Source organism: Rattus rattus, chromosome 1 (genome assembly GCF_011064425.1).
Source record: "Rattus rattus isolate New Zealand chromosome 1, Rrattus_CSIRO_v1, whole genome shotgun sequence".
NCBI lineage: Eukaryota > Metazoa > Chordata > Mammalia > Rodentia > Muridae > Rattus > Rattus rattus.
Window position 1 is genome coordinate 81,610,613 of NC_046154.1, and position 72,089 is coordinate 81,682,701.

At 38.0% G+C, this 72,089-nt stretch overlaps 1 pseudogene; it reads right to left on the reverse strand.

Annotated features, from left to right (window-relative positions):
* Nucleotides 1-22,178: 22,178 nt before the first annotated feature.
* LOC116896301 lies at nucleotides 22,179-22,806 on the reverse strand (annotated as a pseudogene).
* Nucleotides 22,807-72,089: the final 49,283 nt, after the last annotated feature.

Sequence of the window (72,089 nt, forward strand, 5' to 3'; positions counted from 1 at the left end):
TTTCTTTTAAACAAGCTTAATATGAGGGGGAAAATGTTTTATCTTCAGGTAGTTTCCAGTCTGTCTGTGAGAGACAAACACTTGGCTATGGTAGCACTTGGGTATGGTAAAGAAGTAGAGTAGATGACACAAAGTGAAAGACAGGTCTTCTTGAACTATCATATCAGGAAGGCTTCCATTGGTGTGAGAATTTCAGCTGTGCCTTTAAAGACTGCACTGATCTATCCAGGAAGTGAGAATGAAGATGACTCTAGGCAGGTTACTCAATCCCCTTGTGAATGTACCTAACAGAAGTCCTTCAAGATTGCTAGTGTTATGACTCTACAGGTGACTTCTATAGTGTATCGGTTGTTTGTTTTGTTTTCATCAAATTGACTCAAACCAGATCATCTGGGGAGACGGAACCTCAACTGAGAAGAGCCTCCATGGGATTGGTCTATAGCCAAAGCTGTAGGGCACTTTCTTGATTACTGGTTGATATAGGAAGACCCAGCTGCTGTGCGTGGTGCCAAGTCTGGGCAGGTGATATTGGAAGGCATAAGAAAGGTAGAAGAATTGAGCCTTGAGAGCAGGCCAGTAAGCAGCATGTCTATATGTCTCTGCTTCAGTTCCAGTTATGGCTTATCACAACATTAGGACATACAGTGTCTTAGTTGGTGTTTCAGTGTTGTGAGCATTTACTATTACCAAAGTGACTCTTATAAGGACATTTAATTAGGGCTGGCTTACAGGCTCAAAGGCTTAGTCCATTATCATCAAGGTGGGACTATGGCAGAATCCAGGCATGCTGGATGGAATTCTACATCCTCACCTAAAGTCAACTAGGAGAAGACTGAGTCCCACATGGTAAGGAAGAATGCCTCAATGCCCACCCCCACAATGACATACTTACTCCAACAATATTATACCTACTTGAAGAAGGCTATATCTCCCAATAGTGCCAGTCCCTGGTTCAAGCATTCCCAACCTAATATATCTCCTCACAAGCTTTTTTAACACATGAGTCTATGGGTGCCATACCTAAACACAGCATAATGCAAAATGCATTTAGTCCAACTTCCAAAATACCCATAATCTATGACAGTCTCAGCAATGTTAAAAGTCCACAGTTCAAAGTCTCTATTTCAGTTCATCCAATTACTTAACTAATGTCTTGACCTAAGTTTTTCTTCTCTTGGAACTTGCTGTGTCTCAAGATGGCCTTGAAGTCAGAGCACAGCTTGGCTTTTTCTCCTGGAATTAAAAGTGTGTAGCATCATGCCTGAGCCCAAGCTTTTCCTGGCCACTGCTCTGAAAGATCTGGAACAAAAGACTGTGTCTTCCAGCCTACATATGGAATCCAAGTGTGCCCTCCATTTTGGTTGTAGTCCATTCCAGATTAAAAGTACAAACCATTCTTTCTCCAATTGCAAATACAAACAATAAGTTTATCTAGGTGGAATCTTGTTCTGAGATCACCACTTCCTTAATCTATTTATCTTCTTGAACACAGCATTCAGCTTCATTTCATTTCCTGGTTCCCCTTTATTATTACTTGAGCCATACATTTTGTATTTTTTTCTTTTTATGCTTGCTATGGTTGATCAGAATTTTTTCCATGAGACTAAAACAGAAAACAAAGTCTCTGCTGGGAGTTTTTGAATCAAAGTAATTAATATAAATCTCTTTACCTTAGCCTCAGGTAGACTCTTCAGACAAGGGCAAACACCAGTCCCATTCTTAATCAAATTGCAACAAAAACAGTCTTGATGACATACACCAAGGCTCTTCTCCACTGACACCACTTGGGCAAGATTTGTAGTGTTCAAATCACTATCAACAGCAAAGTCTTCCATATTCCTACTAGAATAGCCCATTGAAATTCATTTAAAGAATTCCACTGCTTCCCCAATCCGAAGTTCCCAAATCCACATTCTTCCAAACAAAAACATGATCACTCCTATCACAGCAATACCCCAGTCCCTGGTACCAACTTTTGTCTTAGTTAGGGTTTTATTACTGTTAACAGACACCATTACCAAGGCAACTTTATAAGGACACTTAATTGGGGCTGGTTTACAAATTCAGAGGATCAGTACATTATCATCAAGGTGGAAGCATGGCAACATCCAGGCAGGCATGGTGCAGGAGTGGCTGAGTATTCTACTGAGGCTATTGGGCAAGGCCACACCTATTCTAGGAAGGCTATACCTCCTAATTTTGCCACTCTCAAGTCCTAGCATATTCAAACCACCACATATATTAAGGTGGAAAGTTTTGTTAATTAATTGCCCATAAATAGAACTTAAAATAATATTGAAAACTGCTAATAGCTAAAGTTAAAAATTTACGCACAACCCCCCACCACCAAAAAAAAAAAAAAAAAAACCTTGGGAATATTTCCAAGAAGAATATTCAAATATTTTAACATGCAAATATTAGACCACATAATTGGTCAAAGGTCACAAATTTAATTATATAGCAGTAACAAGTTCAACACAGTTACAGTAGTTGTGCATTAAGCACTGCAAAAGCACTAAGAAAGGGGATTCCAAGCATTTCCATTACAAGAAGCAGAGGTATGAGGCAATGTCTGTCTGATTAATTGGATTTAGCAACTAGGTAAAGTACACATATTTCAACATCATATTGTATATCAAAATGTGTACAATATTTAATTTGCCAAACATGATACATTGAAGAATGCCAATAAAATAACAAGAAATATCAAAATAAACAATGAAGAAAGAGAGGTTACAAAAACGGCCAAGATTAAGTTTAGGTGGCACACATTTCTCTCTTATGAATTCTACAAGGAGAGAGAGAGAGAGAGAGAGAGAGAGAGAGAGAGAGAGAGAGAGAGAGAGAGAGAGAGAGAGAGCGCGCCGTGAGCAATAAGAAATACTGTCAGATATTTCCTTGAATGAAAGGACACAATTTTCAAGTTGAAAGGGTTCATTGAGTGCCTGGAATACTAAATGAAAACTCACCTAAATTGAAATGCTTTTACACTTCTCATGAAGCACGAATTCGTAAAAATTACTTTGGGGAGTAATTTGACAATATCTTAAAGATCTTTCTATTTGAACATTCAACAATGTTACTTCTAAGTATATATAACAGAGAAAATTATCCCCTATAGAGGAAGACTTGTAAGAATTTCAACTAGATCAAAAATTTTCAGGTGGTGTAAATTGGAAACTACCAAATTTAATTAGTCAATTGATGACAGAACATAGTTTTTTTAAGATATTTGGAGGAGCATTTAACATATCATATATAGCCTTTTCAAACTCTGACAGAGAACATTTACCATAAAAATGAGCAAATGGAAACAGGGACGTCATGGAATAGATAAGATTGTAAAACTAGGGAAAAGTAAAGAAAGTTCTTAAGGAGACAAAAAGAATCCTGGTATAGAATTTATTCAGATGGCTGAAAACATGATTAGTCTGCATCATGGTAGGAAGATGTTTAGCTATGGAAATGTATGATTTGAGAGGGGAAAGGGGCAAGATGGACACAGGGAGAGAGAGAAGGGTAAGTCAAAAAGAGGAAAGAAGAGAGAGAGAATTCTAATGGACAAAGCAAATTTTAAAATTCCAGTAGTCAAGAACCTAATCATATATATCAAAGAAATACAACAAATGAGATTAAAACATTGCATGCTATACATACCGCTATATCTATCTATCTATCTATATATATATATATGCATACATATATACATATACATATTACTACTTAATTGCTTATCATTATATAAATAGTGAATATTTATTTCCACAAAGGCGAATTTAAGAATTTAGTTTTAGGAAAAAGGAAAGATGAGTTTGGAAGTATAAAAGAGTTCATACACATAATTATAATAATGAATAATGCTTTGAATTTGTACAAACAAGGTACAGTATATCAATCATGAGTTATGAATGCAGACGTGAACATCAAATTTAAACTAAAGACTTGAAATTAGCATCACTGGGAATAAGAGCTGAGGGATCATCAAATGTATTTAAAGCAAGGGAAGAGTCAGCTTCTGCTGGGCACGGAGAAAAGGACAGCTATAAATTTTGTGGAAAATTATATGTAAAATGCCTATTATGAGGAAATTAGACTCTATTTCTTGAAATCTGAAATTGGTTGAAGTCACCTTTATCATTATTTATTATCAATAAAGTCAGTATAACAATTTCACATACTATCCCCACTCATCTCCATTAATCTTTGAGTAATATAGAACTTTCTTTAACATTCTCATGTTTAACAGTGAATAAACAGTGACCCACAGACATGTGATTGTTAGTAAGTGCAAGTCACTGAATATCAGATAAGTCCAGGGTCAGACCTCTACTTCCCAACCCAATTTCTTGCTTCCTGACTTTAGGCTCCTTTGAGAACACCCATAATGCTTTAGTTTCCCTAGGAGAGTCGAAGTGTACCTCTCACCTCTGTTCAACTGTGCGTTTTCAAGATATTATCCATTTCTAATGGACAAATTTGAATAGGAAAATTTTACCTTTATTTCCCCTTCATCTTTTTGTCTTTTTTCCTTAACTCTTCAAAAATTTTTGTCCCCTAGAGTTTTCTTTAAAAAAAATCACAATTGCTTGTATTACAATAAACCACCCCATGCCTCTCTCCAGTGCTCTAATCCAGGGATCATGGTGCTTTTCAAACATTAATTAAAGTTCTTCTCATCATTCCTATGCATTCTTCGGGCACAGAGTGAGGGGAGATCATATCTGCTCTGACATTAATTATTATTTCCTTTGGCTTGCAAACTAGGTAAATAGCTTTTCTTCTCCCCATTAACAAACAAGTCTGCTCTTTCCCATGATTACAGATTGCAGATGTTTCCAAGCAAATGGAAGGCAACTTTCACCAGGCTCCAAGGGAAGACTGAAGCATAAGCCAGTCATGGCTGTGGAGTTTTTGCTTGCAAATTTGAATAGTCAGCAAAAGCACCTTAGGAGTATTGTAAATGCCCAGAGATCTGGGCATTTACATGCCCTTCTCTGAGGAACTGATTTACAACATGAAGAGTCAAACCTAAGGATCTATAGTTTGAAAGAATTTGGATACTTTGGTTTGAGCATAGTCATGTCTCATTATCGGATTCTGTACTTATTACAAATAGGATGAAGTTAATTTTAAATATTATACATAAACAGAGTAAGTGACTAGATGTGCCTTTCTTTGCCTCTTTACCTTCTTCATGCTTAATAGAATAGACAAGGGCATCCAGACCAGGATCCCCAGAAGGTATGCATGTTGCTGCTGGGCTTCTTCTTCTTCTTCTTCTTCTTCTTCTTCTTCTTCTTCTTCTTCTTCTTCTTCTTCTTCTTCTTCTTCTTCTTCTTCTTCTTCTTCTTCTTCTTCTTCTTCCTTCTTCTTCTTCCTTCTTCCTCCTCCTCCTTCCTCCTTCTCCTTCCTCCTCTGCCTCCTCTTCCTCCTCCTCCTCCTCCTCCTCCTCCTCCTCCTCCTCCGCCTCTGTCTCCTCTTTTTCCTTCTTCTCCTCCTTCTCCTTCTTCATCTCATATCCCCAGGGATCTTGTTAATCACAGAGATTGATGGAATTATACATTCATACTATTTATCTCAGGGGAGTTAAAATTAATCCTCTCTTAAAGGGAATTTGAAAGAATGTCATGTCATACAAAGGTTCACACAATTCAGAGCCAATGAGATAGCTCCCTATTTGCCATAGTTTTCTTTCCCTTGCTGTGATAAGCTTAATGACCAAAAGCTACTTGAAAAGGAAAGGCCTACACATCCAAACCACAGTCCATTACAGAGAGAGGCAAAGAGAGGAACTCAAGTAGGACAGGAACCTGGAAGCAGAAACCAAAGTGGAGACCACAGAGATGAGAAAACACTGGTTTTCTCCTCATGGTTTGCTTGGCTTGCTTTTTTATGGCACCTAGAACCACCTGCCCAAAGATGCCACTATCAGTCATCAGTGCAGAAGCACTAAGGTTGTTTCATACAGCCTCAATGAATTTTTTATTTTATATTTACTGAAATTACACAGAGAAAGAGAGAGAGAGAGAGAGAGAGAGAGAGAGAGAGAGAGAGAGAGAGAGAGAATTTTAAAGGAAGTTATGTCACTAGCATTAAAAATACTCTTCATGAGAAGCCCTTGGTCCTGCCAAGGCTGGACCCCCCCAGTGTAGGGGAATGTGGGGAGGGGCAGGAAAGGGGAGTGGATAGGGATAGGAATACCATTATAGAAGAAAGGGAGGGAGATGGAATAGGGGACTTATGTCTGTGAAATTGGGAAAGGGAATAGCATTTGAAATGTAAATAAAAAATATCCAATAATAGAAAACAATACTCTTCATAAAACAGATTAACAAAAATAGAATAGAATAAAATAATTATGGCACCAGGCACAAAAATCTCTCCTTTAGAGTGGTTAATCAAGGTTGTCTAAATGATTCCCCAAACAGTATAAAGTATGACAATTGCCCTTGGTTGTCACTCAGAGATTGGAAGTAAGTCCCTATTACTGATGATTTCATACTTTTAGGATGGAGGACTCATATTAAAATTGCATATAACCTGAAAACCTTCTCACAGTGGTACTAGAGACTGCTATGTATGATGCCAAGGGAGAGAAACAGCCAATGCAATTGTAAAGGTACTGTAAATGGCACTCATAGTGGGTGTTTACTGACAGCTATCTGACTCACTTAACAGAAAATAAAACATGCCAGATACTAGAAATCTGCTAACTTTCCAAGGTCAGTGAAGGGATGAATCTTTTTTTAATTTTAATTTTTTATTCACCTTACATCCCATCATAGCCTCTCTCCCTTTTCTCTTCCCAGTCCTACCCTAATGAATCCTACCATTGTTCCTTCCCCTTCTCCTCAGAGAAGGGGAGCTTTGCTTGGGTACCACTCCACTCTGAGGTATGTAGTTCCAGCAAGTTGTAGGCACATTCTCTCCCATTGAGGCCCAAACTGGCAGTCCAGGTAGTTGGGAAGTGGATCCAGTGGAGGGAACAGAGATGAAGACAGCCCTTTGGTTCTACATGGTAAGGGACCCACATGACGGCCAAGCTGCATAGTTGTTACAATTGTGTAGGGGGTCTAGGTCCAGCTCCTGCATGGTCCCTGGTTTGTGGCCCAGGCTTTGTGAGCCATGAGGATAAATCTTAGAAGAGAATCTCTGACCTTTACTTTGCTAGACAAGCATAATCCTAACTACATTCTAAATGTTATCCTTATACCTACAGGTAAAGGTCCCTACAAGTTCTGATCAAAAAACAAACAAACAAACAAACAGAAAACCCAAAACAAAACAAAAAATTCCAAAAACCTTCTCTTTATAGCAAATAGAAACCATCACAGAAATCACAGAAATCCACAATTGATACAATGTAGATATATCATGGAGTGCAAGAAACAATGGAAACATCTATATCATGATTTATGTATGTTTTCTTCAGGGGCCATCATAGAAGAAGAAATGGAGTGAGTGAAACAGCCAGAATATCAGGAAGTCTGTTGTGAGACATTCTTTTTTTTTTTTTTTTTCTTTTTTTCGGAGCTGGGGACCGAACCCAGGGCCTTGCGGTTGCTAGGCAAGCGCTCTACCACTGAGCTAAATCCCCAACCCCGAGACATTCTTTCATAGAAATGATTGTATGAACACAATCTACACAGTGCCAATGTCAATTGATGTCAATAATGCAGAAATGGGAAAAGTATCAGTCACATTCCTGGACAAGAAACTACAGGCAAAGCTAATAACTACAGAGAGAGAGAGAGAGAGAGGCAGAGAGAGAGAATATCTCTCAAGAATGAGTCTCCTAATTATTCAATACAATCAGCACTAAAACCATAATGTACAAGCAATAAAAAAGAACACAGTAGGTTGTATTTATACACTTCTGTATATATATATATAATTTTACATATACATATTAATTTATATATAAATAACATATATATTAATTTTACATATATATTAATGTATACATAATACATATATATTAATTTAGGTGAGAAAGAGGGCATAAGAGGAGTTGGAGTAAGTTAGAAGGGCTGGAGAAAAGGGAAAGGAAAACAATGCAATTGTATGTTAATTAAAATGTACTTTTAAAGAAAAAGGATAAAAAATTGCTCTAGAGACTCACCTAAAGTCCATCTGATTGAGGATTTTCCCTATTGAGGTTACCTGATTACAGATGACTCTAGCTTATGTCAAGTTGACAAAAACCACTAACCAGGAGACTGCCTATACTGTGACTAAGAGCACTTGTGATGTGAGTGTTTAAACTTGTTTGTCCAGGAGTTACAAGTATTCTGTGTTAGAAAGCATCTCAAAAGTTTTACCAATTTTCTTATTTCACAGAGGTAAGAAAATCAAGCAGGGTGGACCATGCCATCCACCAGGAGCCAGACACACTGCAAAGCATGTCTCTTGTTGCAGAGACTGGGCTCTATGGGCATTGCAAAGACATTCATGCTATCTTGGACAAACACTGTATCTTAGACTGTGTAGATAAAAGCCTGAGGTTTGAAAATATTGCCATCTATAATGCTGAAAAGTCACAATGGGGAATGAGTTGAGGCAAAATTTTACCTATCGATCGTCTTCCTTCCTCTTCATTTTTATTCACTGACTTCTACATATACTCCTTATATGGATGGATGAGGGTTAGGCAGTTGGGCAGTAGGCTGAAAAGTCTATTTATAGTAGTCACATTTCATTGTAGAGTTAGGTGTAGTTTGTAAAATGTCAGAAGACTGTATATGTATGCCCAGGACTTTATTGACCTTTTATGGACTCTTTATAATGGTGTTTAATACAGTCCCTGGGATAATCTTGCTAACCTACTTTATATACTTCTCATTTCCTATAACACAGCAAGTCTTTAGAAAGTTGGAAATAGAGATTTTAAGAGATCCTGATGTTACAGGCTAGGCTACCTGCTTTTTTATCCTTACATCCTTCTATAACAGGTGCTGTGACTGGCAGAGTGCTTTGGGTATCTATGTACTGGATATGGGTAGGAAGCAATTTATTTTTCTTGTCTAGATAGAGGAGAAGAATGAGGGGAAGTACTTCTTAGTTGACTCAACACAATAAGAGCAATTACCCTTTATTCCCACATATACCACTTGCAAGACTTGTGGGCAAGTCTTATGAGTCATAGTTAACATACATAAAACCACATCTCAGAGATATCTGTGCATGGCTAATAAATCACTGTGCACAGCTATTATTGGATTAAATCTTAGAGAATTGTATCCTTCCATGCTTAAAACCATTATTTTTGGAAATTCAGCAAAATATTTGTTCAAATAACAAAGATGAGTATTTCTTACCTCAAAGTTCACACTCTCCACACACATTTTCTTAGCACACACATTTTCCTTAGGTATTTTGTTGATGTAAATAGAGCTTTCTTTTATTCTATTGCTCTGACAGCAATGACTTGTTCAGAAAAGATCATACAATCATGACTGCTTTTGTTAGTTTGAGAATAAAGATCAGCACAAGTCAAAGCAGCACCATGCACCAGCAGTGCTAGACTACTGAGCTGTAAACCACAGCTAGAACTCAGAAGCACTTGGGTGTCTAATCTGTGCCTCACCACTTCTTTTGGTAGAGGCTGAGTCATTTATCCATTTTGTGCCATCTTCCATATCCATATTAGTACAGCAATTGGTATTTCCTGACCATCTCTGTAAAAGTGTAATAGTCTTTAAGAGGTTCTAAGCGATATAAAAATCTTGAGGACTAGTCACGTTACCACTCAGCCCTTGTAGAGTTTTCTGGAGAGGTGAGAGGATATTGAACACAGCAAATGACTTAATAGTTTACAAGTCTAGAATGTTGGAGCTGGAGGGGTTCCTACCAAGAATCCAATAGTCTGTATCTGGGTATCAGAAACTCAGAGTTGTGTGAGGATCTGATCAAGTATCACAGCAACTTAGACTAGAGACTTAAAATTCAGATATTCTAACACAGTTCTTTCAATCACATCTCCGAATATCCTATTGTTATTTGGGAAGATTCTGTTGCCTGTATAGAGAGGATGGTTACAGATAATGATAGAGTCGAGAGAGACAACTGTAGGAGGATGCTTCTCAATTTAGAGACACAATTCACTTTCAGTTGAGCAACCCGATTTGAATACTGCCAGGACAAGACAGGCAAACCAGATGGGTAATTGCCGGGAGTGTGGAGGAGAAGTTAAAGAATGCGGTTCACTGAGTACTCAAGGAGGTTTGGCACATTATTTTTCCTACTCATCCAGAATGAGAAAGCTCAAACCTCAGTGGTCTGATCTTGTCAAATCAGTTTCGTTTAGCAGAGTCATGCCTCTGAGCAAAACTGGGCTTTGTATTTTGTTGGGGGATAAACTATATAAAATATAGTTAGAAAAGGAGGAAAGACAGTTGCTAAAAAAATAAGGGTAGTTGGGTCATTTCTGGTGAAGCCTTTAGGCTGTCTTTCAATCCTCTCTGCTTCATGCCTGTGACATTTTAGATTGTACTCATTCAAAATGAGAGATACATGACCCTTGGGCTTGAGGGGACTGGTTAACAAAAAAATAGATGATGACAGAAAAGACCGTAATTTTCAAAATCATGAGTTCATTAAAATATTTGGTGTGAATTTTTATACTGTCTTTATTTCCTCTTGAAACATGCCAGTATTTTTCCCATGTAATAACCATTCATAATATAAGCCTCTTTGTAATCTACAGCACAGTATTTTTAATAGTGGACCCACCTTTGATTAAAGCTGGTGCCTTAGCATTGGTTAGTGATAACATATAATTAAAATTACCCTCTTTCCTATGTGGCCAATATAACAGCTCCTCACTACACTAAGAATGTGAACTTGGTTTAATGTAGTATTTTACTTTACTAGAAATTGTGTTAACATGTCAATCTCATAATATCCAATGTCTATATTAAGAAAGCACTCTTTAATATTATTCCAGCTATAGGAAGACAAATGCCTGATAAAATTGCATTTTCTCACTGGGTCATGACCTCTGATGTGAAGTGATGACATAAGCATCTCTTAGGTTTAAATTAGAAGCACTTCAGCAATAATTACAATTTTGCTTATAATTTTTTGTTCATCTTGCTGACACTTTCTTACATAGTTATAATATAGAAGTCTAGAAATCTCTCCTCTTTCCTTTTAATATAATCTCTTCCTTGTGTGCATTTCTCTTACTCTTGGTGTTTCATGTGCCATAATTTTTGTCACTTTCTGCCAACTGCTGACTAAAAAAAATGAAAGAGTGAGAGGAAAGTAGAGTAAGGATGGGACACAGAGAGAAAGACAGAGTATCTAATAAATTCCATCCATTGCAATTTTCAAATATTTAAACTCACTACTTGTTGTTCTTGAGTTTGCTAAGGAGGTTTCTTTCTGTTTCTGAATTATGAATGAAAGGCTCTCATAGGTATTTGTGTAGGGAAAACAATATACATTGAGTGTACTACAATGTTCAGCTTCAAACTTTCAATGAAAACTGTACCCTGTAAATAAGAAAGATAACCATTGGTCCTGTAGTCCCAACCTAGAGGTCTTTGCATTTTTTCATTTTAATAGGAAAGATATGGATCCCATCCTGCCTCTTTGAGTTGAGCTTCAAGTTCTCCAGCATCATGTTTAAGTATATTTATTTTCACCTTTATCCTTCTCATGCCTCTTTTATGTGGTGGGTGTGTGTGTGCGTGCGTGCGTGTGTGCATGTGTGTGTGTGTGTGTGTGTGTGTGTGTGTGTGTGTGTGTTCAGATACACATATTTGTGTATGGCATCTAATTAGTTCTGCCTCTCCCACTGAACTATGCCTTTTATCTCTTCCTAATCCAGCTCAAAAGTTGCCATTTCTGACTTCCAGACTCACTCTCTTTTCCCTGTATCTGTGTTGTGTAAGTATTAGACCTCTATGGAATCATTTTTATTTTCTAACAATTTTTCTTAAGCTTCATTGGTAGGAAGTAGTAGAGGGGATGGGCAAAGATGTAATGTTTGCTTCTGATGAACTATCATTGCTGTGAGCTTCTCATCCACAGTACTTGTCTCTTGTAGCAGTTTCCTTTTTGTGGAAAGGGCAGATTCAATTTCTTTCATCACTGCTAATCAGGGCCTGCTTTGTGACTTTAGTCACAGTGTATGAGGTTTCCTATTTTAAATGGTTGAGTCTCAACATCCTTTTCTTCTCTTTCTATCCTCTTCCATAGGGTTGGTATGGCTTAGCTTCCTTGAACCTGTTCCTTCTGGAAATCTTGCACGTTTCATCTCGACTTTTAGTTGTTTTGTCAAAACTTTTCATGCAGTTTACATTCTTGATTTAAATCCTCTCTAAAGACATAGTGGTGTCTTCACACTGAGACCTGCGTTGTTGTTTCTGTTAGTCTTTCGTAATATACTTGCAAATGAACTGCATATTTTTTGTCCCCAATCTTCCTAGTAATAGTTATTGTTAATGTTGTTGGCAGTGTATCATAGTAAGCTCTAATAAGGTCTGAATTTGATGTGGGTTGAGGTCTGACTCTGCTCTGTAGGACTTATGTGAAGTTTCATGAGTTCCAGCTTCCTGGTCTGTAAGGAAACCATTATCTACTCTTAAAGTCTTAGGAAATGAATTAAAATCATTAACATAAAGCCTGGCATGGGAAAAACATTAACAAATAATAGCTTCCAAAGAACTATTCATCAATTTCTATCTTATTTATTTAATTATATTTATGTATGTGATGGTTTGAATAGGATTAGGCTCATAGACTTGAATATTTGGCACCAGGGTGTGGTACTATTGGGAGGTATGGCATGAGGTATGTATGTCACTGGGGGTGGGCTTTGTGGTTTTAGATGCTCAAGCTAGGCCCAATGTTTCTCTCTTCCAGCTGCCTTCATAACTGGCTCTAGACCTTTCAGCTACCCACACCCACCCCCACTCCAGCAACATATATGTCTGTGTGGTGCCATTTTTCTTGACATGATAGTAATGGACTAAATCTATTAATGTAAGCAAGTCCCAATTAAACGTTTTCTTTTATAGTAGTTGCTATGGTCATGACTTCTCTTCACAGCAATACAACCTTAACTAAGACAGAATATATATTTAGATACCTTGGATTTTTTTTAGGTAGGGTGTTATTATGTAGCTCTGTCTTATATCTCACTACATAGACAAGGATGGCCTTGAACACAAAGAAATGTACCTATCTGTACCTCCTGAGTGCTATGACTAAAGGTATGTACCACTATTTCTGGCTATTTCTATTTAATCTTAAACAAACTATATTCCTCAGTTCCAATAAATCAGGCAAACATAAATAAGTAAAATAAAACACAAGAAATAATTATTAGCAAAAGTAGAATGTGGCGTTGTTTTAAGTTGATGATGTTTAAGTTGCTGACTAGATAGTAAAGTACAGAGTCTTACATTTCTGTATTTCTTTTCTCTCTCTTGCAATGAGAAGAAGAAAGGGCAGTAGGAAGAATGAGCTACCTGTTTGAGAAAGTTTGGGAAGGCAGAAAGCAAACTCAGAGAAGTTTTGAGTGTTTGACTCCCAGGAGAGTGCCTCCATTGACAGAAAAGAATGTGGAGCAGGAGTAGGAGACAGATTACAGAAGCTGAACTGGATGCAATGGAAGTATCTATAGGATCTCCAGAAAATATTTGTAATCAATTTACAGGAATTAACTAGAATTGTAGTAAGTGCTCACAATTAAGATAAGCATTGTTGTTTAAGTAGCATGTCTACTACATAGTTACATGGGAGCAGAAGTGGGAGAAGACACACCAGAAAGAGAAGCAAGTACAGAGCAAGGTACAGTCGCACATAGCACAGGGTTGGTAGTTTTGCTGCATTTACTATCTGGCCATTTGTGTAAACTCCTAACTTATCCTGAATTAGAAAAAAGATAAGAGCTAGAATTCTGAAGATTTTTGTTTAACACAAAAACTATGCAAGCGAAATAGAGAGGGAGGTAGTTTTCTCTGTCTGTTTGTTTGATTTTGTCTGTTTATCACAGAAGGCAAAGAAATATTTTTAAAATCCTCAACTAATGGACAATACCAAGGCCAAAAATATCAATTGCCAAATGATGAATAGAGAAACTCAGGTATAAATGCTTAAAGAAAAAGAACTCTCAATTTTTTGGCTCTTATAATATCTGATACACAGTTAATTTTTATTATCAACTTTACTGGGTTTAAAAAAATGCTCAGGGTATGAATGGAGTTTGTATACCCAGAAAATATTAAGTGATGTCATTACACAGGGGAAGGCAGGTACAAGATAGAATGAGACCTGTCATTGGACAAGAAGGAAGAATAGGTGAGAGAAAAGTTTTAGAGACAGAGAAGACTGGAGTGAGAAGAAAAGGAGAAGCAGTGGAGAGAACATGAAGGTGGATGTTAAGGTTCCTTTCTGCACATTTACAGGTTGTTATGAATATTCTTAAAGGATGGATGTGTACAGGGCTTTGTATGTCTAAGTGGGCAATTACATATTATCAATTGGATCATAGGTTATTGTGTGTTTTTTCATGTGTTGATTTAATTGAATTCACGAGAATATGTGGTGACTGTAGATCCTGGGCTGCTGCAGAATTGAGATGTGTGTGTCTGGCAGGGTGGCAACCTGCCTTGGGAACTAGATGAGTAGAGAGATTGTTACCAGGCTCAGAGAGTAGCCCTCAGCAGTGTGATATGGGATGGAGCAGAGCTGGTGAGATGTTTGCTGACTGAGATGAAGGTATCTACCAGATATCATGGGGCACTATGGTGCCAGACCTACTGCTGGGTAAAAGACAGCATTTTTAAAAAATAATTTTCCAGCAACAATTGGGGAAAAAAACCCTCAACTCTGAATATGTGGTTTTATTCATGGACTGGAATCCTGTATTAAATTAAATTGGATAAAGAATAAAGCTATCTGCACATTGATATTTCTTTATCTGTGATTTCTGATCTGCCGAGATGTCGTCAAGCAGCTGTTAAATCTTCTCATCATCATGTGTCACCCCATGTCATGCCTCTTCAGTCATGATGGTCAAAATCCCCTGAAACATCCAGTCCAAATGAACTTCTCCTCCAATTTTATTTAAATCAAGTATTTGGTCATAGCGAAAAGAAACCAAATCAACTGGATATTGGCACCAAGAAATAGTCATTGTTGTAATGTGCCTGACATTGTGTCTATAAGTCTTATGAGTTTATAAGTCTTATAAAGTTTATAAGAAATAATTTCTGAGATGAATGAGGAAGAACTGTGAGATAGAGTAGTCCTGGCATCCTGTAACAAACTTTAATGGCCCATTCCCACAGGAGTTCAGGAGTTCAGTAGATCAGCATGTTAATAGAAATGTGTACAAGATTGAGTTTGTGAGATTTCATATTGGTATGAGAACTCTATTGGAAAACAAATAGAGAAACATTATGTTAATTTTTTGGCCCATCATTTGGCTATATTCTTTCTTACTCAATGAGAGGAGCAGTGCAAAATTCAAAGGTGATCAATTTATCTGATTGAGAGAATTTAATTAATGTAACATTCAGGTTGTAGTGTGGTTACTGCTTGTTGCATTTACTCAGGTTTACAGTGTAAGAGAGCACAAAAATGTGGAAATATGTACAGGTTGGTGAGGAATGGAATGTTACAACTTGATTGCAGTTGTAACTAAAGGTGTACAATATAATAAGGAAAGAAGACTGAATTTTGTTAAAGTTCAGGATAGAGCAGATAAAAACAAAGTACATATGATTGCTAAAGGGATTATCACCATTAAAAACAAACCATGACCATTACAAGTTCTAATGATAGGAAAATATTGAGACTATAGCAATGTATATTTATTTGAAAAGAGAACATCTATAAAAATAGAGCCTTCAAGGTACCTTGCTGGAAAATTACAACTTAGGGAATATTTTTCCATGTTATGCTACAACAGCATAGAAAAACAAGAGAGACAGCCTATGCCTCAAGATGACAGCAAAAGTTGGTATTTTCCACATGGTCCTGGTTTTATAGGCTCACAAGATAAAAGAATACAATAGTTATGAAGGTTTCAACCAAGTTCCAGAAACTGCAATGTGCCCAGGGTGAAATTCTTGTGTGGAACATGAATGAGCTATGCTTAAAGCTATAAACATTAGCCTAAAATTGTAGTAGAGACCCATGGTATTAAAAATTCTATAAAGGTAGAATGTTTGAGGGAAAAAAAAGATAATGAACTGAGCTGACCCAAATTGGAGGATAATTATGATGTAGGCAGTAGATCTGGGAGGGTGGTGGTAGCCAAGCCTGTTGGAGCCCAGATGACGCAATCATAATGGTCCAATGCTGTTGGATTTCTGAAGCTGTTTGTATTTGCCTTGACAGTGTTGGGTCTTGACTTTCTCCCTTCTTTCTTTGCTGTGCCCAATTCTCCTTTTAGAACTGGGAATGTCTATTTTGACATTGTATATTAGAAGTGTGTATTTCTTTTATTTTTAAAGGTACTCACAATTTTAAACTTGTACCGCTCTTGGTACTCTTAAGATATTGAATTAAATATTCTTTGAACTGTAAGACACTCACAATCTTTTTGTGAAGAAAAATTGTTGAACATCATATGTTAAAGTGATATATTTGGACTTGTTAACAAAGGTCAGACTTAGGTGGTTTATTTTGATTGGCAACTTAATTTGCTTAGGAAATGCTTGGCAATGAGTTATTCTTTAAATATATCTTTGAAAGCATTTCTGATGAGCATTAACTGAGAAGGAAATGACCCAGCTAAATGCAGGTGGCACCTGAAGAGAACCAGCTGAGCACCCACTTTGACTTCTTGTCAGAGATGCAACCAAGCAGCTGTTGCACACTCCAGCTACAACAGGCTTGCCTGCTGCTCTGCTGCTCAACCACTAGAAAGCATATGCCTTCAGGCCGTAGGCCAGAATCAAGATCTTCTCCCTCAAGTTGCTTCTTGTCAGGCATTTGGCCAAAGCAAGGAGAAGAGAAATCAAAGCATCTTTGGTGGGCCTGGGGTAGCCAATTCGGGTCTTCCATAGGGTTGGCGGGTTTAGCAAGTAGTGAGATTTGATCTTATATTAAAACACAAGTACCCAAGTATTTCCTTTAATATTGAGAAAGACTTATTTTCAGAAATATATTTTTTATCCAAAATGCCAATTTAAGTGAATAAATTTCATTTTAGCTTGCAAATGTTGCCATGACCCTTCCTATCCAGAGCTTGCAGAGGAGCTGAGCAATGTGAGCGGATAATAAACTTAGTGGCCCACACAGCTAGTAAGAGTGGTAGACGGAGCGGGGCTTTACCTGCCCATAAGGACACTGACTACCGTCATACAGAGACCTTGTCACCAGGTAGCCATTTCAAGAGTCAGGTACAGGGTTATTGAGAGGTGTATATTCCGTGAGCTAAAAAGAAAGCATAGCCAATCAGGGAAAGGTCTTCTAACTGTCAGAAATTCAGAGGACAGCCATAGATCTGATTTCATATGCAACACTTTTGTCTTTTCTGCAGCTGTTGTTTACTTTTAGAGACAGCAAATCAAGCGATGTCATGACAGTTTAAATAACATGTGCACTTCATATAGTGTTAATGATTTAAATTGTTTAGCAATCATTATTTGCTTAAATACAAAACATTTCACAAGGTTTTAATAATAAAATAAAAGGAAAATATGCCCCTTTGAACAAATCTCATTATTTTCAAATTTTTAAATACTTACTAAATAACCACAGCTTGTAAATTTTATTTGCATGTATGAGAAAAATTTGCATGTTGATCTACAAGGATTCCAATGCACCATTATTAAAAAGCCCCCAAAAGAATTGTAAACAGTAACTTAAACAAATATCAACCTAAAAATGTTTCAATGATACAGTTTAATTCAAAACTCCCAATTAAATGGTTTGGCATTGTTTGTAGATTCATACTAGCACATATTATCATGAAATTAGTCCCTCTGAATGCACTCATGTGGAGCTTTCCAGAACAAACAAATATTAGAGACTCACAGCTAGTGAAGGGAGGCTGCCGGGTGGTAGTGAGAGAGGGAGACAACATTATTTTCTTTTAACTTAAAAAATGAACTTTTTTGGATTCTTATGAATTTAACATCATAAGCCCCAGTTCTTTTCATCGCCCAGTCCATTCATATCCTCCCTTTGCCCTTGCAACTTCCCCCACAAAATAAAACACACAAATCATCATCATCATCAACAACAACAACCAACAAACAACAACAACAAAAATAAAACATAGAAATAATCTCATTGTGGAAACTGAAGTATGTGTCCCACAGTATAACTCTGTCTACACAGTGTCACATGTTCACTACAATAAATTATTGGTCTACTTTGAGTTCTCTGGCTTCTGACACCATCAATATTTGATCCTCATTGGGACTTTTACTGGTTATCCTGCTGTTACCCAGTGTTGTGGAGATCCTGAAACTTTGGAATAGCAGGACTGGCCCTTTCTTCAGTCCCAACCTTTCGCAAATGTTCAAGATGTTGTGGTGGAACAATTTAGAGCCCTAGATTAGGGCCTGTGTGGTAGTTGAACTGGTTAGAGTGCCAGCTCTCTTTAACTGCACCACCAGGGAAAGCTCTCCAGTACTCCTCTGGCTAGGCCACCCAATGCCACCATCAACTGGAGGCAGGGACAGCTCTCCTGCTTTCATCTTCGTAGGATCAGCTCACCTGCTCTCATGACTTCAGAGTCAGCTCTACTATGCTGCCCAGTCAAAGTACAGGGCCCACTTTTCCAACTGCTACAGCTGGTGAGGGGTTGGTCCAGCTTTCTAACTCTCACACACTCAGGCCTGGCTCACTCTTGCCTTTGCCACAGGGCCAACTTCACTGTATTGTACAAGCAAGGGACAGGGCCAGCTTTCACCTCTCAGAATCTCAGGGCCAATTCTCCCAACTGCTGCTGGTGGTGAAGGGTGAGGGGGCATCAAAACCACATTGACATCCCCTCCCTACAGATAAATGGCAGGATGAATTCTCCCACACCAGCATCCTCAGGACTGGCTCACCTCTGTCCCCCCAACCCAGGCTTCCCCTACTCTGTTGCTTAAGGAGGCATTATTGTTGACCTGCTTATTGACAACTGCACAAGACAGTTCTTGGGCGGCTCTGGAACATTTTCCCTTACAGAGCTGTTTTCTTAAAGAGGGAGCAGGAAACATCATTTTCTGCCCACCACAAATTATATATATATATATATATATATATATATATATGTTATATTATCTTTATGTAACATAATTAATATTACATTTGTGTATTATAATATATGTCAGAAAAATACAAATATCACTTTTATTTCTAAATTCTTTGATATAAAGAAAGTGCAGTGATAGTCTTTTTACCATGTTCATGTAGGGCCTCCACATTTCCTGTATGTCATCTCATAGCTTTTTGAGATTCTATATGAACATAATCATTCACTAGGAGTCTTAATCTATATTCTGGCTCTGCAGAAGAAATCTGTAACCATTTTAACTTCTGTCTCTTTGGTGGCCAATAAAGAAGAAGATATCGAGTAGAGAGATGTCTAGATATGAGACTATTATAGGAAAGTGGGATTCCCTTTTGTGGTGTTCGGGTCTAAAAGTCCAAAACAACTCTAGCAGGCACAAGAATCCACACAAAGTGAGATGTTTATTTGAATTTGGCATAAGAAACTAACCTGTCAGGGACAACAGCACAGCATCAGGAACTGAACTATATCTTCCAATGTTCATCTTATTAAGTCTTTAAGTAAATGGCCAAAAATTAGTGTACTTTGGATGCTACTGATCAATCAAAGCCACAGGGTTTTGGTCAGTATCTTTTTTAAAAAAGCTAGAAGTAAAAGAAAAAAATTGTTTTTATGTTAGATCATAGAAATGCAAGCAGGTTTAGCAACACTGATGCTCTCTAATCAGTTTCATGGAGGGAGGGATTCTGGGAAGGAAAGTACATTTTCTCATCTAAGTGAAAATTATCCATCTATCATCTCAGCATTTCATCAGGTGAGTCAGCTTTCCTGAATGCTGGTCTCCTAGTCTGATGATCAACTGAATTAACTCTTAATGGGGGAGAAAATGGTATAAAATTGTCTAATCTTTGGAGCAGATCAGAAGGTCATGTTTCCACCATTGAAAGGTTTTTAACCCATTTAAAACAATCTTGTAGCATATCAACTAACCTTTCTTTACCCATGTATACTAACCAGAATTTCCAAAGCATAGCCTGTGGTTTTAATGCTTAGGTTTTAATGCAATGATTTGGTGTGCCACAGTGTTCTATTGCTTGGTTTTGTGTATTTCTTTTCTTAGCAGGATAGGTTGTCCTTGACCATACAAAGAACATTTGTGAGTAGCCAGAGATTCTGCAGTTGATATCCCTTTTCATCACATAGATGATAAAAGCCATCTACTTCCGGATGTCCTGCCCGATCATTCTCTGGCTTATTACTTTGAGACAGACTTCTCACTGAATCTGGGATTAAGCTTGTTTTCTGTAGTTTCTAGCAATACTCTACCCACCACACAGGAGTTAGAATCATGAGTGTCACAATTGGCTTTTACATGTTGCAGTGAATTCAAACTCTGGACCTCATGATCTTGCCACAAGTAGTTTTATCCAACTAACTATTAATTATTACTGCACAAACAATGAACCTTTATGCATCTTAGTCTGGTCTTGAACTCTGTGGGTAACTAAAAGTTATCTTGAAATTAGGATTCCTTAGCCTCTTAAGTACTCTGACTGTAAGTATACCATACTAAGTTAATAAGGCTTTAATTTTATTTTCCTTTCTTTCTTCCTTCCTCTTTTGTTTTTGAAATTATACTTTAATTAAAAAAGAAGTACATCATTTTTCCTTTTTACCTTTCTCCCCCAGCCCTTTCCAAATACCCTCCCATGAACCCTTTCCATGTCCTTCATGCCTCAAATGAATACTCTGTTTCTTTGATTATTATTGGTATATATGCATATACATATTTATTTGAAAGAACAAATGCATATATATATATATATATCTTGCTGAATCCATTTTTTTTATTTGTCTGCATATTGTTTCAGGGTTTCCCACTCAGCATTTAACAAGCAATAACAGGTTTATCCCTGGGAGTGGGTAATAACTATTCTCCCAGAGTTGTTAAGTATCATTCATTGGGTAGTGGTGGGACCCTGTAAAACTCCCTATTCCATAGGAACAAGTCCATGATATTGCCATTATCTGGTATTGTTTATGCAGACATTTCTAGAAAAGACTATATCACAGCAGACTCCCTGGTACTCTGACTCCTAACCTTTCCATCCCCTTTTCTGCACGCTCCCTGAACCATAGCTGTGGGAGTTATGATGTAGATGAAGTTGTTGGGCTGGACTTCCCATGATATGTTGATATCTACATTTTGTCAGTTGTTTTCTGTGATGGTCTGTCTCAGTGTGCTGGAATGACAGGCTTTATTGATGAGGATTAGTAGCTACACTTATCTGTGGGTACAAGGATAAGACTTAAAATGTAAATCATGCTATTCTAACAAAGTGGTAGATGATATTTTCTAATGTTTATTGACGTACTAGCCCCACGAAGATGTAACAGGCCTGGTTTCCCTTCTGTATGGTGGGTCATTTGTTTGTATTTGTTTTATGTTATTTTAATTTCATTTTTTTCACTTATGCACTTTATATCCCACTCACTGCCCCATTCCTGGTCACAACCTCCCCCGATCTTTTCCCCATTCCCAATTCCCTTCTCATTTGAGAGGTTTGATGCACCCCAGGGTATTCCCCAACCCTGCCATCTGAAGTCTCTGTGAGTCTAGGTGCCTCCTCTTCCACTGAGGCCAGACAAGGCAGCTTTCTGGAATAACATATCACTTAGACAGGCAACAGCTTTTGGGATAGCCTTCTCTGCTCCAGTTATTTAGAACCCACGTGAAGGTCAAGCTGCACATCTGCTACGTACAAGCAGGGAGGCCTAGGTCCAGCCTGTGTATGTTCTTTGGTTGATTATTCAGTCTCTGAGGATCCAGGCTAGTTGATTTTGTTGATCTTCCTGTGGAATTCCTATCTTCCTTCCTATTCTTCCATTAAAGTCCCCAAGCTCCATCCACTGTTTGACTGTAGGTAACTGTATCTGTCTGAGTCAGCTTTTGGGTGGAGCCTCACATAAGAAAACATGCTCCTGTCTACAAGCATAACACCATATCATTAATAGTGATAGGGTCAAATGAATAGGACACCAGCCTTGCCACCGCTGTCCCACTCTGGGCAATCATCGAGCTCACAATAATGTGCACATTCTTGGGGTCTAATTTGCAGCATCCCTTTGGCAGTGTCATAGATTTTGAAGTAGGCAGCTCTATAGATGATGATGCCCTAGACAGAGACACTGAAACCCTGGGAGAGACCCTTCAGGTCACAAGACTTGAAGATCGTGGTGAGATAGTAGCCTAGCCCATTGAACTCATGCTGGGAAGGCTCCCTTGCCCAGTAGGCTAAGCAGAAGGAAATGGCCCCAGCTGCCCCATCAGAGGCCAGGTTACCAGAAAAGTAACACCAAAACTGCTTATGATGATCTACGACTCCCAGGAAGATCTGCTTGTACTTGTCCTTGAAGCGAAGTTAAGAGTTTGGGTGGAGAAGTATAGGATCACATTGGCCAGGTTACCCCTCCAGGAGAGAAAGCCCTACTCCTTGGGGGCCAATAGCAAGTATTTGACCCTCCCTAATCAGGGATACCATGGTCTTTGAGAAGGCAGAGGCTATGCCACGAGCCAGGAAGTCCTTAAGGAAGCTCTAAGCCTGATCCTCCATGCTGAAAGCTGGGGGCACACAGCCTGCAAGGAGCTGTTCTTTTGCTCTTGCCTATACCAGTCAAGCACAGCCACCCTGTCTCTGTCCCTGCACAACAACAAGAAGGGAAGGGGCTAATATTATGTACACGGGACACCTGACTACTGGAGGAAAATTGCAAAAGTTGAAGGAGCCAATGTTTTCTTCAAAGATGCTTGGTCCGATGTATTGAGAGGCATGGGTGGTGCTTTTGTATTGGTATTGAATTAAGAGATTAAAAGTAGTGTAATTCTCAAGTTCATAGGTTCAAAAAATCCATTGTGTGTTTTAACAGACCTCTCTCTGTCTCTCTCTCTCTCTCTCTCTCTCTCTCTCTCTCTCTCTCTCTCTCTCTCTCTCTCTCTTTCATTATGCATTCCATATTTTACTCCCTTCACTGTTCACTCCCTCACTCCCTGAGGGTTCCACATCCCATACCTCCTCCTGGCCCCTGCACTCCCCATTCCCTTCACAAGGATGTCCCCATCCCCCAACCCCATCCAGACCTCTAAATTCCTGGGGCCTCCAGTCTCTTGAGGATTAAGTGCATCTTCTCTGACTGTACCTAGACCAAGGTTCAGTGTCCTCTGCTGTATAAGTGTTGGAGGCCTCATCTCAGCTGGTGTATGCTGCCTAGTTGGTGATCCAGTGTCTAAGAGATGTCAGGGGTCCAGGTAAATTGAGACTGCTGGTCCTACTATAAGGTTGAGAAGGCAGAGGCTATGCCACGAGCCAGGAAGCATACTGGCTTCCTTCAGACTTTCCCTAATTCATCCTGAGGGGTCAGCAGCTTTTGTTTTCAATTGGGTGAACATATCTGCATCTGACTCTTTCAGCTGTTTATTGGGTCCTTTGAAGAGCAGTCATGGTAGGTCCCTTTTTGTGAATGCCCCATAGCTTCAGTAATGATGCCAGGTCTTGGGGCCTTCCCTTTAGCTGGATCCCACTTTGGACCTGCTGCTGGACCTTCTTTACCTCAGGATCTTCTCCATTTTCATCCCTGCATTTCTTTCGGACAGGCAGAATTATGAGTCAGAGCTTTGGCTGTGGGATAGCAACCCCGTCCCTCACTTGATGCCCTGTCTTTTTGCTGGAGGTGGATTCAATAAGCTCCCTTTCCCCACTGTTGGTTCTTTCATCTATGCCCCAAACCCCTTGAGTCCTTGAGTCCTGAAAGCTTCTCACTTCCCAGGTCTCTGGTACATTCTAGAGGGCCTTCCCAACCTCCTTATTCCCAAGGTCACCTGTTTCCATTCTTTCTGCTGGCCCTCAGGGTTTCAGTCCTTTGCCCCCATCCAATACCAGATCATTTAACAGACTATTCTTCAGGAAATAAAAAAGACAGATCTTGGATAAAATCATAAGAAATACCTCAGAAAAATGCTCCATTAAGTATTTATTAAACCACAAAAGTATTTTGTATTTATTTTACATTTAGATTCTCACTGCAAAGAGAAGATACCCTATCATACTTGTTCAATTAATTAACTGAAGAACTGATGTTGAAAAAGTAACTCAATGTGACTCATTAATAAAGACTACTCAATACAAAATTAAATAGTGGTTGGCATAGGATGTGTCTCAATTTGGCCTGGTTAGTGGTTGACCATTCCCTAAGTGTCTGCTCCATCCCCTATGCTTGCATCCTGTAAACAGGATAAATTTTGGATTGAAAGCTTTGTGATTGGTTCTGGTGTCTTTATTGCTCCACTGGACTTCTGCCAGGATACAGGAGGTGGCTTCTTCAGGTTCTGTATGGTGGGTCATTCAAAAGCTATTGGTTGGCACTGAAATGTGACTGACATTTATAGCACCTTTGTGAATATCTTGCCATGCAGGTAATTGTTATGTGTCACAAGTACTGAATCTGAGTTGGACTGTTTGATTGTTTCCATCCTTTGGTAGCTGGTTTTGTGTGTTAAGTTGACACAAGCTGGAATTATCACAGAGAAAGGAGCCTTAGTTGAGGAAATGCCTCTATGAGACCCAGCTGTAAGACATTTTCTCAACTAGTGATCAAGGAGGGAGGATACAGCCCATTGTGGGTGGTGCCATCACTGGGCTGGTAGTCTTGGGTTCTATAAGAGAGCAAGCTGAGCAAGCCAGAGGAAGCAGGCTAGCAAATAATATCTCTCCATGACCTCTGAATCACCTCCTGCTTAGTGATCTGCTGGAGTTTCAGTCCTGACTTCCTTTGGTAATGAACAGAAATGTGGAAGTGTAAGCTGAACAAACTCTTTCCTCTCCAACTTGCTTCTTGGTCATGATGTTAATTCACGAATAGAAACTCTAACTAAGATACATCCCTTAGCAACTTGCATAGTATTTTCTAAAACCAAAGAAGCTAGACCATAAGAAAGATGCTTTCAGGCAAGATCCAGCTTAAACCATCCAGGTCTTGTGCCCTAAATATGTAGTAACAGGGCTCTACCCTCAAAATAAACAAGGGCTACACTGGTAATCTATATTGTTTTAAGAGCCTTTGAGTTATTCTGACCAACCATTCCAAAGATTTCTTATGCCTGGCACTTGTGTTTTGTTGTTCTTTGGTTTCTGTAGGAGGCATTGTCAGTACAAGTGGCTTAACTTCCTTTGAGATACTTGTACTGAGATACATTTATATAGGTGTATAAACATACACTTATTTGCATTATGTATAACATAAGGTAGATATAAAATAATACCATTCATTGATTAAATAACTTTCATGTTAGTTGTCTCTGTCATGTTAGTAGCCTTTATAATTCAGGAAGTTGTTTATGGAGAAATATAGGGGGGGATAAGCAATGTTCTTCCACAGTTTTGGTCCTTACACGCTATAATATTAACTTGCTATATAAGTGGTGCATGATGATGTAATAATGGCACAACTATTATGGGAATAGCTAAATAATTTCTGTTTAGATCTCAGGTTTCCTCAGCAGGAGGGAATCTATGCCTGGTATTGTGAACCTGGTCAGAAGCCCAGGGTCATGAATGTCTTAGGTAGATGTTTGAAAGATTAATGTAACCAGAATGCATTATGAAGTTATTAACTAAGTTGATGAGAAAAGAGAAAAATGTGTTATATATTTTTTCTTGATAGTTATAATGCACTTGGTAAGATAAATGTATTTATAGGGCCATTGCAAGTAAAGTGTTGGGCAAGGGGATATGGTCTGTAGATCTATGACTTAGATTTCAGTCTTTAATGAGTTGTGCTTGTGGCCTGGGACTGATTCAAGTGAGTTATCTGAAAACCTCTTTCTTGCGGTCTAGTTTCACTGCTTTTGCAAAGTATACAAGCTGCTAAGAGAGGCAGGTGTGATGGTTTGTATATGCTTGGCCCAGGGAGTGGCACTTTAGAAGGTGTAGCTTTGTTGGAGGAAGTGTGTCACTGTGGGGGTGGGCTTCAAGACCTTCCTCCTAGTTGCCTGAAGATGCTCAGTATGTTCCTGGCTTCCTTTGGGTGAAGATGTAGAACTCAGCTCCTCCTGCATCATGCCTGCGGGGATGTTGCCATGGTGCCATCTTGACAATAATGGACTGAACCTCTGAACCTGTAAGCCAGCCCCAATTAAATGTTGTCCTTGTTAAATTTGCATTGATCATGGTGTCTGTTCACATCAATAAAACCCTAACTAAGACAGCAGGCAATTAAACTATCCTACCCAGAGCTTCAGGACCTGTGAACCACAGCAATTATCAATATGGCAAAATATGCACCATGATGCCGTAAATGTCACATTTCAGTGCCAACCAACAGATATTTAATTGGAGTTAAAACCCACTGTACAGAAAGGAAGACTTTCAAAAATGCTTCTCAGTGTTACCCCATAGCACAGTTGGATGAGAACGAGATTTTTAAAATGGACTGCAGATGGGTATTTTTCTTGTTCATGGTAACATAGACTCTGAGACGATCCTATATGGTTATAATCATTTAAATAATTTTTATACATTGTTAAGAACAGTTATGGAACCAAAATGGGTATCTGTCATTAGGGTAATGGCTACATAAAATGTCATAACACATATAGTTGAATTTCTCAGCCATAAAGGTATTTGAGTTATGTTGTTTGTATAAAATTGGATATAACTGGAGATAATCATAGAAAGAGAATTAAGTTAGTATCAAAAGGATGATTCTGTTTTCTCACATTAGTGATTCCACAATTTTATATAGTTACATATGATTATGTGTGTACATAGGGCATGAATATAGATATAGAAATATCAAGGAAAATGAAGGATGTGGGAAGGGAGGGAAAAGGGAATGTTGTAGAGATTGGGAAGAATATGTTCAAAGAACATTATACAATTTCACAAATGTATCTGTATGTAGTCTAGTACCATGTACAGTAAAACTAAGATAGAACATAAAAACAAAAAAGAAGGAAAGAATGAAGGAAAAAAGAGGGAGGGAGAAAAAGATGGGAGGACAAGGAGAAAAAGAGGGTAGGGTAGGGAGTTGCTCTGGTCTATGCCAGAAGCAGGGGAGAAATTCTCTCATGTTTACTGTGAGAACCTGGTTGCATTCAGAGAGCCAAAAATTATCAAAGCATAGTGAGCGTCTTTAACTGCTCCCACTGGAATTTTAAAATTTTGGTATTCATTAAAGGTCCCCTTACAATTCATCTCAGGCTTTCCTCTGTAACATTGGTTCTAAAGGAAACGGATGTGTTTTTGTGTTTCAATTTGTCTCTCCAATGTATGGGGAAATATTATGTTCTCTAAACTAATTCCTTTGATAGAAATAGGAAGAATTGTTGATTTTTCAACAAGACTATTAATGAAGAATGGTGACTTTCAAACTCCTGATATGTTCAATCAGCAAAGTTGTATCAAAACTTTTAGAAAACTTTTAAACAAAGTAGTTTTACAGGATAAGTATCACTTATCTTCAGAGAACCAACAGGTTACTTTACATATAATATAATATTTTGTAGTCACTAGAGAGAGAGAGAGAGAGAGAGAGAGAGAGAGAGAGAGAGAGAGAGAGAGAGAATGAATCAATTAGGGCCTGTGTTAAAATGTATATGTATAAGATCTTACTAATAGTTGAAAAGTTTGAAGGTCATTTAGTACTAGGTCATTTCTGAAAAAGTCTAAATTCAAGTTTCACCTGCCCCCCCCCCGAATTTTCTAGTTCAAGTTGCTCCTTCCCCCAAATTTTCTATGGTCATAATTTTAGTTGTGAAATGAGGATCACATAGAAAGAAACGGATTAATTAATTTTGCCAATTAGACAAAACAAAAGTTCATAAAAGTTCTGACACCCTCATTTATTTTCTCACCCAGTATCTTGTGCTCGTTATACCCACTAAATGAGTTTTGTTAGATCCATTTTCACGATTTTACTTTTTTTTTTACATTTGTCCAACTAAAACCATGTATTTCATGAATATTTTGAATAGTTTTCTTTCACTGTTGAGGTTTATCTTAAAACATTATCATACAGGGATATTTTCTGCTTTAAGATTATGTTGGCTGTGTCTCTATTTCTTCTGAAATGAAATATTCTCTCTTGGAGTGGTAAGGGATGCTGATAAGATTCAGGTAGTTAGAAAAACTGACAAATCTTAGGAAGTCACTGAAACTTTTAAGATTTACATGATCATCCCCAAGGTAATATAAGCAGTAATGGTTGCTGGGGAGAGAGAATCCAACAGATGAGCTGCCTTGAAATTATGCAGAGAGCGCCCAAGACTCAGCTTTCATTAGTCATCACATTTGACAAGTGATGCTTTCCAGTGATGAGACTTTTTTTGGAGCATCTATGCTCCTATAAATTACTACCTTCATACTCCTTTAAACAACCCCAATAAACTCATTAGTTCACTAAGCTAGACTTGGGAAGAATAATTTCATTGATCTGTCAGCAATGCCCTTTCTGAGGTAACTAGATGTTTGTTTGAAACTTCTCAGGACAGAGCCTGTTTGTGAAGAATTATTCATACATCTGTGCTAAAGCTAAAAGGAATGTAAGTCACTATCAAAATTAATTTTCTCTTTTGTGTGGAGAAAGCATCAAATCATTGTAATTCCAATGGTACTAATGAGTTTCAATAAAAAGAATATCATTAATGTTATTTTGTATTTGTGAACAAAAGAAATTTTATTTCGAAGTTATGCATGACTTAGTCATACTTAATATAATTTACATAGCTTTTATTCTCTAATTAAAGATTTAACAAGCACTGGCTTGCTAGGGGAAACAAATCAAAAGGGAAAGGAAAGATAAAAACAATATTGGAATTTAGCTAAAATAATAAAAATAGAAATAAATGATGGTTAGAGAACTGAAATTAAATAAAAATGAAACAATAGAAATCACGTATACTGTGTAACTCTCTAAATCTGACTTTATTTTGCACTAACATGGCAATATATAGTGGTAAACTAGAAGGGAAACAACCAGAGTTTCAGAAAAAGTAGCATTCTTTGGCTAGGTCGAAACAGGTGGCCTCTACATTGCAAAATAAACCACTGTAGGGTTGATAGTATATTTCTGATCCTGTGAAAATTAAATGAATTAAATAAGCATTTACTCCCTTAGAAATGTATAATTTTAATAGTGAAGTAAAAATGGATGAAAAAGTCAGGGGAAAGGGATGAAATAAGAAGCTGAGAAGGTACTTGAGGGTTTTTCTTTCAAGCTGAAGGATGGCAACACCGAGGTACACCTGATTAATGGATGGTGTGGGGTGGGCTATAATTCATATTAAAGTAATAATGTCATCAAAAACAGAAAATGACAACTTATTATTTTTAATATCATGTACAAATATAATTTCTTAGAGTTCACAAGATCTAAGACATTATAATTGTTTTCTTTAAAAAAATAAAACTAATTATATAATGAAAATAGAAATGTTGATTAAATAATTAATAAATGTGGATATTTGTTCATATATATCAGAGACCTATCTAGAACTCACCAAGGTTCATAGATATATTAGGGAAGTATCCTGAAACAACACGTGTTTGTAGGAAGATCAAATAGTTATACAGAAACAGTCTTTGATCTTATAGAGAGATCCAGAACTCGTTCTGTTCATATACAGGTCAGGGAAATATCTAAAGGAGGACTTTGTTTATATAGAAAGCAGATAACTCTCCAGAAGTTATCTCAGATCATAAAATGATCAGGTTAGTGTCCAGAAATAATCGAAGAAGGGGCATTAGGGGTTTTTATAATAGATCAAAGAGCTACCAAAGGTTTTTCCATTAGTTCAGTGCTCCAAATATGAGTGTGACAAGCTACGTATACTTACTGAGCTTAGAAAATGTGTCTAGATTTAAATATAAATTGATATAAAGGATGCCATTAAAAGTTTTACATTCATTTCTGATCTCCTTCTCCCCCCAGATTTAAGGCTGTCCCACAGACATCTGGTCCCAAAACCTGCCCAGAGAGACCTGGTATCTCAGGAGTGCTCTCACTCTAGCAAAGCCCACAGGAGACACACCACTTTTGCTCCAAAGTGGTACCCGCCAGGAGTGCACAGGGCACAGGAACCACAGAAAACTGGGCCAGGATCCTTCTGGCCTCCATCTGCCCTCAGAGCAGAGGTGTCTCATAGCTCTCCAGTCCCAAATTCTGCCTAGAATGAGCTGGTCTTCCAAGACTGCTTTCACTCCTAAGATCACAGGCTCACAGGCACAAAGGAAGGATAAGCTGTAGTCAGAGACAGTAAGACCAACATCAGAGATAACCAGACAGTGAAAGGCAATGACAAGAACCTAAGTAACAGAAACCAAGACTGCTTGGCATCATCACAATCCATTTCTCCCACAAGAGCAAGGTCCAGATGCCCCAACACGTCAGAAAAAGCAAGATTTGCATTTAAAATCATATCCATTATAATGATAGAGGACTTTTTGTGTGTGTGTGTGTGTGTGTGTGTGTGTGTGTGTGTGTGTGTCAATCTTTACCAATTTATTTCATACAAAACAGTAGCAATGTAGAATGTGGGGTTATCTTCTGCTGCCACACATGCAAAACTGAACATTCCAAGCCAATGTACAGTTTGGAAGGAAGGCTAAACAATAGCATCGACCATGCTACTGAACATAGGAACGTTTTATTTAAAAAGATTAAAAATTAGATAGCAATGTCTTCTTAATATTGCTCTCATCATTGAAGGATAGAGGACTTTAAGAAGGGCACAAATAGCTCACTTAAAAACACAGAAGAACACAGATAAATGAGTAGAAGCCCTTAAAGAGGAAACATAAAAATTCCTTAAAAAGTTACAGGAAAACATGACCAAACGGTGAAAGAATTGGACAAAACCATCCAGGATCTAAAAATGGAAATAGAAACAATAAAGAAATCACAAATGGAGACAACCCTGGAGATAGGAAACCTAGAAAAGCATTCAGGAGTAATAGATGCAAGCATCACCAACAGAAATACAAGATATAGAAGAGAGAATCCCAGGGGCAGAAGATACCACAGAAAACATTGACACAATAGTAAAAGAAAATGCAAAATGCCATAAAGGCCCTAACTTAAAACAAACAGGAAATCCAGGACAAAATGAGAAGACCAAATCTAAGGATAATAGCTATAGAAGAGAGTGAAGATTCCCCACTTAAAGGGCCAGTAAATATCTCCCACAAAACTATAGAAGGAAATGTCCCTAACCTAAAGAAAGAGAGGCAAATGAACATACTAGAAGCCTACAGAATGCCAAATACACTGGACCCGAAAAGAACTCCTTCTGTCACATAATAATGAAAACACCAAATCCAAAAAACAAATATTATAAGCAGTAAGGGAAAAAGTCAAGAAACATGTAAGGGCAGACCTATCAGAATTACACCAGACTTCTCACCAGAAAGATCCTTGGCAGATGTCATACAGACTCTGAGAGAACACAAATGCCAGCCCAGGCAACTATACCCAGGAAAACTCCCAATTAACATACATAGAGAAACAAAGATATTGCATGAAAAAAACAAATTTATACAATATATTTCCCAAAATCCAGGACTACAAAGGATAACAGATCGAAAACTCCAACACAAGGAGGGAAATTACACCCAAGAAAAAGCAAGAAAGTAATCTCCTTACAATGAACCCAAAAAAAAGAGAGCCACAGAAACAGAATTTCACTTCTAACAACAAAAATAACAGGAAACAACAATCACTATTTCCTAATATCTCTTAAGATCAATGGACTCAATTCCCCAATAAAAGACATAGAGTAACAGACTGGATATGTAAAGAAGACACAGCATTTTGCTACACACAGGAAACACACCTCATGGACAAAGATAGACACTACCTCGGAGTAAAAGACTGGAAAACAATTTTCCAAGCAAATGGTCCAAAGAAACAGGCTGGAGTAGCCATTCTGATATCCAATAAAATTGATTTATACCAAAAGTTTTCAATAAAGACAAGGAAGGACACTTCAAACTCATCAAAGGAATATCTACTAAAATGAACTTCCAATTCTGAATATCTATGCCTGAAATGTAAGTGAACATACATTCATAAAAGAAACTTTACTAAATCTCAAAGCATACATTATACCACACACAATAAAAGTGGGAGACTTCAACATCCCACTCTTATCAATGGATTAAACCATGGAAACAGAAAATAAACAGAGACACAGGGAAAGTAACCAAAGTTATGAACCAAATGGATTTAACAGATAACTATGGAGCATTTCATCCTAAAACAAAAAAAAAATTACCTTCTTTTCAGCACCTCACTGTACCCTCTCCATATAATCAATCATACAGCAGTCCTCAACAGATACAAGAAGATTGAAATAATTCCATGCATTCTACCAGATCACCATAGACTAAGGCTGGTTTTCAATAAGAATAACAACAGCAAAAAAATACAACTGGAAGCTTAACAATGTTCTATGCAATGATAACTTGGTTAAGGAAGAGATAAAGAAATAAAGGACTTTTTAGAATTTAATGAAAATGAATGTAAAACATATCCAAACATATGGGTCCCAATGAAAGCAATGCTAAGAGGAAAACTCAGCTCTGAGTGCCTCCAAAAAGAAACTGGGAGAACATACACTAACTGCTTGACAGCACTTCTGAAAGCTCTAGAAAAAAAAAGAAGCAAATACACCCAAGAGGAGTTGACAGTGGGAAATAATCAAATTCAGCACTGAAATCAAGTAAGTAGAAACAAAAATAACTGTACAGAGAATTAACAAAACCAGGACCTGGCTCTTTGGGAAAATCAACAAGATAGATAAACCCTTAGCCAGACTAATCAGAGGGCACAGAGACCATATCCAAATTAACAAAATCAGAAATTAAAGGGAGACATTAACAACAGAATCTGAAGAAATTAGAAAAGTTATCAGATCCCACTACAAAAGCCTATGTTTAACAAAACTGGAAAATCTGGAGGAAATGAAAAATTTTCTAGAAAGTTACCAAGTACCAAAGTTAAATCAGGGTCAGATAAACCATCTATATAGTCCCATACCCCCCTAAAGAAATAGAGGCAGTCATTAAAAGTCTCCCAATCAAAAAAAGCCCAGGATTAGATGGTTTTAGTAGAGAATTTTATCAGACCTTCAAAGAAGACATAATACCAATACTCTTCAAACTATTCCACAAAATAGAAGCAAAAGGAACATTACCCTAGTCATTCTTTGAAGCCACAGTTACAATTATACCTAAACTACACAAAGGCTGAACAAAGAAAGAGAACTTCAGACCAGTTTCCCTCATGAATACAGATGCAAAATACTCAATAAAATTCTCTCAAACTGCATCCAAGAACACATCAAAAAGATCATCCATCATGATCAAGAAGTCTTTATCCCAGGGATGCAGGGATGGTTCAATATATAGAAATCCATCTACATAATCCACTATATAACCTATCTCAAAGAAAAATAACCTCATGATCATCTCATTAGATGCGATAGAGCGTTTGACAAAATTCAACACTCCTTGATGATAAAAGTCTTGGAACGATAAGGAATTCACAGCCTGTACCTAAACATTGTAAATTCAACATATAGAAAGCCAATAGCCAACATCAAACTAAATGCAGAAAAACGTGAAACAATCCCACTAAAATCAGGGACTAGAAGATGCTGCTCAGTCTCTCCATACCTATTCAATATAGTACTTGAAGTGCTAGCCTGAACAATTAGACAACACAAAAGAGATCAAAGGGATTAAATCTGGAAAGGAAGAAGCCAAAATATCACTATTTGCAGATGATATGATAGTATACTTAAATGACCCCAAAAATTCCACCAGAGAACTCCTTCAGAGGATAAACAACTTCAGCAAAGTGTCTGGGTTTAAAATTAACTCAAACGAATCAGTAGTTTTCCTCTACTCAAAAGATAAACAAACTGAAAAATAAATTAGGGAAAAGACACCCTTCATATTAGTCACAAATAACAAAAAATACCTTGATGTGACTCTAACAAACCAAGTAAACTATATGTATGACAAGAACTTCAAGTCTCTGAAGAAAGAAATCTAAGATCTCAGAAGATGGAAAGCTCTCCTATGCTCATATATTGGCAGGATTAATACAGCAAAAATGGCCATCTTGAGGAAAGCAATCTACAGATTCAATCCAATCCCCATCAAAATTCCAACTCAATTCTTCATAGACTTAGATCAATTTGAAAATTCATTTTAATAATAAAACCTAGGATATTAAAACTATTCTCAACAATAAAAGAACTTCTGAGGGAATCACCGTTCCTGACCTCCAGCTGTATTGTGATAAAAACTGCATGGTATTGGCACAAGACAAGCAGTTAGATGAATGGAATTGAATGAAGAGCCAGAAATGAACCCACATACATACGGTCACTTGATCTTTGACAAAGGAGCTAAAAACCATCCAGTGGGGGGGAAGAAATGCAGCATTTTCAAAAAAATGGTGCTGGTTCAACTGGAGTTAAGAATGTAGGAGAATAAGGGTTGGGGATTTAGCTCAGTGGTAGAGCGCTGGCCAAGGAAGCGCAAGGCCCTGGGTTCGGTCCCCAGCTCCGAAAAAAAAAACCAAAAAAAAAAAAAAAAAAAAAAGAATGTAGGAGAATGCAAACCAATCCATTCTTATCTCCTTGTACAAAGCTCATGTCCAAATGGGTGTTTTCTAAGAAGCATTCCAAAGAGGTATTAATGACCCAGTTCCCAGGACAAAAAGGTTGCAACAGTCTATATTTTATTGTGTCTCCAGGATTCAGAAAGGAACAAACAAGGGCCAAGCCATGTAATGGGCAGTCAGCTCACTCAATGGATGTCAGGAGTAAACTTACCAAGATTCGTACCTGGTTCCAGAGTTTTCACAAAACCTGAAGGTTTGTGGGAAGATGCATATAAAAGTGAGATGAGAATGATGTCTAATCCAAGGGAAAAGGATAGAAATGGGTACAGTAATCAGGAAAGTCATGAGGGTATAACAATATTGCAGCTTCAAGAAGGAGGTAGAAAAGACATTGCATTGCAGGTTCCTGGTAGTGGGGTAGTGGGGATGGGGATGGTGAAAAGGGACAGATTTAGCTTTTAAGACCTGGGCTGGAGTTACCTATGCCTCCGATGGTGCATAGGAGGTGCATCCTATTTTATGGTCTTTGGAACATGCCCATGAGATAGTGGAAAAGTACAGGGTGACTGGAAATATTAGGTAGCAGTTAATGCTTAAATATTGTTTGTCCAGTAATGCTGAGTCACTGTAGTAGGGATTTCTAAGTCTAAGAACTTTGGGACAAGCCAGAGACAGGCTGTTTCTCCATTGGACCTTTTACCCTACATTCTTTCTTTAGTTACAATTAGGTATAAATTCTTGAATATATCTTCTTGAGTTTCATTTCTGTTCTGACCTCCCACATATGTAGAAACATAAATAAAATTAGGTGCTTTTTCTACTGGAAATCTGTGTTTTGTTAAACTAATAAACAGACATTCTTCAAGCAAAGTCATAATTTTTCCTTTTAGTGTTTTCTTTCCAAAAAGTTAAATTTCCTTCCCTAAGTTAAAATAACAAAAGAAGAATTTCTAAAAGACTTGTCACAGTTTATATATTCCTCCAAGAATTTTGCTCCTGTGATTCAGCACCAAAATGAGCTGACTAATTGCTTAACAGAATTGCTTCAGAAAAGATTGGTTGTATGACCTACAGTTTTTCAAGTTCCATGAACAAATGTTATTTATAATATTGAGTAAGCAAATATTAAGGTCATAAGCAAAATATTCCATTACCTTTTATTACAAGCTGAATGAAATTGAGGTATGAAAGTTTTGCTTTATGTGTCCCATTTTCTCCATAGTTAGAGATACAATGGTGAGTCAGAAATTTACTTTGGAGATTTGATCAGGGAACTGATTTTGGAATTTTGAGCCAAGAGTTAGTGGAATTATTATTTACCTTTAGATGGCTCTAATCTGTTTCATTTTCACAGTACATTGAAGTTCAAGATGGTGGTATTTACCATGTGCTACTGAAGTAAAGATAGTGCTTTTATCTCTTTGGCCTGAGAAATGGGTGGGATGGAAAAATAAGGCCTGTATTATAGAATAATATGGGATATGGAGTTTGACCATGGAAAGGGAACTTTGCCCTTCCCAATGTTAAGGTAACCCACTAATACTCCACATACACATTTATTTTCCTAGAATGATGCTTTTCTATTTTCTTACTCTTTCCATGTATTTTCTGTAAGCTTTCTCTTTTCTTTCTATTTCTTTCTTTATTTTTAAATACAGTTTGTGTTTTTCTCCTTTGGTTCACTGGTAAGATCTTTTAAGAAAATAAAGCTTTGTTTTTGTTTTTGTCTTTAAGACAAAGATAACCATGGAAATGTTCATCTTAAGTTAAGAGGTGAATAATAGGTTGTAAAGTCCATGCAACTACTTAAGACCAGTTTGATTAAACATTGTATCTTTAAAATGATAGCTGCCCTCGTTTGTTGAATTTATAGAGACTGAGTTTCTCTGAAAGTTTCCCCGTGATATTCTTCAGTTTTAGTTTACACATATTTTATACTACTGTTTAGTTCTTTGAGTTTGATGGTTGATAGAAAAGAATGGAGTGTGGCTCTTAATGTTTGAATAACTATGATTAAGATCAAAGTAGGAAAATTATCTTCTACAGACATTTTCCTACCATCAACACCAATTATTATAAAATTTTATTTTTCATTTTTCACTACACGCAATTAAATTCCATTTGTTGCTATCTAGCTCTGAGTTTTGGCAAATGTACTACCATCCTGATGTAGGTACAGAACAATTTCCTTAACCCACAAAGTTCCTTGTGCTCTCTTCAACACTTTACCCGCATCTATCACTGACAATCAGACACTTCTTGGACCCTATATATTTTTCATTTCAAAATGTCACATGCATATGCTTGTTTATCATTTTGAATATAACTTCTGTCAATTAAAGTACTGTGTACTTGGGATACACCTATTTCTTGTATGCAGGCTTTTATTTTTTGATGTGCAGACTTCCACTGAGAGGAATATTACTCTAACTTATTCAAACACCAACTGAAGAACATTTGTTTGCAACATTTGCAATTGTGTCTAATCTTACCATAAACATAGTCCTTATTTATCATTTTAAATTTATGTCAGGCAATTATCTGAAAGTGGAACTGCTCGGTCATTAGATTTATAGTGATGGTGCAACCAATTATTGTAAGTTGGGTTGTACAAAGGAACATGAATATAGTTCTGTCAGTCAAAGATTTCAGTGATTTTGGCTAAACTGTATTTCTTCTAGAGAATCTGAGGAAAATATATTTTCTTGACTGTTCCAGCTGTGCTGAATTTCTCCATTCCTTGGCTAGCTACTCTCCATCATCCTTTATACCAACTTCTACAGTCACATCTCTTTCTGTGACTCTGACCTGCTTCCTTCTTATATGGACTCTTGTGATTACACTGACTATACCAGATAGTCTGAATTTGTCAATTTCTTATCACTTTAGAGAATTAAGTCAAGAAAACTCAACACAAATTGAATTAAGCAAAATTAAAAGCCATCATTCTATATAAATAAAACTCTAAGGCTGAAGCATGCTTTTGTCACTTTCAAATTCAGGACTCAATACTTATAAATCAAGTCTCTCTCTCTCTCTCTTTCTCTCTCTCTCTCTCTCTCTCTCTTTCTCTGACATAAAATTTCATTATTTTTAGGCTCCACAGAATTAAAAAATAGAGATTCTAATAACTCCAAATATTGTACTCTATTTTAGGCTTGAGTTCTTGAAAACTAATGTTTAACTATGACTCAGTATTTTCATCAAGGCTTTTTCTGTCTTCCTGGTGACATTGGATCATGTTCCATACATGACCCATTATGGGTAATTAACCTAATTTGTATTTGGGTATTATGATCCATCTTGAACTGGACAAAGGAGATCTATCTGTTGACTGCATAAAACGAGTGAGAGATTAACCCCAAACAGAAACAGAAACACTTCCAATTTTAGATACTTGAGATCCATGGTCACTTGCATAGTAGACTGCTAGACTACGGTAAGTAGTTTGAAAACTTTCCCACTTTCTTAAATTATTCAGAAAATTGTAGCTTCTCTTTTTATTCTTCCTATCAGGGGATAAGAAGCACACTTTCTATGCATACTTTCCCTAATACTTTGGACTTTGCCAACACTTCGTCTTTTCTTCCTTTTTCTATCTATCTCCCCTCTCTGCTGTATGCTACATGTCTGACTCACATGCTTGATTACATGCCCTTGTATTTTATACTTCTCAATTTTCCTGCTTTGGTCAACTGCCAAGATTCATGACTTGACTGCCTGAAGTTATTTTCTTTAAGACTTGCTTGTAAGCAAGTTTTAAATTTTTAAGCTTGTCCTGAAGGTTCCATTTGAGTCCATACTGAAATAGTTTTATTAATAACTCAAATGGGACACCAAAAATTCTGGTTACATATATGATAGCCCATACACATATATTACAGAAGTGTTTCCAACAACAACACAAGGGGGAAAATACACAGGTAAGCTTTATATCTGTCTTGTGTTGCTGATAAAGCTGTTTGCATGGTCCACTGCCTCCGCAGGGAAGAGAAGCAAACCTTTGTTTCTTTCCTCCAAGAGAGAACATTTATAGAATCAAGTTTTGGTTTTCCATTGGTACTTTATGAGGAGGGATAAGCATTGCTTAGTTGCTCTAGGAAAAAGATTGTCATAACACATGGAGATTTATTTTTTAATATTTTACTTTTCCATATTAAGAAAGGAAGCAAACTAAAAGCAAACCAGTATGTAGAAAAAAGGTTAGAAGAATGTAAGAATAAAATATTTTTAGCAAAGAAAGATTTGTGAATTAAACTAAAGTTGCTAGATTTGTTTTTCCAGAATGGACAACAAATCAAAAAAACCTACGCTAATTGAAAAGAAATAAGTAAGTTATTTAAGGTATGTGAAAGATGACACTTAAAGGTGATATATATGACCTTAAAACTTCTAGGGACAAAGCTCAATGTCCTGAGGTCACACTCTACTTAAATCATGAAGTTATTGGTTTGCTCTTGGTAACTGGTACAAGGAGTGCCTTACATTAATATATATAATATTACATAATATAGTAACATATATTTCCCGTTCAGTTGGAGAAAGCTAAATTGATTGTCATCCAAATCTGTAAAGCAATAGGATAACTTCTCCAGAAGGGAGAATGATGCTGACAGGCAATATCTGGCTATGTGAAATAGGTAATCAATCCAAAGGAAAGTAACCAGCTTTAAAATCCTTGAGTAGTTCCTAAGGTTGGGATCACAAATGAAGAAAATAAACATATCTATCTAACATAATTTCACTGAATTTTGTTGTCATTTTCCTTATAAGAGTAAGAAAAAGTGGGCAAAGTAGAATAGAGGGGTATTGGATACTGAGAAACTAATGTGTCAGTATCTGGTTTGATGAGAGTAGTTGGAATTATCAGTGAATTCTCAGGTTCCTCATTGGATATTTTCATGCTAGTTTTATTATTTTTAAAAATTATTTATCTATTCACTTTATATCCAAATATAAGCCTCCTTGCTCCTCACAGTTCCCTGGTTCTCATTCTCCCTCCATTCTCCACTCTCCTTTTCTTCCGAGAATGGAGAGAACCTTTAGGAATCTCAATCTTCCTTCCATGGGCTTATTAGTCACTGCAGGACTAGGTGAATCCTCTTTTACTGAGACAAGACAAGGTTGTCCAATTAGGAGAACTGAATCCACACACAGGCAACACATTCAGGGACAGCCCCACTCCAGTTGTTGGGGGACCTGCATGAAATCCAAGCTGTATATCTGCTATATATGTCCTGGGTACCTGGACTCAGTCCATGCTTGCTCTTTGGTTGATGGTTCAGTCTCAGAGAGCGCCCCAAAATCTCTGTTGGTCTTATATTGAGTCCCTATCCTCTTCAGGTCTCTTAATCCTTCCCCCAGAATCTTCCACAAGACTCCATGAGCTCCATCTAATGTTTGGCTGTGGGTCTCTTTATATGTTAGGGTGAGCTGTTGGGTTGAGCCTCTCAGGGGACAGCTAGGCTCCTGTCTGTAAGCATAACAGATCATCATTAACAGTGTCAGGGATTGGTTCTTGCCCATGGAATGGGTCTGTATTTGGGACCCATTTTTGCTCTTAGGCTTCATTGTTGAAAACCATTGCTCACAGATGTAGATTTTGCCAAAATCCATGACTTGAATAACATATGATTATGAAGTAATAGATATGCTTTTCTGGGTAGATGAGACCTATGAAGTCTGATAAAGAGACATGATCAAATATTTCTTTAAGACGAATGTCAGATTACAGCTCAATACAATTCCATGAGAAAATTAGCAGGTAACATGTTTATGTCAACTGAAAATGTAGTTACAAATACATTCACATTTTACCCCCTTAAATCTTAAAATTAGATTTCAAAATCTTGTATCATTTGAAAAGAAAAACTACATTTTTTCTCAGTATTTCCAGGAATATGGTTAACCAACATGTTGAAGTTCATGTTTTCCTTGATAATCATAATCTCAGTTTAATTTAGAATGTTGTTATGATCTGAAATAGTGTATTGATAAGTTGGCTTTCACCTTGAAGGTACATATTTAACTCATTTAAATAAGAGGTTAAATCCATTAAAATTCTAAGTCTATAAATTTTAATTATCATTTCTGGCATACCATTAGTAACTAAAGCAGGTATATTGACAATGGACAAAGAAAATTACTTTAGCACATCTTTCATGCTTCATACAGATCTCTTGATTTAGCAGTTGTTAATGGATTTGTCATCGGTGCTCTTATTAAAAATGTCAACTGGACCTGGATTTGTATTATCAGAGCTGCCAATCCCCACCAAAGAAAAGCTTTTAAATTTAGAAGCCCCATTATCTGAAGTCCTATGCTTGACCACTACCACAGAGAGGGATAAAACTGCTTAATAAAGCTCAAGACTGAACAAGTACCTATTTTGATGTTGTTTTGGCCAGCAGCCTCCCCTCTGTCAACACTCACCACTACTGAATTATTTATTTTCTTTAATCCCTAACACTCTTTTCTGGTCATAACTTTCTAAAGGAACAGTCATTCTCCATACTTTAGGCATCTCCTCGGTAATGGTAATTAATGTTACTCATTGAATTTCTGATTTAAGATAGAGACAGACATTTTAAAATTTCATTATTATAATCAATAGATCAGATGGATCTGCTTCAGAACAAGGAAGCTTTTAAAGGTCCAGAAAATGAAAGTCCAGTAGCCATGCTTGAACAAATTAAGTTATGAGGAGACACATTATAGCACTTTATTTCATTTTCAAATTCATCTAGATTTAATAAAACTCAATACCTTTGCTGTGTAATGACATTTACTTGACTTATATTCTGAACCATGGCCAATGGGCTATAGTTCCTCAAGGATGAAGGAAGTGAAAAGTTTTTGTTGGGGGAAGGGGGTGTAGTCCCTTTAATTCAAAAACAACTATTCCATGATGTTATTTTGCTGCCTGGGGATAGTCCAAGTAATCAGGGTTTTGAGGTTGGTGAATGTTTAGATGCTTGGCAATAATTTGTCTTTGAAATTTTAAATACTGATAAGTTTAGAGCACATGATATTTAACAGTCCTACTGAGGTAGGAATAAATCTTAGATGACACAATTTTATCAATGCTATGTATTTGTTACATGATCTTTGCCAAAAGTCCAAAGAGAACAATGAATCTTAAATAATGTTAGATGGTTATCTGAGTAGAAAAATAACTCAAACAATAAATTTTGTTTTTCTAAGGATTGGGGTAGACTAGAAGAGAATTTGTTAAATATCAGGGTGAAATGAGATGCTGAAATTTGGCTCATTCATATTGATGGAGGAAAATCCCATGGTTTGTTTTTATAACTAAATTAAATTTAATAGAATTTTCTAATTCTAATTGGCAGATTTAATTTAATGTGGACACTGTAGCAGCAATTAGGGATATCATAATAACAAATTTCTGAGGTTCTTCAGTACAGTGCATCTTACTTTTCTTGCATGGCCAACAAGTAGTATTTGAGAAGCAAGTAATTCTATTATTTCATCACACTCTACTATTGAATTTTAAACTTGACTCTCCTGTTTGGTGCAACTTGATTCCTGGAAGTTCAGTATCATAGTATTAGCCACTTTCCCTGCTATTATAGAACATCCTGGTAAACACAAACTAACAGACCAAAGGTTTGGTCTGGATCGACATTTTGATATTAGAATGGAACATGGTGAATGAGTTGGGACTGCAGGATCTTGAGACAGCTTATGGAGTCCAGAAACCAATCCCAGTGAAGGTTGCTATCCAGTTAGGTCTTATCACCTGTATTAGTCAGGGCTCTCTAGAGTCACAGAATTTATGTGTAGTCTCTATCCAGTAAGGAAATTTGTTGATGACTTATAGTCTGAAGTCCAACTCCCTTACAATGATTAGTAGCAGCTGTGAATGGAAGTCCAATGATCTGGAAGTGGCTCAGTCCCACGAGGCAGGCAGGCAAAAAACAGAAAGACTCTTCCTTCTTCCAATTTCTTTATGTAGGTCTCTAGCAGGTGTGTTCCAGATTAAACATGTGTACCACCACACCTGGATCTGGTACTTCCTTTGTCCCAAATGACCTTGAACTCAGAGATCTCCTTGCCTCAGGCATCTGGTATTCATTGCCACTTTTTCTCCATACCAAGATCTAGGTCAGAAACTTGTAACCCCCAGTCTCAAGATCAGGATTAAAGGTGAACCTTCCAATTCTGGATTGTAGTTCATTCCAGATATAGTCAAGTTGACAACCAGAAATAGCCACTACATGACCTCAATTAACCAAATAAAGAAGGTCTCACATAGGTAGGCCAGAGGCTACCTAATCTATATAACACTGCACAGGTCTACAGGAGACTTGTGTCCCAGGTGTTTTGTTGATCAATATTAATCATTACATTTAATGAGTTCTGTGAACCATCAATGAGAAAATGAACAGGTTACATTGCATTCAGTCTACTTGTGTCTGGATGCTTTTCCATTTCACACCATAACTTTTTATAACACTCTTATCTAAATTTGAAGAAATAATGCCTCAAAATTTCTACTTTTGAGGTAATTTCAACCCTGCAACTTCATTAGAATTGACATGGATATAAAGGAAAGTTAGAGGGACATAGTTAAACAGCAAAAGTAAAAGTAAATTCCCTGAGATTATGACTTCTTAGTGCCAGAAGAGTTGGAGAAAAATGGGAGAAAGGAATCAGTGGGTGGGAAGTGGGTATCTAAAGTGACAATTGGAGGAATGGAGAGGATCCAGTTGCCATAAAATATATAGGAGCTAGAGTCCACTTAGTAGATTCCTAGCCCTAGGCCCTCTCACATGATGAGATATAGGTGTTACTTTTCCATTCTCTGAAGGTCTGTCTTCTGTCTTTCCAGACATTCAGTTTCTTCTTCCTCTCAGGAAACAAACTTGCCAATCCCCTAGATGATTACCAGCAATACCCCCCCCCCTTACAGATATAGGAACCAAAGGAATGTGGCTTGGGAAATCATTAACTCAAAGAAACTGCATGTAAAACATTCACAAATATTGTCCATATAACCATTATCCCTTACAAGTCAAAAGGAGAAAAGGATGTAGAAGATTGCTTGAGAAACTAATCCAAACAAAACTGGAGTTGTTAACTGTACACATAATGGCATGCTATAAATTAAGGGAAATTTTCTTTGTTTTCGTTAAATATCTAGGAAAATTAGAAGGCCATATTCTAACCTTCCAAAATAGGAGTGAGTCTGAAAGAGCTAGAGTTGGCATCAATCTAAGGCCAGTGGGAAAAAGAAAGTTCCACCACAAACCTCCAAGCTTAAAGACCCCTCCCTGTAGAGAGCGGCGCGGCGAAACAAAGATGGCGCCGACATCCAGCCTTGTCTGGATATAAACGACTTACTGCGCATGTGCAGGCTTGTCCCATTGCTAGGGCTCCCTCTAGTGGTGAACAGCGGTACTGCACATGTGCGGTTTATGCACCAGGTGTCAGTTGACCGTTAATATGCTAATGAGGTGATTCATTCTCCACCAATCACTGGAGGACAAGTAGTGGGGTGATCCAAGCCTCACCAATCCCTGAGAGATAATTAGCATACTGTTGTCTATATAAGCTGAGCGATTTTGCTGCTCGGGGTCCCTGTTCAAGAGAGCTGTAACACTAAGAAGAACTGTAACACAGTAAAGGCTTGTTCGCAGAAGAATCCTGTTGCCGCGCGTCGTTCTTGCTGGCGGGACATTGGGCGCGCGACACCTCCCTTCCAGGGAGTAGTTATTTCCTGGAGCAACTGCAAACCAAACTGTCGTCTCCAAGCATAGCACCCCCTCCATCCCCTCCGAGAGTCCAGAATGGTCCACTGACTACGGATCAATTTGCCCCACCGTTAGTACCCTGCCTAAGTTCCTTGTCTAGTTACCAGTTGTTTAAGTTACCAATTATTTACATTTTGCCCCAATTATTTGAAAGGTATATAAACTTCCTATTAGAGTCTGCTCAGCATTGCCTCCCTCTGAAAGGGAGTCAAACCTAATGTGTTGGAATAAAGTTCCTCTTGAAATTGCATCCATTGCCACCTCTATGAGTCTTACTCAAGGGGTCTGGGAGAGGGGTCAATTCAGACCTCACAAGTCTACATGTCCTAAACGGATAAAAATTGTTAAAAAAAGAGGCTGAAGCTCTCTTTTGTCTGCAAAGAAGACATAGTGGGGAACAATTTTATTCTCCTTTCTAAAACAATAGAAAAGGGGGAAACTCAGAAAAAAATCAAAGTTTTCAAGGGCAGTGGCCACCACAAGACAAAAAGCAGAGAGGGCAAATGACAAAAAGGCTGGCTGCCTTGGAGATTTCGTGGTGGGAGAATAAGAAGTGGGGTTGAGATGTAGATGGATTTGTTAGTGCTGAAGACAGCAAAGTTCAAAATACTAGTGTGCTGTACAGAGTGAAGAATGTGGGTTCACATAGGTCTGTCCTATCACAGAAGCAGTTGACTGAGAACTACGGTTAAAAACACACAAGAGTAACAGAGACCCATGAAAGAATCATGCAAGGTGGCTTGAAGAGGGTAGAGCCACCAGGGCTAGAAATTCCAACAGTATTCAACAGCCAGAAAAGAAAACTTCATGGTCCACTAGCATTAGCATAGCTCATTCAGAAGGCCTTTGTTCTAGTAATGGGAAGTGATTAATGGAAGGATAACCATTCTTTTGATGACACATTAAAAAATTAAAGACCCCAAAAGTTGCCTAAAGAGAGAACACAGTGTGTGCCTACCCTTCTTTGTTAAAATGATTGGTTTGAGTAAGTTGGATAGTCAAATACACCTTTTGGAATATCTGTGAGGATGTTTCCACAGAGGACGAATTAAGGGTGAAAGACAGACATTGGATATTGACACGGACACATAATAGCTGGAGTCTGACACACAATACATGGGAAGAAAGAGGAAGTCTGGGAATGTTGGCAGTTTTCTCTTTATTTCCTAGCTGCCAAGCTCACTTTTGTCCTAGATTCCTTACTGATGGATGAAACTTTGAAATCATGAGCTAAAGTAAGGTTTTCCTCTTAGGCTAATGAGATTGCTCAGTGGTTAAAAGCACACACTATTCTTCTTGAGGACCTGAGTTGCGTTCCTAGCATCTGCTTAGGATGACTCACAGTCACCTCTAACTCCTGCTGTGAGGGATAATGTCATCTTCTAATCCCAGATAGTCAAACACATAAACACAAATAAAAAACAAATTAAAAAGCACTTCCAAGGCTTTCTTTTTTGTGGAGGCAGCATTACGTAACACTGATTAGAAAACTCACCAATATGGTATCCTTAGGAAAACATAGATAAATGAACAAACCACATTCATTTACAGAAGATCAAGCTGAAAGGAACACAAATACAAAACAGCAAATAAAAAACAAATTATAGTTTAGCTATGTAATATAATACACAATTTTAAAAAAATAGATTATTGAATGAGGATTAATCTCAAGGCCTTTGGCCTTAAACTTGAAGTTATATCATCACATTCTAGTTATAAAGCTTTGGACTGAAAACATCAGTGCTGACCTAGTTCTTCAGCTTCCACAGGGCATCCATAATTTCAAGAGTTAAACTTGTAGTAAAATTTACTTTGTTCATGTTTATATGTGTGGTGGTTGGGAACAGAAATTCTCTCCATTCCCTCCTGTACTTGAACATTAGAATGCAGTTGAAGTTGCTATTTTGGTGAGTCTATGGAAATGTAGATATAGAGCATTATTGGCAGAAGTATGTTACTGGAGATGAGCTATCGCAGTCTATAGGATCATCCTCCAGCCATTTCCCTCTGCTTTATTTTCTAAGTGTACTTGATAGGTGATTGCTCAGCTTCCTGCTCCTGTCACCATATCTTCCCTTCCATTCTGTGCATTTAGATCTTTGGAATTATAAATCAAAATAAACTCTGTCTGAAATTGTTTTTGGTGATGATAATTCATCAAAACAATAAAAATAACTAACAATATGAGCGTTCTCTATCAATTAACTTTGTATGTAACTATGTATCTATATATTTATGTATCTATCATCTACTCTATGTATCTGCCTATCAAACAATCATCTATTTACCTATTTATCCAGCATCATAATCAATGAAAATTCCAGTCTATTATCTAATATGTTTGTCCATCTCATGTTGAATTTGTTTTTTCTGGTTAACTGTGACATATACAAGAATATTACTAATTTTTATTCCTATTTAGTTATTAGAGAACTATGTACTTACATATCTATTAAGTGAGAGTATTTCTGGTGTGCATTGGGCATTACATAATGTGTTTGTATGTCTTATGAGGTTATATAGAAATTGGATTAGAGTCTTGATTTTGTGACTTATTAGATGGCTCTGAATAAGTCATCTCACATATAAACTACAAACAATAATTTCATTGTTTTGGTTAACTCAAATATTTCTTAGTATTGCTTAATGAAGAGAGGGTGAAGATGTATTGTACATGAACATTAATAATACTGCCATATTGAAGCCTAAGGCAAGTGGACTACAAGTTTGAGGTAAGTTGACCTACATAATGATATGTAGGGACTCTATGAAGAAAGGGACAGATGAGGGAGAAATAATAGAATTGAGGGGTTTCTAACAATTTAGAAATCGCTAAATTATCAGACATAGTCTTGCAATTTCATCTTTGCAAATCTCCCCTTCTTAAACTTGTCTTATTTTCTATGTCAATGATATACACAATTCACATAGGGATAATTTCACTTTTGTAATCTGTCCTACTTGCTTAAAAATGTTTATAGATAAATAACATCCTTATCAGATAATTTCAGGAGATTGTATACTTGTCTGAGTATAAACTTTAAGTATCTGAAATGAGAAAAACGAAAGATCTTACTAAAGTTGTAATGGAAATTATCTTTGATATACTGAGTTGCATATTTAACCAAGTCAGCCTAGTCACTCACAATTACATCACTGTCTCTGGTAGATATTGATGACCTGCAATATTAATAATACACAAGGATTGGAGTTTGATTCCCCTATAACTTATTGAAAAATTACCACCAGACAAGCCTATCATGTGTAGGTATTTATTTTAAAACAAACACAAAAGTAAATCCTGGCTCTCAGTGCTTTAATAGTTTTCCAATAGCACTTTGCATGAAAGAATCAGAGGCGACCACATTAGTAGTCATGTAACCAAGGCAGCATAGAGACTAACTTTTCTGAGACTCAAAACCACTGTGTGAGAATCCTGTTTATGGAACACTGTCCTAGATATGAGGTTCTTAGGCTCTTATATATAGCAGTCTACTTAATTTCTATTACAGTGATAAAACATTCTAATCTAAAGTAATTGTTAGAAGAAAGGTTATTTAGTTTATACTTCCAGGTCACAGTACATCATTGATATCAAATAACAATAAAAATAATCCCCTACAGGCATATCCTCCGACTAATCTGATGAAGGCAATCTCTGCACTGAGACTCCCTTCACCTGTGACTCTAGGCCTTGTGAAGTAAGGACGTCTGGATTATTCCAACAAGGGAAGGAAGACTTTGAAATACTCATGAATTTATCTTTTGGTTGGTTACATGTGGGAGACTTTTTAATTTTCTATTTTTCTTTGGTGCATTCCATTTGGCCTCTCCATGAACATCCCTAAACCATACTTACAGTTATTTTGTCTATGATATTTCTAGAGCAGGCACTTTCCTAACAATCTATGGCCTCTACTCCAACTTCAAGTACTGAGTAGAGGTCATTTACTAACACAGTTTAAATGTGTTCTCTTCTTGCTCTGCTAGCAGCTATGTACCTGTTCCTAGAGGGAAGAGAAATTGACTATGATGTCCATTTTGTTTTTTCTGTATAACCTATTACCACCAACTCTGGTTTGTATTCAATTCAGTATGTAAGCATTTTATGTTTTTCATGCACAGTTCATAGTTGTGAATCAAAACTTTGCAGATAGTCTTTCTGTTTGTCACTAGACCATATCCTCTTTCTTAATCCTGTATAATCAGCTCATTTCCCTGTCTCTACCTGGGGTTGGTCTTGATATTTTTTTTTTTCTTAATCACTCCATTTCTTAACATCTCAAATGATATCCCACTTCCTGGTTACAACCTCTACTAATCCTCCATCCCATGATATCTCACTTCCCAGTTACCCTCCACCAACCTCCCTCCCTACTTCCACTTCCCCCCTACCCTTTGCCTCTATGACAGTGCTACCCCGCCCACCCACACTGTCTTGCCCCACCACTCCAGCATCCCCCTTTGCTGGGATATCAAGCCTACATGGGATCAAGGGCCTCCCTTCCTGTTGCTGTCAGACAATGCCATTCTCTTCTACATATGTATCTGGAGTCATGGATCCCTCCAGGTACACTTGTTGGTTGGTGGTCCAGACTCTGGGAGAACTGGGTGGTCAGACCAGCCTATGTTGTTCTTCTGATGGGGTGGCAATTCCCCTCCTCTCCTCTCGTCCTTCTGCCAGCTTTCCTACCAGGTTCCCTAAGCTCCGTCTGATGGTTGGCTCCAAGCATCCACATCTGCATTGGTCAGGCCTTGATATTTTAACAATGCTCCTGCCTCAGCCTTACAAGAGCTGGCATTACAGGTGTACCCAACCATTGTCAGGACACTGGTCATTCTGAAACAGGAAACTTTGAATCTGACTATAGAAATAACTGTGAATTGTACTACATATTTCGTAGTGCACACTCACATATTTTTCTTTGTGTATAAGGTGCAAAATGAAAGCCAATAATATTTTCTTTGCTATAATTTAGTTCTACTTTGGTGGTAGTGGTGAAACTTTAGTGCAGTGCATTCAAAATCACTGGTGAAGTAGTGTGATGGATCCTGTTTCTCTCTGTCTCTTCATCCCTATTTCTGTGTCTGTGTCTGTGTCTGTGTGTGTGTGTGTGTCTGTCTCTCTCTCTCTCTCTGTCTCTCTCTCTCTCTCTCTCTCTCTCTCTCTCTCTCTCTCTCTCTCTCTCTCTCTCTCTGCATGTATAACATTGAGGACCAAACATCAAGCCTTATGCATACTAGATAAGCACTTTTAATGGAACTGTAACTCCCAGTCTGTCTCAGAGCACCCTCCCCTGTCTTTTTACATCAGAAGCTTCAACTCATTGGTAAGCTGGTATGGTATTCTTTACATCCTCTTCCAGTTTGCTCTTCAAATGTAGTCTTCAAGAGTAAGAGTACTCGTATTCTTCTAGTAAAGATACAAAATTCTTTGTGTTTCTAATGTACAAATAGAGGGTTTTATGTATTTCAGAGCATGGATGGTTTCAGAGATGGTGAGTGTCCCATTCTATTTAATTTTGTAACTGTTCCTATACTTAGTTAATCAATCCTAGAGAACATGATTATGTGTTTGTTCTACAGTAGGACAGTCAGAACAATTTGAGAAAAGGAGTTCAGTTATATTGGATTATGGCTGATTTTTATGTGCCCAAAATCTGCCAGGATAGCTGATGGAAAATAAAAGAGAGCCAGATGGGTCCCAACATTCCCCACATGCCAGAGGCTTTTCCATTTTCTTGAAAGATCTGATAAAATAAGATAAAACTTTTTTGTTGTTTTTCTGAAATATAGACTTGAACATCTACAATTTGCACATATTGAAGACAATGAAGTCATTAGTTTAAATATTATGCAAATTACATGCCATTTAAAGCAAGCACTTGGGCTTGTAATGCACTCTATTGTACTGAGGATACTTCTAGAGACATTTTATTGACTGGATAGTACAATTAGGCTTGTGCATTGACATCAGAAACATTAGCTTTATATGTCTTTGGTGTTAATAGCCATCATGATTCTAATAAACTTGCTGCTGTGCCCTTGCTGACAAGGGCAAGGATTGTGTACATGACTAATGCAAAACTCTTCTTTTCAAATCAAGTATTTGCTACTGCTCTTAATACCAGAACAGTGCCCAATGTAGTTCTTGATAAAGCAATTTTCTTTGGTGAGTCCTTCTTTTGATATAACTTCAATACTTGAATGGGTATTTATTGGGCCACCTTGGATATCTGGCTTATCATTTGGAATACAAATTTCTTTCTATGTAGATTTGGATGGAACTATAGTTTCTAGTGAAAAGCATTTGCTTTTGTCCTGTACAGTCATATGAAAACTATGGAACATAGGCCAGTTTGCTCACAGACTTGATTAAGCATTCAAAGAATATCTTTCAAAATAAAGGCAAAGTGTTTGAGTATGCAATGTCAGTGGAAGTGCTCTTTTTGGACATCTTAGAGTTTGAGTCCTCTACCTCTGTACTCTGCTATAGACTCTAGAGTCCCAATATGTCAGGGATTCAGTCCAAGATATTCACACTTTCAAAGTGCAATAACTAAATAAAATGACTATTAAGAGATACTGTTTTAAGCCTCTTTGCTACCAAGCTTCAAAAGAAAATGAATCCAAATCTTGTGTCATCATTCCGAATCTAGCATTTTATCAGACAAAGCTTAGTACCTGTGAAATCTTAACATGTGAGTGCTACTTGGTGACATAATGTCTACTTTTATCAATATTCAGAAGCCCAGGCTAGCAAGGCCCTAACACATTCCACAGTGCTTATTCCATTATCCTGGGTAATGACACATATCTGGCAAACAAGAAATGATCTGTTGCAGAATCATGAGAAAAGTTTGATATGCTAAAATTGAATGCAGAGAAGGTCACTTCTTGTGATGTAATTTGTTCAAGTGTTGTTTAGATGTTGATAAGTTTCATACTTAGAACAAAACAAAGCAGGCCTGGCTTCTAGGTTCTCCAAGCATCCTTCAGTCCTTACCTGTTACAGGATATGACTTGCATATACTGAACTCTACATTCCAGGGGCTGGGCAGTCCTTCTCCATGAGGCTCTTTTCTGTATAATACAGATATCTGCTATATCTGTTTCACCTCTTTCCTTTTTATATTCCCCTCTCCCTCTCCCACATGGATCAGGGTCATGGCCACTCTGGCCAGAGTCTTTGTTTCTGCTATGCTCTCCTACATATCTGTAATAAACTGAAATGGAAATTTCTAGTTTCTTTTGAGACTCAATTGACTCATTTTAAATTTTTTCTGGAAACATTCTTATGAAAGGATGTTTCTGCTGGAGAGACATGTGGGAGAATGTTTTGCTGAAAACAGACCCATGGCGTGATGATTTTGTGGAAGCAGCCTAGAAGGGCATGTCATGGTTTGCTAGAGTGGACATTTGAGAGAACACATGATGTTTAGAAGGTGTATAAATATAATCCAACAGAGAGTGGAGAGTGCTGAGTGCTATTGGTATACCTTAGCATTCTTTGCTGGTCATCATTGGGCATTGCTAACACTGTTCTTCACTGATGATGCTATATGGTATTTGTTCACCTTGCCAATCTTCCTGGTCATGTTTTGTCATGACTTCATAGAGAGAAACATACCAAAATCTTCTGGTGGTGCTCTGGTGACTTTTTGCCACTTCTGCTGACTTAAGTCAATTGGCAGAGTCTCTTCATTTCTTCTGGATTGACCTGCTGTGGCTGATACATGTATGGTGATTGTGACTGGATCAAGCTGCCTGTGCTGATTCTTGTAAAACTGCTAGCCTGACAACACAGATTGGATTTGCTCTGAAGAACTACATCTAAACTGGACCACATCCTACTTTGCTTTATCAACCTTTCTTTCTACTACTTTTGGTGGATGGTGGGTAAGAAAGAAGGATAAAGCATTTACGAACCCTTATTAAAAGTAAGTTTTGAAAAATCTAAGTCTGTAGACATTCTCTCTACTATATCTAGGAGCAGTGGTATATTTTCCTTTTCTTTTCATTTCTTTTTTCATTCATGTGGTTCTAAAACCAGGGAGGGATATAAACAAGCTATGCTTCCAAGGGACTCATCCTTCCTAGATGAGCCTACCTGCCAATTTTGCCTTCCTGGGTATGGATCAATTGCCAGTGCTAGCTCCTAGCACCCAACATATTTTTTCTTCAAATTTGAGAGTCTAGCTTCTTCACATGTTCTAAATATCTGTCTCTCCTCACTTATCTGATAGGTGTCCTATATCTCTCTTATGTCCCTTTAGGCTATCCTCAACATGGGCATTTCCCTTCTATGCCCTTTTGGGATGCCCACCATGTGGGTATACCCTTACTATGCTTTTTTGGGGGACCAAACAGGTGGGAAATTCTACTTACTAAGATATTCCACTTCCTCTACCTTTTGCAAAATCTCCACCACCACCTCCCTGGCGCCATTCATTTCTTCAGCTGTTTTCTCTTCTACTTGATCTAACCACTTGTATCTCCCTTTCTGCTGGATTAGGGCCATTACAGAGATCCCTGCTTTGTTTATTTTTACTACAAAAGCCACACCTGTGTGCCAGCAATCCTTCTCTTGCCTTACTGGATCCATATCACATAGAAAATGATACCATTCTGTGTTTTAGGACACTTCTTTCTGACAAGTTTCAGTTTGTTTGTGACATCCTTGGATTGAAATTCTTGTCATTTCACTTACCCACCTCTACTGCCTTGGCAAAAAGAACTAAATCTCTTCTTATCCTTATGTATGTCTCTCACTCTTTGAATTTTGGGTCTTGCCACTCAAAACTTAACTCATCAACTCCACTTACTTATCTACTTAAATCATGACAGAACCTCACACTTAGCAATGTCATTAACCCTTACCACCACATATTTTTGTTGTCACTTTTATTATAGCAGACCCTGGACACAGTCTTGAGACTGACAACCAATCTTAAGGACACAGTTGACTCTCAATCTTGACAAACACTGTCAGCTTATGGACAACTGGCCTGAGTTAACTATGCTTTCTTTGCTTTTCATTCTTACTCTTCCCTCTGTACCTCAGGCTATATTCACCAGGATTGTTTTGTTTTGTTTATGAAATCATTCTAGTCCTTATTTTTAAATTGCATTTTTTATTTATATTTTAAATGGTATCTCATTTCCTGTTTTCCCCCTCAGAAACGTGCAATACAAACCCCCATCCCATCATGTTTCTATGAGGGTGCTCCTTCACCCACCCACCCACTCCCTCCTACCTCCCAGCCCTGACATTCCCCTACACAGGGGCATTGAGCCTTGACAGGACCAAAGGTGTCTCCTCCCATTGAGGCCCAACAAGTTCATCCTCTGTTACATATGCAGATGGAAGCATAAATCCATACCTGTGTTCTCTTGGGATGGTAGTTTAGTACCTGGGAGCTCTGGGAGTTTGGTTGGTTGATATTGTGTTCTTCTTATGGGTTTTCAAACACCTTCAGCTATTTCTCTAACTCCTCCATTTGGGAACCTGCTCACAGTTCAGTGGTTGGCTGCAAGCATCCACCTTTGTATTTGTAAAGCTATAGCAGAGCTTCACAGCAGATAGATATTTCAGGCTCCTGTCAGCATGCACTTCTTGGCATCTACAATATTGTCTGGGTTTGATGGTTGTATATGGGATGCATCCCCATGTGGGGCAGTCTCTGGATGGCCTTTTAATCTCTGCTCCACACTTTGTCTTTGTATTTCCTCCTGTAAATATTTTTGTTCCCCCTTCTAAGAAGATCTGAAGGATCCACACTTTGGTCTTTCTTCATTTCGAGCTTCATGTGGTTTGTGAATTGTATCTTGGGTATTCTGAACTTTTGGGCTAATATCCACTTATCAGGGAGTGCATACCTTGTGTGCTCTTTTGTGATTGAGTTACCTCACTCAGGATGATATTTTTAAGTTCCAGCCATTTGCCTAAGAATTTCATGAAGACATTGCTTATAATAGCTGAGTAGTATTCCATTGTGTAAATGTATCACATTTTGTGTATCCATTCCTTTGTTGAAGGACATCTGGATTCTTTCCAGCTTCTGGCTATTATAAATAAGGCTGCTATGAGCATAGTGGAGCATGTGTCTTTGTTATATGTTGGGGCATCTTTTGGGTATATGCCCAGGAGTGGTATAGCTGAGTTCTCAGGTAGTACTGTGTCCAATTTTCAGAAGGACCACCAAACTGATTTCCAGAGTGGTTGTACCAGCTTGCAATCCCACCAGTGTTCTTTCTCCAGATCCTTGCCAGCATCTGCTGTCAACTGAATTTTTGATCTTAGCCATTCTGCCTGGTGTGAGACAGAACCTCGGGGTTGTTTGACTTGCATTTCCCTGATGACTAAGGATGTTGAACATTTCTTTATGTGCTTCTTAGCCATTCGATATTCCTTCATTGAGAATTCTTTGTTTAGCTCTGCAGCCCATGTTTTTTTTTTATTATTATTATTATTTTTATTAACTTGAGTATTTCTTATATACATTTCTTTTTTTTTATTTTTTTTTTTGATCCTTATGTACATTTCAAGTGAGCAACATCCCCTTCCTCCCCCCCCCCTTCCTTATGGGTGTTCCTCTCCCCCCCATTGCCGCCCTCCCCCGACAGTCTAGTTCACTGGGGGTTCAGTCTTAGCAGGACCCAGGGCTTCCCTTTGGTGCTCTTACTAGATATTCATTGCTACCTATGAGGTCAGAGTCCAGGGTTATAGTCTTTAGGTAGTTTAGTCTCTGGAAGCTCTGGTTGTGGCATTGTTGATGGGGATAAACTCTTCCAGTTCATTCTCTGATTTCCGGGGGGTCCTCCAGTTCAGTGGTTTGCTGCTGGCATTTTGTATTTGCTGTATTCTGGCTGTGTCTCTCAGGATCGATCTACATTGCTCCTGTGGGTCTGCACTTCTTTGCTTCATCCATCTTGTCTAATTGGGTGGCTCTATATGTTTGTGGGGCAGGCTCTGAATGTGTGTTCTCAGCCCATGTTTTTTAAAGAGTTATTTGATCCTTTGGAGTCTAACACCTTGAGTTCTTTGTATATATTGGATATTAGCCCTCTATTAAATGTAGGATGGATAAACACCTTTTCCAATCTGTTGGTTGCCATTTTGTCCTATTGTCAGTGTGCATTGCCTTACAGAAGCTATGTAATTTTATGAGGTCTCACTTGTTGATTTTTGATCCTAAAGTATAAGCCATTTGTGTTCTGTTCAGGAAATTTTCCCCAGTGCCCATGTGTTCGAGGTTCTTCCCCACTTTTTCTTCTGTTAGTTTCAATGTATCTGCTTTTATGTGGAGATCCAAGATCCATTTGGATTTGATCTTTGTACAAGGCAATAAGAATGGATTGATTTGCATTCTTTTAGATGCTGACCTCCAGTTGAACCAGCACCATTTGTTGAAAATGCTATTTTTTTAACCACTGGATGGTTTTAGCTCCTTTGTCAAAGACCAAGTGACCATAGGTGTGTGGGTTCATTTCTGGGTCTTCAGTTTTCTTCCTTTGATCTATCTGCCTGTTTCTGTACCAATATCACACAGTTGTTTCACTATTGCTTTGTAATATAGCTGCAGGTTAGGGATGGTGTTTCCCCAAGAGGTTCTTTTATTGTTGAGGTTAGTTTTGACTATTTTTGTTGTTGTTCTTTTGTTATTCTAAATGAATTTGCAAAATGATCTTTCCAAGAATTGGCTTGGAATTTTTTTGGAGATTGCATTGAATCTGTAGATTACTTTCAGCAAGATGGCCATTTTCACTATATTAATCCTGCCAATCCATAGGAGATTTTTTTTTCATCTTCTAAGATCTTCTTCAATTTCCTCAGACACTTGAAGTTCTTGTTATACAGATCTTTCACTTGCTTGGTTAAAGTCACACTGAGGTATTTTATATTATTTGTGACTTTTATGAAGGGGGTCATTTTCCTAATTTCTTTCTCAGCCTGTTTATCCTTTGAGTAGAGGAAGGCTACTGATTTGTTTGAGTTAATTTTATATCCAGCCACTTTGCTAAAGTTGTTTTTCAGTTGTAGGAGTTGTCGGTGGAATTTTTTGTGCTTACTTAATTATACTATCATATCATCTGCAAATTGTGATATTTTGACTTCTTCCTTTCCAATATCTGTACCTTTGACCTCTTTCTGTTGTCTATTTGTTCTGTCTATGACTATATGAAATAGGTAGGGAGAGCGTGGGCAGCCTTGTCTAGTCCCTGATTTTATTGGGATTGCTTCAAGTTTCTCTCCATTTAGCTTGATGTTGGCTATTGGCTTGCTGTACATTGCCTTTGCTATGTTAAGGTATGGGCCTTATCTTCAGTCTTTCCAAGTTTTTATCAGGAAGGGGTATTATATTTTGTCAAATGCTTTCTCATCATCTAATGAGATGATCATGTGTTTTTTTCCCCTTTGTGTTTATTTATATAGTGGGTTCTATTGATAGATTTATATATATTGAGCCACCCCTGCATCCCTGGGATGAAGCCTACTTCATGATGGGTCATAATTTTGATGTGTTCTTGGATTCACCTTTTGAGAATCTTATTGAGTATTTTGGCATAGATATTCATAAGGGAAATTGGTCTCTTTCTAGGTTTTCTGTGTGGTTTATGTATAAGCGGTTCACCAGTTTTCTTTTTCTTTCTTTCTTTTTTTTGTTGTTTGTTTGTTTTTTGGTTTTGGTTTTTTTTTTTTTTTTTTTTTTTTTTTTTTTTTTTAGAAAAGCCAAATCCTCTCTGGATGTTGACCTCTGCTTTTTATTCTTTTTGACTTTGATATGGAGGCTTTGGCTCCACCCTGGTCACCTCCTCAAGCTAACTCTTTTCCTCAAAATCAAACTCATTCTTGGTACCCTCTTTGCCAACTCACTGCCTTAATATTAACTTCACACCAAGTACACTTTTTCTAACATTTTCCCCAGCTCATACCTGCTCTTGCACTAATGATCTTTACCTCCTAAGAGAATTGGTAGGCCCTGATGGTCTCCTTTATATATCCATACCTTTTTCTATGCTGATCTTCCCCAGATAGAAAAGCACCTTCATTCTTTCTCTTGACCCTTCCAACATCACTAAAAAGTTCAGATGTGTTATTCAAATCTATTACATTATCTGGCATAAACTATACTATTTGTATAGTATAAAATATACTATTACATTTTCCTCTTACCCCTGAGAAGAAAAGAGCCTAGTCAGCTAGGATCTCAAATGTAGTTCCACTGCATTGACAATTTCTATACAGTTGAGGCAAACATAGTTTCCAATGGAACCCCCACTGGAACTACCAGGCTAATACTGAGAAAACGTCCCTGGGCAGGGTTGCCTGTGACAAAAATGGTTACTTGTCTTCTGGCTGGCCTCCAAAAGGCCTCTCCTAATTTAATTAATTTTGATGAATTGTAGCAGGCCATGACCCAAAGGACAGAATAAATTCCTGCTGTGCTCCTTGTCCACCTTTCAGAGGCTCTCCTACAGTAAACAAGCTAGATTCTAAGTCTCAAGAGCGCATATGTTTTCTCAACTCTTACTTTCTCTCTGTTAGTTTCTGATATTGGGAAAAAAACCTTAAAGTGCTACATCATGACCCTAAAACTCCCCAGAAATATCTGTTGAGTATGGCATTTAAGGTGATTAATGGAAGGGAGGAGTAGGTAAAGATATATAAAGCTTCTGGTGACAGCTTTTGGCAGCTGCCCTTAGATCTCATTCAAAAAAGATGATGTAGCACAGATGAACTCCATCTGCAGCTTTCTTTAAACGTGGCAAAGCTAGTTACTGGATAAAAGACTGCCCTTCACTTCAACTGCCACAATGACACTCTCCAAAGTGTGGACAAGCAGGATACTGCATAGTTCATTGTCTGAAAATGGTTAGACAAGATAGGGCAGTTCCTTCTCCATAGAATAATCTATATGGTCTTCTAGGCCTGGCAGCCAAAGACTGATGCTGCACTGAGTCTTCTTTCCCCATGGAAATCAAGATTACCATGGAGGAACCTAGGGTGATCAGGTAGTTGACAAGTCTCTGTCAGTTTAATACATTTTGTCTTTTTTTTTTCCTACAGGCCCACTTCTCTGCTCTCTCGGGGACCTGATAGCTAAGTCCTTCATTGTACATAGTGGCCCAAAACTATTTTGATCAGAGAGATCATGGTTAATTTATACTTTCTTTTCTGGGAGGTACAGTGGATGGAGTGAAGAGCTCTGGGATGGGGGAATAGGAATGGACGCATTATTTGAAATGTATATAAATAAAATAATTTAATAATAAAACAGCTACACTTTTCCTTTTCTTTTCAACCAACTCCTCTGGGATATTTCCTCATCTCCTAGTCTCTGAAGAGTTGCCTCCATACTTACTTTAATAATTGCCCATATCCCTGTTAGACTTCCTTGTTAACCCAAAAGTGTGGGACACTTCATCTCCCTCAGTTCCTTCACATCATTTTTTCCTCTCCCTCATTAAAATCCTCCTGTGAGACATAACCTTCTATTCCCTGTTGCTCTCAAAACCATATTCCTCTAAAACATAGACAGCGCTTAAAATCTATTTTATGGAGCTTTCTAGATAAAAGTATTCTCAGCTGCCCTCACTATATAATACTCTTGCCCTGTCAGAACTAAAGCTTAATGGTTCTTATCATCTAATCCATGACCTCGGGTTTATTAATGCGGCTCCCATTCCTATATATCTGGTAGTCCCTAACCTCTGTACTCTATTCTCTAAGATTCCCTCCTCTACCTCTTGTTTAACTCTCCTAGACCTTACGGATACTGTATACTCAGATTCACAGAATCTCTTTACCTTGTAGGATCCTGACATGGGTACAACTTACTTAGACTGTCCTGCCTTAGAGATTTTGAGACAGCCCCATTTTGTCCAGGGTCTGACCTCTTCTCTCTAGATATGTCCTCCAACAGCTTGATGTTATATGTAGATGTCCTACTCTGCAGCTCTTCACATTTGCTGTCATAACACGCTGTCCAGCTTTATTTTTTAACATTTAGGGAAAAAAGGATACAAAATCTTTTCTTCCAAAGCTAAAATTTCTGTCTCTCATATAAGTACTTAGTTTTTCTGCTACCTCTGAATAGTCATGAACTTATTCTTGATCACAGACAGTACCCACAATCCCTCATACCTACAAGAACCAATGACAAGATTTTCTTCTTCCTCGGCCTGTATGATACCTTAGAACCTCTATTCCTAACTTTACTCTTCTTGCTCACTACAAATGAAAAGCACCTAAAAATCCCCTAACTGAGCCTCTAGAGAGTATTAAGTTTATCACTCCTGATTGTAAAATTTCTAAGATGCACTTCTACATGTCTCTGCCCTTGCTATCCCTGATCTTGACCAACTCTTTATCCTTAATATGCCTGAAAATTGGGGAATGTCTTTAGAAGTTTCAGGACAAGTGAGAGGTTCTACTTTTATTCTGTTGCCTGACTTTTGAAAACTAGATACAACAGTTAGAGGATGCAGCCTTACTGATATTAGTGGCAACACCCCTACTGTGACAGATGGCTTCTAAGCTCCCCTTTGGTCATATGCTCTCCATCCTCTCATTATACCAAATCAAGTGTTTCATATCATACAGAGTCTTTCCACTCTGTCTCCTTCCATGTTTCAGTTTTTCATATTACTTTCTTAGAAAACCCCGATATCTCATTTGGTTCCTCCCCCAACTTATCCCTGCTACAGTCTTCCTATGGCCATTTGTCTTACCCATATATGCCCAGAGGAACTTTAAACCCTTACATACAGAAACCCACAGCTTTCTATTTCCCCTCTAGTGTGTCAAGACTGTACTTGGTTTATAGATGGAAGCTTATCTCTCAGTTCTGCTAGCTCCCAACAAGGCCAGCGGGCTATGTCTTAGTCTTCTCGGACCAGGATGTAGGATCTACTTCTCTACTACCAGGCCCTACTTCTCAGAAGGCAGAACTCATAGACCTCAGGAGAGTCCTTAGCTTAGCAAAAGACAAAGTCATCAAGATATACACAGATTCTAAATATGCTTTTTATATTCTATGCAACCATGCTTCTATTTGGCAGTAGAGATATTTTCTCACTACCAGAGGCACAGTTATTATTAACAATGGGCCTTTGATACTAAAGCAGTTAGAAGCTTCTTATCTTCTTAAACAGGCAGCAGCTATTCACTGCTGAGGTTACAAGGCATCTACTAATTATATAGCCTTGGGAAATGCTTTTGCTAATAAGACTGCTAAAGAGGCAAGAAAACATTATTACCCTCTTTCCTCTATTTTTCTCCTGGCCCCTCAGTGCCTATACCCTACTTGCTGCATCCCAATGACAGGGGCTCCAAGCTATGAGATTTTCAGTGCCTATTTACATTTCGAGTGTTATTCCCTTTCCCGGTTTGCAACATCCCGAATGACATGGGGTTCCCCTCCCAACCCTCCCCCCCATTGCCGCCCTCCCCAAACAATCATGTTTTTAGTCTTAGGTTGGGCTTTTTCCACTGGTGCTCTTAAAAGGATATTATTGCTCCCTAACTTTTTCAGGAAAAAGAATTAACCCCTAAGTCCAATCCATCCTGAACATTATTCACAATCTTTTGACATCTCAACCTCTTTCAATTCTTTTAATCATCCCCAGCCTTTATGCCCTCCTTAACACTATCATCTAATAATATTCAACCTGCATTTAAACATCCCCACAGGGATCCTTGCCACCCACTCCCTCCTTTATCCTGTGCCAATTTTAAGGAAGTTTTCCAGGGTAGGATGGAAAGATACATTTTACACATATGCCTTCTAACAATAAGTTTAAATATCTTATGGCTGTGGTAGATCCATTCTCAGGATGGGTAGAAGCTTTCTGTATACAGCTGAAACTACAGAACAGGTCCACCTCACGAATGGTATCTTATTCAGATTTGGACTTCCTAGATCCACACAATCAGATAATAGCCCATACTCATTTCTAAAGTCACTTAGAAGACCTTAAGGACTCAGTGGCACATCTACATTTCTTACTGACTCCAGTCCTTGGAGAAGGCAGAAAGGGCTAATAAGGGTAAGACCTATTTATTAAAACCATCTTCTGAATTCCTGTTACTTAAGCTCAACTTCAAACTCTAAGTCTCACTCACATCCAACCTATGCCCTAGCCTCCTCTTCCTTAGTTCTTTTGAGTTAATGTATGACCACTTTCTTGTAGGAAATTTACCTCCTTTGGAACCATCCCCATTCTCTGACAAACCCTATCAGATCATAGGTCAAACTCTTCAGCTTCTGTCACAGGGTAACCATTCTAATCCAATTCCCAGGGCAACCACTTTAGCCCACCATTTTAACCCATTTCATACAGTGACCACTGCAATACACAGCAGATGGCAAACAATCTAACTCATATCACAGTGTTACCACTCCAAATTACATCACAGAGTAACTATTCCCACCTCCATTCCACAGTGACCTCTCCAATGCACACCAGTGGGTAACCATTCCAAACTACTATGCAGGTTAATTATGATGGCTAAAGTTATCTTTTAAGTTAAAATCAATGTGCTGAAGAGATCTAAAACACACATGTCTCTAACATGTAAGCCCCAGTTGACAAAGGACAAAAAAACCTGTAAGCTCCACTTACCCAAGAATAACATCCTGGAATGATGTAGGCTATTATTTATGTAAGAAAATAAACCATGTGGTTTGACTCTTGTAAACAAGGTTTTTGACCCAAGTGCTCACGATGTGCTTGATCACATGTAGGTGGGAGATACATCAGAATGCATGTTTGCCCCTGATTGTATGAAGCTAGAAAAGATGTAGCCTTTTGGAGTTTGGCTTTATAGGCCTCTAACTAGCACAATTTGGCTCCATGCTCTGGGAATCTCAATGACTAGTGTCCATTGTCCTGACTGTTGTGGTAGAAATCTTGGCTCATGTCTGGACAAACCACAATAGGTCAACATGATTCCATGAGGAAAGGTTTAATGAGAGAAGAAAAGTAGAAGAGGAGAGGAGTAAAGGTCAGACAAGAGCAAGTGGTGGGAATGGGGAGGGGAATGGGAAGAGAAGGGACAAAGGGGAAGATGGAAAGAGGGCAAGAGCAAGAGAATGAGGAGGGGACAAGCAGTCCTTTTTATAGTGAGTCAGGCATACCTGGCTATTGCCAGGTAACTCTGGCACAGAGCATACCTGGCTGTTGCTAGGTAATTGTAGGGGTGGAGCTTAGACAGAATGCCAAAATTCCCCCATTTTAGTTTAATTAAATAAAAATTATAGGTGATAGTGGAGCAGGAATAGGGGTATTGTGATCTCTGACTACTTCCTGCTTGTTTTGGGGAAACGTGTCTCTAGGGAATCTAGAAAAGTGGGTATGGGATGTCTGTACAGTCTTAAGAGTTGGCTGTTTCCTTGATATCCAGGGTCTGTGAAACCATCTGAGGATAGATCAGAGGGAACAGGTCCAATAGAAGCATCTGTGTTTGTGAGAGAAGATTGAACATCTGGAGGTGGCTTCTCTGGAGCTGTCCAGGGTGTAATAAGCACCTGGACTTGACAATATGCTGAAATATACATATATATTTATTATAGGTAGAGAATAAGATTAAGTGCATTTGGAAGAAAAGAAAATTTTTTTCTTAGATGTACTTTTGAAACCCAGAGGAATCCCACCCTTTGGAATGGTAATAAGCAGGAACTTTAGGCAGATGTACTTATCTGGGTGGAGGTTTGAGTGGGTTTCATGTAGCTTTTAAAGTCTACAAAAGAGATAACAACATGAGTTAACAACATGGACATTCTTTAAAATAATCCTAAAGGCAGAGGAGTTAAGAGGTATAGGAATCCAGTCTGCGTTCTCTCTGAGAAAGTTTTTTAGCTGGATCTAGGGTTGTACCATCATCTACTATGTGCCTCAAAGCCAGTGAAGGCAATGAGTTACCCATGGAAAGAGGTATTAAATTATTCGTAGGAGTGTCCCAAGAATAATATCGACACCCAAAATTTCTGCCAGGCTAGATGTCTAAGTCATCATTCAGACCCTCTAGAGGCCACGTGGTGAGTCCCAGACGCACCAGAAAACATCTCTACGCAGACCTGGGAGTTTCTACAGCTGCAAGATTCCAGAAGGAGGAAGGGATCAGGAGTCACTCTCGAGGTAATAATTCTTGCCAAAGGGTCAAAATCTATTAGTTCAGGGAAAAGGAGTACCAACAAAAACCTGAGTGCTATAAGGCAGAGATGAAGTATCAGGGGTTGTGGTTCTATTGCAGTCTAGGGAGCCTAGTGTTCCTACAGAATGAGTCCCAGAAGTCTTAAAACAGTTTGCCACACCAAAAAGATAGATAGAGCAAGCAGTTTCCAGATCTTATTTGGAAAGACTGTTTAGCAACAGAGGGGTTCTAGACCTTCCAGACTCAGGGGTCTACTTGAGAAGCAACATGTCTGTGCTAGTAGGTTGGTTGGCTAGAAGAAGAAGAGCTTCTGGCAATCTTGGGTTTAGGCATATGGGTAGAGCAAAATAGAGGCTCCCTTTCCCAAAAAGGGGACCGGGCATGTTGGCACTACCAATAAGGAATGGGTGAGAGGTACACCCCTAAAAATGCAACTAAGCAGTAGGTTTTGTGAGGAAGGTTAAGTTTCCCCCCTACCTGATAATGGGGAAACACGGTAGACAAGTGGGTCTGCAAAACTTTGTTAGGACTGAATAAGTGGCCCCAGTGTCCAAGGGGAGGCAGATGGGCTGCCCACATACCATGATAGTTACCCAAGGCTCCATGCTGGTGATGGCAATGGTCAAGTTCAGGGAACTTAGGCCCCTTCAGTTGTGCACAGCCAAGCCTAGGAGATCTATTTGTGTGTTATCTGGACGTGATGTCCCTCTGTCCTGTGCATCATGAATGCAATTGACAGCTCAGTGTCCCTCTTAATGGCACCTAGAAAATAGCTCCCTTCCTTGCAGATGTTAGGGTAATGACCTTGTTGACCACATTTGTAGCAGGATCCTAGTGGTCTCTTAGTCTTAGAAGACCAGGACTCTGAGGCAATGGCAGAGGCTGGTCGGACAGCCTTTGCCAGTATCTGATACATTAGTCTGCAAGCCTTCTCATCCCTTCCATGGTATACTTTAAAGGTCAATGCCAAAACTTCTGCCAGTGGAGATAGGGTCCCCCTCTCTAGCTTTTTAAGTTTGTCTTTTATGGCGGTGTAGCTCTGGGAAAATAAATAGGTCATCAGAAGTTGCTTACCTTCTGGGTTTTCTGTGTCTAGATTAGTGTATTGTTATAAAGCCTTTGTAAGGCATTCTAAAAATTGGGATGAATTGTTTTTGCTGTTGTTTTTGTTTTTCCTAAATGGCCTCTTGCAGTTTTTCAAAATTCACTGGTTTTATGGTTGCCCTACAAAGACTGGCCAGGAGACAGGTTATGAATCTATCTCTGGCTGAAATACCACCCATGGAATTATTCCAACAGGGATCTTGGTCAGATGCTGCCTCAGATCCAATTGGATGTGTTCCATCTTCTTGATGGATTTGTCTGCATGTATTCTTGCTGCTCCCAAACTCGCTGGCATTCCTCAGGAAGTAAATTATTAGTAAGGACCATATGTACATCAAGAGGAGTCAAGCTTGAGGTAAAGAAGGCACACAGAGGTCAAGTTGGCCACTGCTCACCAGCACATGTTTGAAAAGGTTGCTCTCTTTGGCAGGCAGCTGTGTACAGGGCATCACGGCAATGGGGAGGCCTGCTGGACCTCACCGGAATGTCAAGGGAAGCAGAACACAGAGAGGGGTTAGAGCAAAGGTAGATAAATGCTTGAACACAAAGGGCTTTTTTCCCATTTACCAGACTGCTGGCAGTTAAGTATGAAAATTCCATAACATTGAGGAATCAAGCCATGATGTGGTTATTTTGAATCATTGTCTAATGAATACTGAGTACAGACATTATTGCAAAGATGTATCAGTTTGATGTCCATAGGTGAGGCATTAGCTTTAAAGTTTTGAAATTCTCCAAAAGACATTCAAATGGGGAATTCTGGTGGTATGTCCAAAGACATCGAATTACCCATTGGGGGAAGTTATTGAGATATCTGTACTGGCATCCCAATAACAGCACTCTACTAGGCTAGGTGTCTGAGTCATCGCTTAGACTCCTGGAGGCCATAACGGGTCCTGGATCCTCCAGAAAGCATTGCCTGGAAATTTCTAATCATCTCACAGGGGATCATTCCAATTCATCTCACAAGGGACCCACTCTTACAAGCCCTCGCTAGGAGACTATTGGATTACAAAGAACTTGAAATAAAGGTTTGGCCATTACTCCAAGGTTTCCTTTGTGGAAAGTGCAATTTACTATTTTGATTTGTAAATCTAAGTAGGTCTTATTCCACATGGATGCAGATGTTAGACACCACTGTTTTGCCAGTGGTATAGTTATCTTAAAGTAATTCCAAGAGAGATTCAACAATGTGCCTTTGAATTGCTGTGTGAAATGCTCAGAAAAACCACTTCAGTGATGACTCAGTCTCTTTAAAAATGGTATGCCTTTGGGCAAACATTTCAGAAGGGGGTGAATTATAATGTTTGTCAAGACTGAAATTGTCTCAAAAGCTTTATAAAATCTGCAATTGCATGGCTAAATTGATGGTAAAAAAGTTGTCTTAAGAGCTTTTAAACTATTGTACTGATATGGCTTCACTGCACCAACACCTTCCTTATTCCCAATAAAATCCAAAAAATTATCTCTGAGAAGCCAACCTACTTCAAAGGGAGATTGAACTATACACCAAAATTCTGAGTCTTTTCAATGGGGCATGAGGTAATTTTGGCAAACAGCAGAGCATTTGTTTTGGGATTCTGCCCTCATTTGTTCATGCAGATATTCATAAGTGGGCAGTCCATTCCATTCTTCTGCTCCCATCTTTAATTGTTCCCTAGAAATTGTTCCTGTGAAGAGTTCTGGGCACAGTTCTTTTTTTCTCCTGTCCTCAGAGGTTGTCTTCTATCCCGGGTCCTAAAAGGTGTGTTAGAATAGATATCTGCCTGGGTATCACAGGCAGAAACCCAGACATGCCACAGGAATCTGGAGAAATCTACCCAACAAGGCAAATTGCACAGAAACAGCTACTACTGGAATTGGCATTTCTTCCAACTGAAACCTGTCTGCCTTTGGTTTGAGATGGACTATTGATCTGCAGTAAGTGGAGGGAGATTCTGCTCCTCCAGCTCTGAGGGCTCACTAAATTTTCATTTCCAAAGCTGTATAATCAAGCACTTGAATAAGCTCTTAACACAGCTGTAAATTGGCAGACCACATACCTGGTCAGCAATTGGGACATACTAAGTGGGAGGAATTAATGCAGATTTGTGAAATGAATGGCAGGTCACTTTCTTCCTAATGTTTTAAAAGAACCAGGAGTAGCCTGGTGTCAAAGTAAGTGGATATTCAAATATGCAGCCTCCCAGCAGCTTCAGGCTGCACTCCAGAGAGCTAACCTTCTGGAATGGCACAGTAATTAGTGTCAAGAATCTTTTCAAAGCTGACCTCAATTTTAAGAGCCTGAGAATACTGTGGATATGTCTAGAAATGGATTTCTCAGGGCACAGTGATGGATCTGAAGTACGGTCTGTGTGTCAAAGGAGCTGTAAAGTTCTCTGGAGCATTCTGTTGTGCTTTGGAATACTTTGGAGGAGGGAGCTTTAAAATGGCTGTTAACATAGTTCTCCTGGGACTCAGCAAATTCAGGACCTTTTTGTAAAAACACAGAGAGGATGCATGTGCATTTGCTGATGTCTATCAAGTCAGTATCTCCACGCAGATGGATGATATTTAACTGACCTCCATTCCTTAGCATTCACTGGGGTGTGTGTGTGTGTGTGTGTGTGTGTGTGTGTGTGTGTGTGTGTGTGTGTGTGTGACTTATTATAAAAAATTACAAAAATGATTCCATTAAAAATCATCACACACCTAAATTCACTAAATTCAATGAACTTATATGCAGTTATAACAGCCATTCAGTACTTTCTTATAGGCTTGATTTTCTAATACGAAAATATTAACTCAATCAAGAACAGAATATAATTTTATGTTTACATTTTAAGTTAATCAAAATAGACAGCGGTTTATTTTAGAATCTTCTAAAGCCTTTACACAATTTTCCATTCTTTCACTAACCTTGTCTTAGTAATTTTTTACCTAGGGAAGGAAACTAATCAATCTCTGCTTCTGATTTCTGCAGTTCTCCAGTCCACAAGGTCCCCTTATCTAAACTCTGACAAGAAAAGTTTGGGTACTTGATCCAGACTTACTTTTCAAGCCAGTATACGTTACCCCAGCTATATGTCTAGGGCTGTCACTAATGGTAGCACTCCCTCACATTCTCTTAGAAATTGTCCGTCCACTGTCCTAGAGAATCATGGGATCTACATTTTCCAGGATGAGGAGGACAAATCTTGTTTTTCCTATTTGATTCTTGGAAAAGTCTGGAACCAGCTACTGCGCAGGCTTATCTGGCACCACTCCTGCTGACTGTGCTTCACTCACTCTTCTCGAAAGCTTTCCAGAGGAATATTTTCTCAATCATTCCTTACCTTTTGATCCCTCGACTGTTTCCAGGAAACGTGAACACTCGGTGGTTAGTTGATTCTTTTGAGAATATTAACCTGAAATTAGTGATTTGCACATATCAGTACATACTCATAGTTATCCAAGGCCCCTTTCATTTTGTGTAACACACCTTATGAACAGCTATCACCCTTGGTTGCTATAATTTTATTTCAGATGGTAGTAGACAACAGTTTTAGGTAGATCATGGGAACAATTTTTTAAGGGAATCATAAGATCCTTCTTTTTGCTGCCTATGCAAGATGCCAGTGGGCTTTGTAAATACTTCATATAGCATATATGTGTACCTTATATGCAAAGATCACAAAAACTTAAACTTAATAGATCTACTAATGAATACAACAATCTAGTTATATTTTATTTATGTTAACTTGTAGAGGAAGTAAGAATTAAGTTTGATTCCCATTGTCTTCTTGAATCTGCCTTTTGTATGTCACAGGGAGGGTTGGAGTCTTCCTATTGTTTACTGAATGGAAACTGTCCTCATAAAAGCAGCAATGAAAGACACAACATATGTAAAATGTGTGAAAATTGGGTGAAATACAGGACAAGGACAACTTCCTAAGTTGTGTTCCGTATTAGAAATTGGAAATTTGATTACACAGGGAACTTAGAAGAGTGATCAGAAGATATTTATAATAGGTAAGGTAGTTCAACATGAAAATAAAGGAATAAGAGAATATTTCTTACTTTGTCCTCTTAGACACAATAATGGAATCCTTAGAAAAGATGAAAGCAATTTAGAGGATGAAAATGGAGAAATAGTAAACTCCCATGCTTTTACCTCCTTTTATCCTTCAGGTTGTAGAACAGCTCTTACTTCCCAAATGCTTTATGTGCCAGTCCAAATATCATTCTTTGAGCACACAGATGTGTAGTGTTGAGGCTATTTCTTATTACCATAAAGATATAGTTATAGACTACTTGATCTCTAAATGGAATAATATAATTTTATGCTTCAGCAACTTTCTTAAAAACAACCTCATTGTCAACCACCCACATTAGTATATACAGCACTATTCTCTTGTTTTCATATATGTGTATTATAGGTAATGCAAGTTTAAAAGTTTGTTTTTCAGAACTGTAGTTCACTATTCTGTGCTGAGTTACTGTTCTCTATAATTTCAGGAAACAAAATCTCTGTACTGAGAATACCTGACTGCATGTTGCAGTTGTACATATGGTTAACTATGTGATGTTGGCAAACTATTTATGCTCTTTTAACCTCACTCCTTTCATTTACAGAATAAAAATATCAATATTTAATTCTTTAGATGTTTTCACTATTAAATAAAGTACCATATTTGTTTGCCAGTATAAGGTCTAATTGTACATGTTCAAGTAGATTTATTTAACTTTAATTAAATTGAATTCTTGTGTCAGGTAGAAACGTGGTGGTAGTGATATTTGATTGTTGGGTCATTGTTTTTTAACATATCAAAAGGCAATTTCTCATGACTTAACCTAAGGCATATTATGTACTAAGCTTCATGTTTATTCTCAGCAAAGGCTTTTTATTGAGGAGATGTTGAATTTAGGTAGTTCTTATTACTACTTATGTTTGTTTTGTATTACTGCCATGGAATTACTAAGATCATTGACTTAAAAAGGGAAAGGATTATTGCAGTGGCTGGTTTCAGGAGAGTTCAGTCCATGGCCCTTTAAAGGTGTAGTATAATATGGAAGCAGTGCATAGTAAGTCAGGCTACTCAGTTCTTGACCTTTATAATGCAAATAAGAAACAAAAAGGTTTCAGAGACATAATATCCTCTTTAAGAGCACAACTTCAAATAATAAGAGTTTTCATTAGCTCTACCTACTGACTCTACCGCAGTCCACTTTGACTGCCTCCCAGTAGCTTCAGTGGATGGAAAACAACCCTTCCTTCTACACATGGGTCTTTGAGGGACATCCAGTATTCCAAATAACTATAGTATTATTTAAGGGCTAAATACTCAACATAAGGCATAATTCTATGTTGAATTAAAATAAGGATAGTTGAAGTAATAACAATGCATGGCTGCTTAAGGTATGAACTTATACTTGATTTAAAGGCTGACCTTTCTAAGGGAAACAATAGAATATTCAGAAAGCATGACTGATTAGTCAGTCTATTTTACAGATACATAAAAATAAACATTAGAATTTAGAATGTTAGTAATAGGAGACTTGCTAAATATTTAGTTCAATTCTTTTATATAAAAAACAAATGATATTTCTGTAATTTAGATGATTAGCCTAACACTATGTAATTTGGTCAGTTACAAGGTATTAGAAAAAATATATACCACATTAGTTATTTATAATTAAGAAATGATGACAAATTTGGACTTACAAAAACACTTATTAAATTTATTCTTATTTTTAAGCTTTAAGGAATAACATCTAAGAAAATGCTGCTAGGTGATTCATGTTTTAAATTCCAGCACTTCATAGGAAAAGGCAGGTGGCTATAAGTTTGAGGTCAGCCTGATCAAAATAGAGTTCCAGGACCATCAGGGCTACAGAGAAAGACGCTGCCTCAAAAGACCACACACACACACACACACAAACACACACACACACACACACACACACACACACACACACACACACACACACACACACACACAAGAAATTCTTCCAGTACAATCAATATCTTGTAGAATACAGAAAAACAACAACAACATGGTAATAGCAGGGAACGATTCAGGGCAAATGGCCAGATTTTGAAACAAAATTAACATATGCTTGTGGGCTATGTAAAACAGGGATGGGTAAACTCAACACAGACTTTCAGGAAGTCATGCAAATGATAGCACAGAGAGGGAGTAATCAAGGATGAGGAAGAGACATGTGCAAGATACAAAACACCCAGGACAGAAGAGGCTGGAAGATTACAGAATAAATTTGTGGTCTACAAAAGCTAGAGCAAATCAAAGAAAATGAAGGGCAGATTGCATGAGAGGATTGATAATAAGATGCATTTCAAGTGCATGAAAACAAGATGCCTGTACAGAAGGCAAGAGGCTCTCACAGGTGGCAGATGGAATTTATTGAGACAAGAGGTAATGTTTCTGAAACTACATAATTAAATGACTCAATTTTTCCTAACCATTTAGTGATGACAAGAGGGGCATTCACTTCTAAGGGGACAGATGAGAAAAACAAGGCTGTTATTAAAATAACTAAAAAGGGAAGTGGATTAAACATTTGGTGATTTGTTTAAGACTGACTAGAAACATGCTGGGTATAGAAAATTTGGACAAATTTTGTGATACCAAGTCAGTTGTTGAACATCTCATGGCTTAGTTTCACTAACTATAAACTGAGGAGGTTAGACAATATAAACCCTAAGGTAGTGCTAAGATTTGCATGTGTCCTGGTCACTGGATCTCCAGTACAACAATATTGAGATCACGACCTTTACAAAGGTCTTAAGCCATGAGGTCTCTGTCCCTATGTGCAGATTTAAAAAAAGCTCATGGAATTGTTACCTAGCAAAGTTGTGGGATGAATGACCACCTGCGAACAGCACATAGTCTTTGCCCTTCAACCATTTGCCATTGAATAAAAGTGCAAGAAAGCCTTTACCTGATATGGGCCCCTTAAACTTTACAACTATAAAACTTAATTTCTTATATTTATAAGTTACCCAGTTTCAGGGATTTTGCAGCAGGAAAAAATGGATGCTGAAAAAAAGTTTTGTTTTAATAATGGCCTTTGGACCCAAAAGTCCATGTGTTATTTACTGATGTGTGTCAACATAAGTACAGACTTAGAGAGTGCTTAGAAATTTAAAACAAGTTGATATAGCTGTGACACTGAAAAATATGCAATATTTCAT